Source organism: Neofelis nebulosa, chromosome 11 (assembly GCF_028018385.1).
Source record: "Neofelis nebulosa isolate mNeoNeb1 chromosome 11, mNeoNeb1.pri, whole genome shotgun sequence".
Classification (NCBI taxonomy): Eukaryota; Metazoa; Chordata; class Mammalia; order Carnivora; family Felidae; genus Neofelis; species Neofelis nebulosa.
In genome coordinates, this window is record NC_080792.1 from 83,150,200 (window position 1) to 83,213,816 (window position 63,617).

Below are 63,617 nucleotides of genomic sequence, written 5' to 3' on the forward strand. Positions count from 1 at the left end.
GTCACCTGGCATTGGCCACTGGGAGTCCATAGTACTTAATGACAAAGTGCGGCAGTCACAGCAGCCGAACAAGCTGACTATCTTTTAAAATTTTTTTAATGTTTATTCATTTTTGAGAGAGAGAGAGAGACAGAGCATGAGCAGGGGAGGGGCAGAGAGAGAGAGAGACAGACAGACAGACACAGAATCGGAAGCAGGCTCCAGGCTCCGAGCTGTCAGCACAGAGCCCGACGCGGGGCTCAAACCCACGAACTGTGAGATCATGACCTGAGCCAAAGTCGGACACTTAAGTGACTGAGCCACCCAGGCGCCCCAAACCTGGCCATTTTTTTAATGGAGGTGAATTCACATGCCATAAAATGAACCATTTTATTAAAAAAATTTTAAATATGTTTTTAAGTTTTATTAATTAATTAATTAATTAAGAGACAGAGACAGCACGAGCGGGGGAGGGGCAGAAAGAGAGGGAGGGAGAGACTCCCAGTCCCCGCAGAGCCTGCCGCGGAGCTCGAACTCACGAAACTGTGAGATGGTGACCTGAGCTGAAACCAAGAGTCAGACGCATAACTGACCGAGCCACCCAGGCACCTCAAAATGAACCATTTTTCAAAAATGTTTTATGTATTTTTGAAGGCGAGAGAGAGACGGACAACGAGTGGGGGATGGGGAGGGAGAGAGGAAGGCACAGAGTCTGAAACAGGCTCCAGGCTCTGACAGCTCAGAGCCCGACGCGGGGCTCGAACTCGTGAACCGTGAGATCGTGACCTGAGCCGAGGTTGGACGCTTAACTGACTGAACCACCCGCGCGCCCCAAAATTGAACCTATCTAGTTACAAGACATGCATGTCCTTACCCCAAAAGAGAACCCTGTGTTCATTAAGCGCGCATTCCCCACATCTCCCTCCCCTTCACCCCAGGCCTCGGTAACTACCCATCTGCTTTCTGTCCCTAAGGGCTTAGCTATTTCAGACATGTCATAAAAATGGAATCATACCATAAGTGACCTTTTGGACCTAGTGTATATCCCTGGCATGATGTTTTCCGGGTGCGTCCATGTTGTAACATGGGTTAGAATACCGTTCCTTTTTAGGGGTGCATAATATCCCATTGTGGGGACCTGCCACATCTTCTTTACGTTTGAGCAGATCTTGAGTGCACAGAGTCGGTAAGCGCCTGGAGCTTTCTGGATTTCTGCTGGCTGGAAAACGTTATCAGTGCCTGGTTCCTTACAGGGCGGGGCAGCCGCCCGCCAGAAACATCAAAGTCGTCACCTCTGATTGTTGAGCCATGAGCTCACCTGCTGACCTGGGAGGGTTTTCTCAGCCGGGGACTGGCCCCTCTGTCATGTTAGCTGAGATTAGAAGGAACCAACCCGAGTTCTTCAGGGAGGAGGGTCCTAGGAAGGGCCAAGAGGAATGTCTGGCGACGTCTCTATCTTCCCCAAGTTTTTGTCCTCAATCCCTCACGAGACCGTAAGCTCCTTGAAGAACAGACCATGTTTTCACTATTTGGATGGCCAGTTATAAGCGCACGGCAGGTGCTCAATAAATGCGTAGCGAACAAATGAATGCAGGCATGCACGCCTTTCTCCTATCCCCTTTGAGGGCCTTGGGTAATATCCATGATAGCCATTTCAAGGGTAGGGGGAAAGAAGGAAGTCGACCTCGCCTGTTCTTTAAACCCTAAGCTTGAAACGGGTTGACAGAGCACCGACTTGGGGAGACAGACCCGGCTCAGCTCCCACTGGGTCCCTTTGTTGCTGTGTGACCCTGCCGAAGGACTCCTTCCTTTCTAGAATGGGGGAAATGATGGCAGCTGCTGACGGTGGGCCATGTGGCCAGCGCTCAAGAAGCAACAGCCAGTTTGTATACCCGAGTCCTTGCCTGGGATGATTTTCTCGTGCTGTGAAGGGGTGTTTGGGGAGCCTTGTGGCTCATCACTGCTGTGGTTCTCTTCTGGAGGGAGGACGATTAGAAGTAAGAACTCTTGGGGCGACTGGGTGGCTCAGCTGGTTAAGCCTCCGACTTCGGCCCAGGTCACGATGTGGTTCGTGGGTTCGAGCCCCTCGTCGGGCTCCGTGCTGATGGCTCGGAGCCCGGAGCCCGCTTCGGATTCTGTGTCTCCCTCTCTCTCTGCCCCTCCCCTGCTCACGCTCTGTCTCTCTCTGTCTCTCAATAATAAATAAACGTTAAAAAAAAAAAAAAAGAAAAAAAAAAGAAGTAAGAACTCTTTAGACAGGATTTGACCCTCCCTACCTCCCAGGCCTTCAGCCCCACCCCAACCCCTTCCCTGGCCTCTTGGGGGTGATCTACATGACTTCTCACAGCTCCGGGGTGCCCCCTTGCCCCCAGGCACCTGTATTTATTCTGTATTCTTTCCCACGATACCTTCAGCTTCTAGGCCCCCTCCCACACACATACACCCAATGTCTGCTTGGTTCTCCCTTCTTCAACCTAATCTGGTGCCGCTGGGAACAGCTTCTTCTCGCTTTGCCCAGACTGGGTTAGGTGGCTCCAGCCCCTAACCCCAGTTTTGCTCTCAATCCCCCTGGTCTTTGTCTTCAGAAGACAGTCTCCTGAACCGCTTTTACCCCTGGTTATTTTTGTTGCCTTTTATGCGTCATCGGAAGCCCCAAGACCTTCCTAGAGTAAAGCAAAGAATGAACTAACCGTCCGTGTTAGCTCTTCTCGCCAGTATCGCAAAGAATCGCGAACAGGGCAACGGAACATAACCCAGATTTACTCACTTACGGTCTTAGAGGTCAGAAGTCTAAAACGGGTCCTCTGGGGCTCAAATCAAGATATCAGGAGCGCCGGGCCCCTTCTGGAAGCTCAGGGGGCCAACTGTGTGTTCTTTGTCACCTCCAGTTTCTGGAGGCCACCTGAAAACCTCAGCTTGTGGCCCCGAGCCACTCTGACCCCTGCTGACTATCCTCCCCATCTCCTTCTTATTCTGACCCTCCTGTGTATCTCTTCTAAGGTCCCGGTTGATTATACTTAGGCCCCATCTGGAACATCCAGAATAATCTCCCCATCTCAAAATCTTCAATCACACCTGCACAGTCTCCCCTGCCACAAAAGGTCACGTATTCACAGGTCCCTCGGTTGCCAAGAGTCAGGGAGTGCACATCCCTGGCAGGCGTTATTCTGCCCGCCACATCATCCAACTGCCTACTCAGCTACTAAGTTATTTCCGATATGAACTTTGCACAGCACAGTAATCTGGGGTTCTCCCCAAGCAGCATAGTAATTGACTTTAAAGACCTTTTCATAGGACCCGTGATCGAAAATGGGACGGAGAGGCACCTGGGTGGCTCAGCCCATTAAGTATCAGACTTCAGCTCAGGCTGTGATCTCGTGGTTTGTGAGTTCGAGCCCCACATCGGGCTCTCTGCTGTCACCACCGAGCCCACTTCAGAGCCTCTGTCCCCTCTCTCTGCCCCTCCCCTGCTTGTGCCCTCTCTCTGTCTCTCTCCAAAATAAACTTAAAATGTTTTTAAAAGCAAGATGGAAATTTTACTTGAAATTTAGTCTCCCTGGGAACCTTGGAGAGTCATTTTTTGTTGTTGTTGAGAGAGAGAGAGAGAGAGAGAGAGCAGGGGAGAGGGAGAGAAAGAGAAACTCAAGCGGGACCCATGCTTAGCGCAGAACCCGACCCAGGGCTCGATCCCGTGACCTGCGTTCATGGCCTGAGCCGAACTCAAGAGTTGGGCGCTCAACCAACGGAGCCACCCAGGCGTCCCGGAGAGTAATTCTAGATGAACTGAAGGAATCGGTCTTTCCTGAGTCCTTGTCTCACCGCTTCCCTCCCCTCTTCTTCTGTTTGTTTTACCAGGAGGTTCCTGGGGGCCCTCAAACAATCTCCCCCGCCCCCAAGATCAAAACCCGTGAGGGTTCCCAGGCATGCCCTGAAGCTGACACCTTTGCTGGCAATTTCGAAGCCTCGCTGACACCCAGTTTTAATTAACCTGGTGAAGTGCCGTCTTGGCAGAGGCTAAGACCTTTTGAAACAAGTTCCTGACAATTCAGCTCCCAAGGTAAAGCCCAGCTTGCCTTTCTGGTTTGCCGTGTTTAAACCTCCTTTTTGAGGACTCTGTGCAAGTCTGACCTTCAAGGGCACGGTCAGCCAGGGCGCTCGGAACAATTGGCCCTTCTCTCCAGTCTTGTGATTTTTTTTTTTTCATATTAATGCTCCCGGGTCGCCCCTGGCAACCCTCCTTCCCTCCCCTGCCTAGACTTACTTGCTCTGTTGAATCCAGTCACTCCAATCGATCACGCAGATATTTCTGGATGTTGCAATCAGATTCCAGGCCCCAATGGGAGCATATCACATTATGTATCATCTCTGTTCCTCCAGGGCTAATTCCAGGCTCTGCTGCGATGGAGAAACCTGAGGGTCCTTTCCAAAACCGAAACGTTTAAGAACTCTCCGTTTCTCTTAGGAGATTGCGCTTTTCCAACAGAGGCTGGTTTGAATTTCATGCTTTGCTTCTTGGCCGTATCGTTTTTAGAAAGTTGCCTGGCCCGGGTAAATTTCAGTTTCTTTCCCTGGGGGTGGGGTGGGGACACGTGCATGCACACTCACGCACACAGAGACGTGTGTGTGCAGCACGCCAGGGCACATGTCCATGATAGCAAGAGTGTGTTTTGTTTTTTTTTTTTTTTTTTTTGTCAGTGTTCATTTATTTTTGAGAGAGAGGGAGAGAGAGCGTGAGCCAGGGAAGGACAGAGTGAGAAGGGAACAGAGGATCTGAACTGGGTTCTAGCCTGACAGCCAGGAACCTGATGTGGGGGCTCAAACTCACCAACCGTGAGACCCTGACCCAAGCCACCGTTGGGAGGCTTAACCGACTGAGCCACCCAGGCGCCCCAAAAGTGTATTCTTGAAACTGGATATCTCCTACAAATCTTGAAGTACGTTCAGAGAAGCATGGGCAAGCAGGGAAAAAATTACACTCAAATAATTGGCTTATGCTACTCTTTACCAGCTGAGTATTAGGACTTAGCTTTTCTGGGCTTCAGTTTCCCCATCAGTAGAATGACCACGGTAATGTTACCTCCAGAGCCAGTTGGGAGTTTGAATTAATTCCTGCTCGGAAAGTGCTTTCAAGGGTACCTGGCACATAAGCCGTTATTATCGTTATTATCACTCTACAAGATGGAGATCACCATTACCGGTCAAAGGACGGGGTGGTAGAAGGAATTCAATAAACCTCGACCGTCATTATCATGGACAATTGTTCTTTGCCTGTGCGGCTGGACTAACGAGCATGGAAATTGATACAGAAGACGTACATTGGCTAAAGTGGTGGAAACGCTCAGAAAAGACAAGAGGAGTTAAGAGTCTCCATACGGGTGGAACCTAACTGGCACGAAGTGCCTCAGGACCGTGAGTGAGGGACCTCATCCATGCGTTGGAACCTCTGTGCTGCAGAAAGTAGGTGATACAAGTAGTTAAAGAAAAATCGAGCTGATACGAACGTTTTACCTTTTAGCTCATCGCAAGCTAGCAGCGCTCTTTGTTGGTCAATATTTACCTCCTGAATTGAGAAATGAGAGTCAATACTCACTTCCTATTGTTAGTACATCTATTTTCTGTACACTACACGTAAGCGGCCTATACACACAGGCACCGATACATTAATAGCTATATCAATAGAAAATCAACAATAATCATTTATTTTTAATGGCCATCACCACTGAAACACCAACAGTGCAATATACTCAAGACAAAGAGGAACACTTAGCGTGATAGATGTCTGTGGATAATTGATTTAGGTTAACAACTTCCTTTCCTAATGGTGCTAATTGCGTTAATCAACGGGCTGATTTCATCAGAGGCTTTCAGAGGCCCATCCTGGAGGTTGCCAGCTCTTTCTCTGGTTGATGAGTTAGTTCCCCAGGTGCAGACACCCATGCTTGATTTATAATCATCAGCAGAACTGTTTTAGTGAACACTTGCTGTCCAACCCGTTAACCCATTCAGCAGCCCGCGGCCCTGCTGTAACTACTGGGCCCAGTTAATTGGGTGGTTGAGATCTGGATGGTTGGCACTTGGTGCCGGTGGTGTTGTTTTGGACTTCCCAGAGTTCTTTTCCCCGGGAAAGAGCCCCTCCCTTACGCGTGTGGCCGCTCACTCATCCTGTGTGGTTCTGGTGCACGGTTTATGCTACCCCAGTAGTCAGTCTCTGGGGAGTTTCAATCTTGAGAGGCAGGGCTCAAGGACTGAGAGAAAAATATACTTAGGACACGTTAATTTCAGCGGGGGTGTCTAGACAAAGCTGTTAACCTAGTAGGTACCTGCTGTCAAGGCCCCTGGGAAATTCCTGGTTCCTGAACATTCCCTTCAGTCCCCTTACATTCTCCCATATTCTTTCTTTCTTTTTTTTTTTCTTTCAATATATGAAGTTTATTGTCAACCTGGTTTCTCTCCCATATTCTTTCAATGGAACCTTCGTTGGCTTTTGTTACCCAGACTCAGCTTCTATTGTTTGCATTCAACTAGGTCTTACCTAGTCCAGTTGTGCGACCGGCTCGCCGGCCATCCAATCGGTTGATAGTGGCTACATGGCATGTTGTGTCAGGAAAGACTCAGAGGGTTCATCCAAGAACTGTAGAAATAGTCCAGCACTCAATTATCAATATCTGCAGGGAGTAAGTTAGGGGCAATGGAGAGGGGGTAGAATATTACTGGTGTCAAATATATGCCCAGGGCCTGAAGACACAGAGCACAGTGTTTAAGGGACTGGGACTGTCCCATTGTCACTGGGACTGTGGGGTGTAGATACAAGACATCCGAGCGGTGAATAAACGCCTGAATCCACAGAAGAACGGGTAAGTTGCTGTCTCAAGGTAAAACAGCCGATTCTAGAATATTCCACCAATTAGAGTCTGAGACCATTGCCATCATTTTCTTGATTTAGTTCTTCGAAGTTCTCTCTCTACTAGGCACCTCTCTGAACCTTGAGTCTCGTTTCCCTTCACTCGGTTTTCCATCGGAGGCAAAACCACGTGATCAAATGCTCTTCCCCTTCATCCCCCGACTGCTGTATTTAAGCCAACATTCCCACTTGACATCTGCCCTATATTTTTCTTTAAGTAGATCATTTTGAAAGTATGTACTTCTAGCTGATTCCTTTTGCCCCTTCCTAATAAGTGTCGCTGTCGTTCCTACTGTGATAACCCATTTCAGACCTCTTTCTGCAGCAGAGGCAGAAAGGATTTTACGAAACAACCTCCTGAGAGCTTCATTGGCCTAATTCTTGGTGGGATGCTTGTTTAACAAATTTTAATCCCGATCCAGGAGGCGTTCTGTATCTGCACCGGATACACATAGTATCCGTCTGTTATTTTTATTAATCCCCTTTTCGTGACGACGGCTCATGTTTACTTCTGTGGCATCACTTGCCAACCAGTGTGCTGACCACTTTACATGCGTTTTTCTCACCGGAACGTCCCCCAAACCTAAGAGGGTTTTTTTTTTTTTTTTTTTTTTTATTTATTTATTTTTGGGACAGAGAGAGACAGAGCATGAACGGGGGAGGGGCAGAGACAGAGGGAGACACAGAATCGGAAACAGGCTCCAGGCTCCGAGCCATCAGCCCAGAGCCTGACGCGGGGCTCGAACTCACGGACCGCGAGATCGTGACCTGGCTGAAGTCGGACGCTTAACCGACTGCGCCACCCAGGCGCCCCCCTAAGAGGGTTTTGAAAGAGATGCTTTTCTGCCCTGTCTCCCCCAAGGAAACTGAGGCACGGAGCCGTGCAGCCAGCCTCCTGCTAACAGTGGACCCAGCTGCCATTTGGACCCTGGGTTCCTTGACGCCCTGCCGTCTTCGAGCACCACTCATTTTCAAAAAGAGAAAGAAGAAAATAAAAATCATTGGGAACTCAACCGTCTTTGGAGTAAGTGGAAGATTGCTTACTTTAAGCAGTGGAGTTAAGAATAACCACGGCTGGCAATTACTGGGTGCCGGGCACTATGCAAATGCTTCTTAGCATCACCTCACTTGATCCAGACAGTGACCGTCCGACGAAGGTGTTACTTTTTTCCCTTCATTTTACGTATATAGAGGCAGATACTTCAAGTCTTCTGGGGGGCCCCCAGAACTAATACTCTGACCGGAGACCGGATTTCGGGTGCAAGGGGTTTATCTGGGAGGGGATCTCGAGCGCTGGGTGGGGAGCGGGGAAGACAGAAGAGTAGGCAAGAAAGCTGGTCGCCTCTGGGGACCACAGGGGTTTCATCCCACCCAGGGCTCTGAGAGGCAGCCTGGAGACCACACCACGGATAAGGGGCCACCCCTCAGTCAATGGTTAGGGCCACTGTGGGGGGCCCATAATTCAGGCCACTTTGTGTCTGAGTCCCGACAGAGCCCTCAGGCTGAGTCTGGGCGCTTAGGGGTAGAAATCTGACTGCTTGAGATGGCAAAGGCTAAGGAAAGGTGGGGAGGGCTTATGACATCTGCCATTCAGGTTCACTTCCTTGTTCAAGGTCACACAGCTAGCACCTGCAGGTTAAAAAGCCAACTCCTTGATTGTTTAAGTAATCCTGGAGAACAGTCGAGGACTTCCTCTCCCCTTGCCTTACTTGCTTTTCTAACCGTTGTCTCCCCTCCATCCTGCCCCAGTCACATCTGTGGTCCCCATCAGCTCTGGGGGTCCATGATGACCCAGCTTCCCGGAGGGAGGTCCTAAGACACATTTTTCTAGTACAGCTTGAGGGACTTGGCGGGGACACGGGTTCCTCCTGACTTCTGATTCAAAAATGATCACCACTCTTTTCCTCTCTTCTATTGAAGGCTAGTCCATTGCTATTAGTAAGAGTATTGATTTTTAAAAATGAGCCTGTTCCTGAACCTATATAACAGCTATCGAACGTTCCGTGTTTAAATATTTACTCTGCACAATCCCAGCCTGTTGGTCCTTCCTCGTTTCTGACGTTGGGTGGGTTGTCCCTCCTCAGGACTTCTCTATCTCTCTCTCTCTCTCTCTCTCTCTCTTTGCGGCTCCCTGAACGGAAGACTTTAAACATGACAATATTAAGTGGCGTGTGTAGGGAGCTGGGTGTTCAGCATAACTGAGATTTAACGTGGAATCTTGGCCCCCGGCATACCCTAACTCTTGTGTGGGTAACCTTGGGACCCTGTGTCACCCCTGGTGGCCATTCGTTCATGGCGCCCGGGCCAGCGTCGAGAAGGCCAGTGTAGGGAAAGCAATTGCATGTTTCCTTGGTTTGTCCTATGATCCATCATTTTAAACACTTCTTCCTATCCAGGCTTGAAGAGGTAGGACAGTTTCTGAAAAATTTGGGGGAAAAGTCACAGATTCCTTCAACCATGTGATAGAAGGTGGTGAGCTTTCCCCTGTGACCACATCCCTTTTCTTTCGGTGTCAGTCCTGGGTATTCTTGAGGATCCAGGTCAAGAATTCAGGGAAGCTATTTCTGGAAGCTTTGCCACTTTGTTTACCAAACTTCTAATGGAAAATTCTTTTTTAATTTCCCCTTTGTTCGTCGTAGGGGGTATGGTCGGAGTAGCAAAAGATGAGTTCACAAATAAAGTGTAGTTAAGTGAAGGTTCTTATATTTGAGTTGGAATGAGGCCCTGATTTTAGAATGAAGCTTCTTTGTATGAGGATAATTGTTAAAGACGATGTGCATAAAGTCAGCTAAGCAAGTGTGTTGATCAGTCTAATGGTTTAGCTTTTCAAGGTTGAATTTCGAGTTAATTGGTTTCTATAACACTAGGAGGGGTCAGGTGTAAAGGAGAATCCGACCCTGGACAATGTTAATGGCCCTAGGTGTTCCTTACAAGCAGCAGCCACATAAACTATCTAAACACGTCCTAAGGCCTTATTCCTTCTCCAGCCCTTCCCTTTTAAAGTCTTTTCCTTTGATGCTTCTCTCCTGCATCAGGAGGAGAGGTTTCCTAAAAATTTGAGCAGGGTAAAGGATATTGGTTAATTGTATGTTGTAGCTACTTAGGAGATTTTATTCTTTTTTATTTTATTTTTTAAAGCTTATTTATTTATTTTGAGAGAGACCAAGTGAGTGGGGGTGGGCAGAGAGAGGGAGACAGAGAATCCGAAGCAGGCTCCAGGCTCTGAGCTGTCAGCACAAAGCCCGACGCGGGGCTCGAACTCACCGACCGTAAGATCGTGACCTGAGCCGAAGTCCGACGCTCAACCGACTGAGCCACCCAGGCGCCCCTGCTACTCAACTATTTCTAAGTTCACTTCACATGGACAGTAAAAATCCCCCTGTCCATTTGCAAGAAAACAGCCTTACTTTATACTCATAGCACAGACACCTGGCGATTCTAACTCTGTTGTTCGTTTATTGAAGATTTCTTTAAAAAAGGAAGCATTGATCTCTAGCAACAGGTAAGCCTTGCTCTGATAAGTTAATCACCATAACCCCTGCCAAGCCCAGCGCTTTGGTTTACGGGGAACTGACTTTATTGATGGGAAGGCAGTTTGACATCTGAGATCCTGATTTGTGTTTAACTGTAAAATTAAAAAATGTTTATGGGGCGCCTGGGTGGCTCAGTCAGTTAAGCCTCCGACTTCAGCTCAGGTCATGACCTCACAGTGCATGAGTTCGAGCCCCACGTCGGGCTCTGTGCTGACAGCTCGGAGCCTGGAGCCTGCTTCGGATTCTGTGTCTCCCTCTCTCTCTCTGCCCCTCCCAGCTTGCTCTCTGTCTCTCTCTCAAAAATTAAATAAAAAACAACAAAAATTTAAAAAAATGTTTAATGTTTTTCTCTTTCTGATGCAATATATCGTATATGTAAATCGTGGAAAGCTTATTAAATGATATGCCCATGATATTTCATTTTATAACATTTCAATATTTCAGCTTTTGTTTATTAAACATTTATTATATATTCTTTACTTATTTATTTCTTTTAATTCTTATGAGGTAGGTATTGCCGTGAGCCCCATTTTTCAGAAGAGGAAAAATCAACATGGACAGAAAATACCAATTTTCCCAAAGCAAGTCAAGTAGAAAGTGGGGAAGTCAGGATTTGATCAAAAAGTCTCTGACAACAGACATCATTTGTTGAACCACTGTGCTATGACCATGACCCAGAAGCACCTTATGCTGGCATTTTAGTGTATTTCTTAGTTTTGATTATTTTTTAAAAACTTATTTAAAGTAAAATTTTATTTTGTATTCTGCCTTTTCCCCTAACATTTGAAGCATCTTTTGCGTGTCAGTAGAAGCTTTTTATAGCTTCTTAATTGCTACTTGATTGTTACTTAAACCATTCATTCTCTTGTTAAAGGACTTTTCTTGTATTTTCAGTAACACTGTAAGGGACATCTTTAAACAGGAATATGTGTGTAGACTGATTTTGAAAATCAGATTGTGATTTTGAGTTCCTTCCTTCCTTCCTTCCTTCCTTCCTTCCTTCCTCCTTCCTTCCTTCTTCCTTTCTTCCTTTCTTCCTTCCTTCCTTCCGTTCCTTCCTTCCTTCCTCCTTTCTTTCTTCCTTCCTTCCTTCCTCCTTCCTTCCTTCCTTCCTCCTTCCTTCCTTCCTTCCTTCCTCCTTCCTTCCTTCCTTCCTTCCTTCTTCCTTCTTCTTTCTTTCTTTCTTTCTTTCTTTCTTTCTTTCTATTTCTTTCTTCCTTTCTTAATCTTTTTGGCAAGTCTTAGGGAAGTAAATGTATTTTTCAGGTCAAGATGAGTGAATTTAACCATACCTCTATCCTAAAGCAATTTCTCAAAGCTGGTCCCTTAAAGACACTTGACTTACCCTCTTTTCTCTGCCTAAGTGGGTTGTCGTTTCCTTTTCAACAACTCAAATCATATTTTTAAAACATCCGAAGTGTGGGGCGATCTCATACCGTCTATCTGTGCAGAGAGCCGATGAGTAGATTATCCTAAGAAGTAGAAAGCCTAAACATATTTGGTGATTGGCTCTGGAATGCGCTATGCAAATCGGAATAGAAGTTTTACCTTGTGAGTTGGTGTTAGCTAATAATGAAATGATTTCTCATTCTCCAAGTATTTGCTGACTCCAAATGGGTGAAGGATCAGAGAGAGATTTGCTGTGTTGCGAAAGCAAGCCCATGTGAGGATCCGTTTAAAACCCCACCTGTCCTTGGCTGCCATCACAGAGTTTGCTAAGGTATATTTTGGTTTCCTGTCCACTTATCCTTATCCTCCACTGGATCAGGAATCTCAGGACCCATGAATGTACATCTGGGACACTGTAGGATCCCCAGGGCCTGACAATAATGTTTGGCATTTGGTGGGCATTCAGAAAGTTGTATTGAAAGGAAGCAAAGAATTAGGAAAACCAACTATAGACAGTCTTGTAAATAGACACTTGGGAAATGACTCTGTTTGGAGACATCCCTGTATGCCAGACGCCTTTTTTTTTTTTTAATGTGTATTTATTTTGAGAGAGACAGAGGGAGCACAAGCGGGAAAGGGGAAGAGAGAGAAAGAGACAGAGAGAGGATCTCAAGCAGTCTCCATGTTCAGCACGGATACTGACCTGGGGCTTGATCCCATGACCATGAGATCATGACCTGAGCTGAGATCAAGAGTCCGACACTTAAATAGACTGAGCCAAGCTGGCGCCCAAGCCTGGAGGCCTTTTGAACTCATTTTTCAAGTGTCACAAGGGAGGGCTTTTTAGAACCACAGGACTTATGGGAAATGACTCTGCAGGGGGCCCCTGAGGTCAGGGTGACAACCTTTCACTGACAAGGCTGAGGTGGGCCCAATCACACTTTGGGGTCACTCTACTCCATACATGAATTCTAGGCCCTCTGGGACATGGTGGCCAGTCCAGCCCGATGTGGGAAATCTGCCGCCTGTTGAAAACACGAGACACCCCTCCCCCCCAACCTGGCCGTAAGGGTGAGCTGGGCACAGCGGATGGGACAAACACTCTCCTGCCCCTTCTCCGACTGTTTGCTTTTTCCTTCTCCGAGAAGCCTGCCACCATAGACCATACTGGATGGTCTGGGTTACACCCTTCACCTGCTAGGAGGGGACACTCTGGGGGGTTTCCTACTGCTGTGATCGCATCACGCTGTGCTCCCTGTGCCGCTGTGGCCTGTCCTCACCTCCCAGCTTGCTCTTTCTTTTCTGTACCCTCACAGGCTACGGAGGCCAAGAATTAATTTATGGCTCTGTGAAATGTGCTGGGTCTTATCAAGGGATTACAGGCTAATACTGTCATGCCTCACCTCCCTTACCTTTGGTCCTGGAGGCCGTGTTTACCGTGCGGGTTTGAACTTGAGGGAGGGGGCTAAGTGAGGAAAAAGGCAATTAAAGGCTCCCAGTTGCCTGCTGACCTGTTTGAAGCAGGTAAGACTTGCCCAGGTGTGGACACAGGGGCCCTTCACCCACAGCCCTATCTCTGCAGGGAGATAAATTCACAGTTCATAAAGATAAGGCCCCAGAGAAATGCCATGAGCTGGGACCGCATTGGCCGCCCAGCCGATCAAAGCCGATCATGACTAATTCTCTCAGGGGGAAATATGGAGGGTCAGAGGAGGTTGGTGTCACGGGACCGGCGAGGAAGAGCCACCCTGGGTAGAAATGGCTTTGAACCTTGCCTCTGACGCTCAACAGCCGCGGGATCTCGGGCAAGCGTCTTCACTTCTCGAAGCCTCAACCTCCTGAACCTCCGTTTCCTCTCTCCGAGGGCTCTTTAGAGAACGGACTACAATAATGTATGAAAAGCAACCGACATCGTGCCCCGCACAGTGTTCCACAAGCGGGAATCGCCTCCTTCCCTATTCTTTCCTTGGAACGTCACCTTTGAAGGTGAATAGATTGGTGTGTTTGTATCCATTCGTTCGTTCCTCAGATGGATCGAACACTCGCTAAGTGCCAGAATCCAGGCTGGGCAGAAAAAGATTAGATAAAAGAGCTTCCCTGGCGGAACCGCGTCCGAAAGAGGGAAAGAAACGTCAACAAGGCCGGTAGCTGACACGTACTGAACGCTTATGACGGGTACGGCCCGTCTCATATTTGCTCCTGGAATCCTCGTGACCACTCTTTTGTGGTGGACACCATTAGGGTCCCATCTTCTGGATGGGGAAACAGAGGCACAGGCCCTTTGAGTGACGGCCCCCCAAACGCCACAGCTAGTGTCCCAGTGGAAACTGACACGCTGACTCTTGCGTGGCGGACGAGAGCGTCCTCGTGACCCGGCTGCCTTTGGAGATGTACCCATCCGGGGGCCGCTGGCAGATTCTGTTCCTTCGGGTGTCTGCAACCCTCGCTGATCCAAAGGGCCTGGAGCCGTGGACCAGCCGCGCTGACGTTGCCTGGCGTCTGGTCGGAGGTACAGAATCTGCAGCCTCACCCCGGATCTGCTGCACCAGTCTTACTCGACGAGGCCCCCGGGGAGTCCGTGGGCCCATCGGAGCCCGAGACGCGTTTGTCATATGCTCAAACGATCCTTTCAACCGCATAATGAAAATAGTGACTGGAGGGAACCCCGGTGAACCTAACCCCGTGAGGGCCATTATGGAACTTGGAAGTAATTGGGTTGTGGGAGGGACCTCCAGGAAAGAAGTCTCACCACCTCCTCACGGGTTCGACCCTCATTTCTCTGATGTGCCCCAGGACTCTGCGGTGTCTTCCCTGAAGTGGTCAGTGGGCCTCAAACCCTCCTTGGCAGAGACCCTCCCGAGACGCCTCTCGAGCAGGGTGGTCCGGGGCCCAAATCGCAGCAATGCCCGTTCCACTGGTGTGGGGGCAGGGCCTAGGACTCTGCCGATGTAATTAGCACCCCTGCGTGATTCTGATGCCAAGGGCTTGAGAAACACGGACCTAGAGCCCCGTTCCTTCCTGGTGCGTGCCCGAGTAGAGCTGTTGCCCTGCGGAACATATTCTGTCGGGGGGATAGGTAGGATTGGGGTCCGTTCCTGGTCCACCTCATTTTTTCTCCCCTCACGGAAGCACGCTGAATGCAACTGAGAGTAATGTTATTGCAAGATAACCATAGATCGGATCCTTTCAGAACATTCCATAAAGGATCGCTCAGTTCGGTGGCTTCCCATCCACTTACCCTAAAATCCCACTCCTTACTGTGGCCTGTAAGACCTTGTGTGATCTGTCCCTGGCTCCCTCTTTGACCCCACGCTCTATCGGCCTCTCTGGGTTCTGTCACTGTCAGCCTAACCGACCCCTTTGCTATTCCTCAGACCTACCCAGCCAACTCCTACCCTAGGGTATCCATAGGATCTCCTCCAGGTGTTCATAGACCCATCTTGGTTCAAATGTCACCTCCTCCCAAGCCATCGCTGACCTTCTCTTTATTGTCTATCAGCAATGATGGGAGTCATTTGATTGTTCGTTCGCCTTGTTACCGCGCGTCCCTCCATTGGGTTGTCATTTCCACTCATTTCCGCATCTGGATCATTCTCAGGTGCAACCCCCAAGGCTGGGAAGAGAGCCCTGCACATAGGAGCTCTGCGCTGAGTATTTGTTGGATGAATGAATACATGCACGGACCTCGAGCATGATTCTGTGAGGGGGGCGCACATGCTTTCGGGGGCCGGGAGGGGAGAGGAGCCCAGCCTCACCCCGTTTCGTCTCCAGCTGCGGCGTGAACGTCTGAGCACAAGCAGGGGCTCGGGGTGATGCACATCTACTCTCCTACCGCGCTGGAGATGAGAATTTCCCCAACGGAGCTGTCTGCTGGGCGGCACGGCACGGCTGCTTCAGGCTCCGGGGAGAATCTGGTTCCTGGCCTTTTCCAGCCATAGAGGCTGCACACACTCCTTGGCTCACGGCCCCTTCCGTTCTCCGAAGCCAGCAAAGGCATCACTCAGAGCCTTATCAGCACATCTTCTCCGACTCCAGACTCTTCCTGGTGCCCTCCTTTTGTAAGGCTCTTGTGATTGCAACGGACCCACCCGCATCATCCAAGACAGTCTCCCCATCTGGAGGCCTTTGATCACATCTACACACTCCCTTTTGCCAAGTAAGGTAACACGTGCACAGTTTCCGGGAATTCTAGGCATCAGGACGTGGGCATCTTTTAAAAATTTTTCTGAACGTTTATTTACGTTTCGAGAGACAGAGCGTGAGCGGGGGAGGGACAGGAAGAGAGAGAGGGAGACACAGAATCCGAAGCAGGCTCCGGGCCCCCCAGCTGTCGGCACAGAGCCCAACGCGGGGCTCGAACCCACGAACCGTGAGATCAGGACCTGAGCTGAAGTCGGATGCTTCGCTGACTGAGTCACCCGGGCGCCCCCCTGAGGATGTGGACATCTTTTCGGGGAGCCATTATTCTGACCACTGGCCCGGTCTTACTGGCCAAAAAAGTAAGAAACAAACAAAAAGATGACTCAAGTTGTTCTGGAAGCTGGCGTCTGTTGTCTAGATCTGTCATTGCTCACCCTGGGCTTTTCCTCCGCTCCATTTCCTGCAAGATGTCTTCCTCCCTCCTGTGCCGCCTTTCTTGGTACTTTGGATTCTCAGGCAGTTCCTGCTGGACCCAGATTCGTTTTTATCATCAATTGTTTTTCCTGAGGACAGGGATACCCTGCCTCGAGGCTGTTGGTCTTAATCATTGTGAAGTTTTGATCTGCCACCCAACACTGGTAGGTCCTACAAGTGCCATAGGGTGCTTAATCTGTATTTCTGTTTTTTTTTTTTTTTTTAACGTTTATTCATTTTTGAGACAGAGAGAGACAGAGCATGAACGGGGGAGGGGCAGAGAGAGAGGGAGACACAGAATCGGAAGCAGGCTCCAGGCTCTGGGCCGTCAGCCCAGAGCCCGACGCGGGGCTCGAACTCACGGACCGCGAGATGGTGACCCGAGCTGAAGTCGGACGCTTAACCGACTGAGCCACCCAGGCGCCCCGATGTGTATTTCTGAAAGAGCCCAAATGATGTCTTCCCCCCCGGGGAAGTTTTGTTTGTGTAACTTTGGCATACCCACTCGTCGGAGACATGTGAAAACTCGGAGGAGAATCACCAAACCAGACCAGGGGCTTGGAACATCAGAGAATAAACACAAAATCAATTTAGGGCACCTGGTGGCTCAGTCGGTGAAGCGTCCGATTTCGGCTCAGGTCATGATGATCTCACGGTTCGGGAGTTCGAGCCCCGCGTCGGGCTCTGTGCTGACAGCTCGGGGCCTGGAGCCTGCTTCCGATTCTGCGTCTCCCTTTCTTTTTGCCCCTTCCCCACTTGCTCTCTCTCGCTCTCTCTCTCTCTCTCTCAAAAATAAATAAACATTAAAAAATTTCTGATAAAAAAATTAAATAAAAACCCACACAAAATCAACTCATCATAGCCACTGCCTGAATAGATTGTTCCTGTTGTCCCCAGCTCATAAGGTGGAGCCCAGGAGGGAACAGGAAGTGGCTTGAGAAAATACACCCAGCTCAGGGGGCCTGTGAATGGCACCCCCCCGATGCCAGGGAGCACCAAGTTGGCTTATGAGAGGCGTCTCAGTGGGAACCATTTTCTGTGAAGTCCAGTGGGGCAGGCTGCCGTCCTGACTGGGCACTGGCACTCAAAGCTGGCGCTCAATACCCCACGGTTCTAAAGTTCTAGAACCTTCCCTAGCTGAGGCGGAGGCTTCTGCAAGGCCAGGTGAGATTCGTGGAGAAGGGGTTAATCCTTACTGCTCTTTTCATAACTCGTGAGATACCTGGCTCCTGAGGACGGTGTCACAGAGGGTGTGGTGCCCGTCTCCGGGCGTCCTGTCTCTTGCTCATGGTGCTATTATGCTCTGATTGGTATTAATAATTGATTTATACAGCACCTTTTACAATCCTGCAAGCGCTCGCGACAATCGGCCCCTGTGTGGACACACGCATCACTTCGCTTCACCCTCAGACGATAAGCTGCCACCTCATGGGGTGGGGGTGGCAGCAGGCGCCAGTCACCTCAGTGGCACCAAGGACTCGACAAGGAGACAGTTTGATGCAGGAAGTAGGGCAGCGTCTTATCTCCTCTGACCGGGGTGGGGGGAATGGGCGGAGGTGATTCTGAGCCTGTTATTGATTAGTGGGAGGATTCCACCCCCAAGAAGCCCAGGTGAGGGAAGCGTCTTTTGGCCACGGGATAGGGTCAGTTTCCCCGAGTTACCCCATTATATAGATGAGGAGAAAACCCGAGGTGCCGATGGGACAAAAGAATGCCATGGCAGAGATGGAGAAGAGCCAAGGCTGGGGCTGCGCGCCTTGTTTTCCTCTGCCAAGGCCCAGGGGAAGGAGGAGGGGGTCATCCAAGGCTCGGGTCATCGGCCGCCATATTTTGTGGAGCTTGAGATGCTCATGTTATAGCGTTTGGAGGGAGCTGAGGTCTCGCAGGGCCTCTGTGCCTGATCGTTTTGCTATAATTCTGCCTGTGGGACTTCACTTAAGATCTTCGAGTCCTGGTATTTTTGAGAGTCTCTGCGTCATGTATTTGAAGAACACGGGTTCTGGAATAAGTCCATTTTCTGGTGGTCCCTAGGAATACAGGTGTTAAGACTTACTTCCCGGGTGACAGGTAGGGAAGTCGGAGAACCTCTGGGAATGTCAGTTTTCACGTCTGGGGAATGGGGATACGGAGAGTCCCCACTTCCCAGGGGTGATCATTTTATCTTCATGTAGGTCATCCACGTGTTATCATCTTTGTCAAATAGCAGTGCTCTCCTAGGAGAAATGAAGCATCTTGGTAGATCAAAAAGGAACTCGGTTTCCCAGAAAGGAGGCATGAGACACACAGAGAGAGTTCTATGGTTGTTTAGATCCTGGTGCCATGCGCTCCGGGTGGTCAGTCGGGAGGGCTCGGAATCATCCAGGAGCAAAGGCCAAGCATAAGAATGAGTCAGAGCTCTTGGGTGGCCAAGCAGAAAAACCAAGAATAAAGTAAGTCAGGCAATGGGGTGTGGATTGAGATGAGACAGGAACTAAGACTCGTCTAGAAACGTCTAGATCGGGATTTTCCAAGGCTGTTCTACCCAATACCAGTCCGCTGGTTCACCCTCCCTGAGCAAAGGACACCACGGCCAAGTAAGTGGGGAGCATGTTCTTCCTCCCTCTGGGGGCACCACCAAGTTTATCTGCGTCATAAAAGCTCTGAGAAGTCCTGCGGTGAAGAAGTCCATTGAATTCCAGGAGGAAATTCCAGTATTCCTCAAACCTATTTAACTCTTGAACCCCTCCTTTTATCTGATTTGATTTCATAAAATAATACATCCTTTCTCTGAAAATACTTAGGGAGAGAGATTGAGTTTAACCAAGAGAATTTGGAAGAACTCTGCTCCCCAAGGTTGGAAAAAAAAAAAAAAAAGAAGAAGATTTTGTGTCTAATCTCTGTTGTTCATAATGCGCCCTACTTGAATGTCATTTAAAAGAACAAAACAAAACAAAACAAAACAAAAAACTTGTGTATTGTGCCCAGAAATGTTGGTGTGAGATTTTTGTAGCTGTTTTAAATGGCTGACCTAAAGGCTCAGGAATGAAAAATACTTGGGTTCCCATTATGGGCGAGTGTCAGTGCTGTTCGTGACGACATCTCTACAGCGGTGACAACGGTCAGTCACGGCAGCCGTTTACGGCGTCCCGTCTGTATTCTCTTCCCCCACACTCTGTAGGGGGGCATACACGATCTATCTAGTCCTCTAAAGAGGAAACTGAGGCTCAGGAGGGTTGGTAGTTTTCCCAAAGTCACGGCTCTAGAAAGTAGCAAAGCCCACATTTGAATCCAGGATCAACATTCCCGGGCAATCGCGTTGTCACCTCTCGTGGACGTGCTGATCTGTTTTTCCCGTTTACTTTCCGAATCCTCCCGAGTGACTCAGGGATCACACGTACTGTCAGGAGCCAGGACTGCCCCGCATAATTGGAAGCTGAGGCTCACATCCTGAAAAAGTCGTGCCAGCCCTCCTGCTCGGCAGCCTGCGGAAAGGCGCTCCGTGGCTCAGGCACGGCCAGGGACGGATGGAAGCGGATCTCACGCCCCTGCTCCTTCCCGTGGACCTTGTCTGCTGCGTGCCAGACCCAGCTGTGTGTTGTCCAGGGGTGGCTTTCGTCTTCGGAGGCTCACGCTTGTGCACATGCACGGAAATTTCCACGTGCATGCACGTGCTCCCTTGTGCGCGAAGGTCCAGGCTGGACACGGCTCTTCCACTTTGCCCGGGACAGTCCTCGTCTTGGCGCTGGATGTTCCACATCCTGGGAAATCCCCCGGGGCCTGTGGACCCAGAATAGTTGATTCCTTTTGAGGAATCCACCTAAAAAGTTCTTGCCCGTGTAGAGAGGGACAGGTAAGACTTGTCTCGTGGCAAGGGGCCTCAAAAACAACCAGAGCAACTGGAAAATGCCGTACAAGGGAGCAGGGCCATTTTTGGTTATTGGAAAACACAACAGATGGGGCGCCTGGGTGACTCAGTCCGTTAAGCGTCTGACTCTTGATTTCAGCTCAGGTCGTGATCTCCCGGTTCCTGAGATCGAGCCCCGAGTTCGGCTCTGTGCTGATGGGGTGGAGCCTGTTTGGGATTCTCTCTCTCTCTCTCTCTCTCTCTCTCTCTCTCTCTCTCTTTCTCTCTGCCCTTCTCCCACTCATGTGTGCGCATGCTCTCTCTCTCTCTTTCTCAAAATACATAAACTTAAAGAAAAAACAACAGAAATAGCTCTCAGTAGAAAAAAATAGAACTCAAAGTCTTTTGTATTGAGTAAGTCCGACACTTTACTAATTCAAAAGAGTGCTTTTAAAAGAAAACCCTTCTACTCCACCATCGCTCCCTAGATTAATCATAATAAAAACAGCTATCACCTGAGAGGCTTTGCCAGGCTCCTTGCTGGGCCCTTGGCATAGAACACTTCCCTGAACTTGCACTACAAGCCCACGAGGTAGGAGCCACTTTTGCGCACAGTCTGACAAACGAGGAGACTAAGACCCGGCTGAGTTATGTCGCCTGCCCCGGGTTACAGGTAGCAGGTGCCAGCTGCAGGCAGGTTGGACCCGGGTGACGTGTGAGCGGGCCCCCCAGGCACCGCCTACTTGGCCATCCTGTTCCCCGTGCTGGTGATGAGCACTTTGAGAAATGGACACCTTTAGGTCCCACTTGTGCCAGAGCACAGGCTTCCTCGAGGGCAGTCCCTGGTTCATTAATGTATCCTCAGAGTACTTGACCCAGGGCCTTAAATATAGCAGGTGCTCAGTTAATGTTTGCTAAGTTGGTTTGAAGTGAACCAATCTGTATGGTCTTTGCAGACAGCAAAAAAACACTCTGCAGAAAGCCTGAGCTGTTTCCAAGGGGCCGGCTTCTTGATTGCTTCATGGGGATGCAGGGTTGAGTCACGGGGACTATCTGTAGATGAAGAAACCATCAAGTGATAATAGAAAATGTGGGCACAGTGCTTAACTATGTGTTTGTCATGCCATTGAAATGTTATTTGTAATTAACATGATTATCCTTTATAACAACTCTGTGAGGTTGGTAACATTTCAGACCCAATGGACAGATAAGAAAATGACGGTACAGAAGGTTACGTAACTTGCCCAAGGTCACGGATCTTGTATGTCTGGCTTGGGTCCAAGATCTTAAGCCCGGAAAGATATTTCCCACTACCTGCAAAACAAAGGATAAAGAGTCACCCGAGTGGGCATTTCCATAACAGCTACTGTGTGGTGTTTATTGTGTAAGGGGCTGGCATTCCCAAAGAAAAAAGCGCCACAGGAATATTAATATTAAATAATAAAATGTATACTGAATATTAATAATAATATTAGGATTAATTATCTTAACTGATACATCATATTAGTAATGATAACCATTATAATCATATAATGGTAAGAATTACATCATTAATTAGTATAAAATTAATAGGAATGACAGCATTGAATATTTTATAAAATATTAATAAGAATCGATACTCACAGCCGCAGTTGGGCATTCGCGATATGTCAGACATCTAATGGACTTTATGTATTTTTACAAGCAAACAGGCGTGATTTTAATCGAGACATTCTTATTTTTAATTTCTTACAATTTTAGCTTTATTGTGGCCCAAGAAGCCAATAGAGTTGGAAGGCATTTAAAGCGCACGTCACGGTGGCTGGACAATATCTGTGTACATTTGTCCGCGAGTTCCCTTGACTAGCTAATTACGCCCATCATCTCACGTATTTATCTTTGCTTTTTGAGGAACACGTAAAAGTTCCACTCTCTGAGCACATTTCAATGGTACAGTGCAGTGCTATCAGCTACGGTCACCGTGCCCTGCAACGGATCCCCAGACATCGTTGGTCTTAGAGCTGAAAGTGTGCTGCCTTTTACCGACCTCTCTCTATTTGCTCCACCTCCCCAGCCCCTGGCCATCTCCATTCTACTCGCTCTTAAGTGAGTTTGACTTTCCGTCTTGTTCTCAAGATTCCAGGGGCCCCTGGGCGGGGGGGGGGGCTCGGTCGGTTGAGCGTCCGACTTTGGCTCGGGTCATGATCTCGCGGTTGGTGAGTTCGAGCCCCGCGTCGGGCTCTGGGCCGTCAGCCCATCGGCATACAGCCAGCTTCAGACCCCGTCCCCCTCTCTCTTGCCCCTCCCCCGCTTGCACCCTCCCCCGCCTGCAGCCTCCTCTGCCTGATGGTGACTTTGCTGCAGGCGCGCTGCCTCTTCGTGGTCTGCAGAGCCCGGATATCTGGGGCAGTCAACTTCGGGGAGCGGAATGAGAAGAGTTTTTGCAGGCAAACCGACGCAGAGGCAAAGCTCCACAATCCCACGTGCGGAAACCGCATGGAAGGAATGCTCATCCCTCTCGGCCCCCCTCGCTGCTCCATTGGGCAATTGGCAACAGTCACACGATCAAATAATAAGCCTTCTTGCCATCAATCTCCATGGGTGTGGGTGCCCCAGGATGTGACAACCCGGGGAGATCATTGTCAGGCTCATTTTAGCTTCTCTTTCTAAATTCCCAGACTTTGTCTTTTTGAGTCGTCTCCAGAACCTTCCCAAGGGGGATTTTCCTGACTCTTGTAAACTGGAGATTTATGTCCCTCATGTGGACTTTTCCCAGCTTAGCTGGTTCTCAGTCGTGGCTGTTTTCCTTCAGGCGGAAGTGTCTGAAGCAGAGGACGTTGGAGAAACTGCTTTGTAGTGAGATTCTTGGACTAGTTCTTACCTGCGAGGGGTAATTTGCAAGGAAACGTGGTGTAGGGAAAAAGAGGTTGGTTTCTGGAATCTTGAGACGGTTTGTCTCTTGAAGCCCTATGACTTGGGGCAAGTTATCTGCCCCATCTGTACCTCCCCTTGTCCTTATCTACCAAATAAGAAAGGACGGTATCTGTCCTACAGGACAGAGAAGATCATCCTTATTAGGCACCGCCTTCTCTTTGAATCCTGATACTTATTCTCGTGGTTTCTGCCTTCCCTCTGACCACGTTTGCAGGACCGCCCTTATTTCCATTCACTTGTGAGGCTTCTGGTTTTTGGACCCATCCCTGCCCCCAGCTGTTCCAATGTTTTAACTTTACCTTGCTTCTCTCGTCCACTTGCCTTATGCCCTACATAACTTGTGTCTCCTTTTGAATCTGTTTGGCTTTTAGATCTCCAGCTCTGTCTACTTTTGAAAGAAACCTCTCGTTTCGTAACTGTGGACATGAGCAGGCTTAATTAAAACCCAGTGAGTTGAATTGATCCAGCTGTTGGAGCCAGGCCTTCAGCTGGAAAACAGATCGTGATGTATGTTTCGACCACTTTCCCCCTCTGCTTGGCGTGACTTTGATAGTTGAAATAAATGTGAAACCACAGTGTATGATTCACACTTAATAGCTTTCAACGAAAGCGGTTGGGAAAAGAACATCAAAACGAACCAAGCAAATGCAGAAGACCAGAAGTCGTTCATATGAAATCAGAAAGTAAGGACCGAAACCGACCCCACTTTGACAGGTAAACTTGGGAGGCTGTTCTTTGAGAAACAAACAGATTTTACACTTGATCTTAGCCGAAAGGTTGAGAAGCAATCAAATAAACAAATTTAAAAGGGCAAGGTATGGAGAAGTTGAAAGAAGGTCAAGCAAGAAGAAACATAAATATCCTAAGTTAGCCACAAAAAAACAGAACGTGAAGTTGTGAGAGAGTGCTGTATGTCACCCTATGTCAGGATTTCTCAACCTCAGCACTGTTGACATGTGGGCTGGAGAGTTCTCAGTGGTGGGGAGCTGTCCCGTTCACTGTAGATGTTGAGCGGCATCCACGGTCTCAACCTGGGAGATGCCACTAACACCTCTCCCCCCCCCCCCAGTTATGACAGCAAAAGGTATCTCCAGAAATTGCTAAATGTTTCCGATGGGCAAAACCACCCCGTGCTAAGAACCCTTGCTCTGTATCATTCACTTTGAAAAATCTCAGTGACGAGGAAACTATTCTAGGGAAACAGTAATAATTTTACTGAAAAATTAATATATGTAAGTATGTCTATTTATATGTGTGCACATACCTCTGTACATGCATAAGAGGCGGGGAAAACATTTGCAGTGTGGTTAAAATTCCATCTCTAGAAAACTAAATCCTGGGTCAAATCTAGTGAGTTATAGTCCATGCTCAAGAGGTAATAAATTATCACTTTCTATGCACTGCCAAGGTCTGAGTGGTTTCCTGGGATATGAGACTTTCAGTACTAAAACCTGGAGGATCTTGGGCAAACCAGGGCAAGCTGGTCATCCTAACACTTTCCCATGAGGAATGGGTGAAAGTAAGCCAATCTGGCGCTGAAAAGATAACTGACAGGCCACACCCACTTATGAATATAAATGAGAACATAGTAAACAAAGAAACATTTGTGTTGAGGCATGCGCTATGTAAAAGTTTTGTTTCTTTAAGAAGCTTTGTTCACAGAAATTCATCTGTGAGGTCTTAAGTTTTCACAGCAAGGATGGTGTGGGGCCGTCCCTCCTTCCGAGTCTCTCCCTAAATACCCATCTCTGGTTCTTTATTCCCTCCTCCTTCCCTAAATCCACTCCCATAGATTCCCTGGCGGGGTCCGTGGAAATCCTACATTACAATCACAGCCATCATGGTGAAATAGGGTTTGTATCCCAAAGTGTAAGATGATCTGACAGGATTATTTTGATGTAGATCACAAAGGTATTTGATGAAGGCCAAGATTCATGGGATTTAAAACAAAAACAACAACCAAGGTTTCATTAAACTAGAAGTGTGCTCCTTCAACATAATGATTATCTTTTTCAGATCGCTAGCAACATCATTCCTGGTGGAGGCCTTCCCATTAAAGTCAGGAACAAGGAGTCCTATGACACCCTTAATTTAAAGAAGTTCTAGCCAATGCAATAAAGCAGGAAAAAAAAAAACCTAGATGAAATGAAGATAAACTAGAAAGAGAGGGATAAAAAATATAATTATTTGCAGATGTGCTGATTGAACCAAAGGAAAATTTTAAGAGATAGAGAGTTTAAAAATAAACCAAAACCTTCTCTGGTTTTTAAAATTAACCTAATGGGGTGCCTGGGTGGCTCATTTGGTTAAGTGTCCAACTCTTGATTTTGGCTCAGGTCATGATCTCACAGTTTGTGAGTTTGAGCCCTGCGTTGAGCTCTGTGCTGACAGCTCAGAGCCTGGAGCCTGCTTTGGATTCTGTGTCTCTTTCTCTCTCTGCCCCTTCTCCACTCACGCTCTGTCTCTGTCTCTCCCCCAAATAAATAAACATTAAAAAAATAAAAAAATAGTGGGGCACCTGGGTGGCTCAGTCAGTTGAGCGTCCGACGTCGGCTCAGGTCATGATCTTGCGGTTTGTGGGTTCGAGCCCCACGTTGGGCTCCGTGCTGACAGCTCAGAGCCTGGAGCCTGCTTCCAATTCTGCGTCTCCCTCCCCCTCTGCCTCTCCCTGACTTGTGCTCTGTCTCTCTGTCTCTCTCTCAAAAATAAATAAAATGTAAAAGAATTAAAAAATAATAAAAAATCAAATTAAATTAACCTAATGAAATTCCAAAAAAGAGCTTTTAAAGGAACTCGTTAAAATGAGGTGAAATGGTCTTCAAGTTAAAATGAAGTGAGAGTAGCCGTACATTTTTATGTGAAAAGTAGGGGAGAAATTATACTTCCAAACTTAAAAGCACATTACCAAGCTACATGACTCAAGCAATATGGGCCTAATGCAAAATAGACATCTAGATACATGGAATTAAATATAAAATCTCATTAATACATCCAAGCATAGATAAGGGTATAATCCATGAGAAAGGTGGGAGCTTAAATCAAAGGAGAAATGATCATTAGGTAAAGAAAGAGACTATGACACGTGATAAACCTTGACAAAGTGAAGTCAAAGTCTTACGCCATGTGGCAAAGCCACTGCAGGGAGACTGAGTCACCTGTGAACAGTCAGACCATAAAAGAATTAGAGACATAGATGAATTTTTACCTGAACCCTGTGTGGAGGAGTCTTTTTTAAAAGGAAAGGCAAAGCTACAAGCGATGTATTCGACCAAATAAAAATGAGAACAACAACAAAATCAAAAACAAACCCCCGCCCCCCAAACCAAACTAAAAAAACTCCATGAAAATCAGAAGGAAGATAATTCTAGAAGAAAATGCATACATCGTGACAACAAAATGATTATTGGTTTTACTATGTGACGAGTTACTGTAAATTAATAAGAAGGTAACTGTGCACGTAGAAAAGAACAGGCTGGGGATAGGCGTGATCAGTTTCCAAAGAAGAACTCTAAATGGCGACTGAAGCTAAAGGAAGGCATGTGACATCATCATAAAATATGTATAAATTAAAACTGAAAGCTACTGTGTTTTGCCTACCGAAGGAGGAAAAAAGTTTACAGTGACAATTATCGAGGCGGTAGTCAGAGATGTCACCAAGATGTATGGATGAATACGGTCATACCACTAAGCTACAGAAAAAGGAAATTAGCTATTCAGCAGTAGATCCTTACGGAAAATGTGGTAATGTTAAACAAGGGACAGTTATATATAGTGATTAAAACTGTGGTCTTAAAGAACAGGAGGAAATATTGACGATAGATACTCTTTATATTTATTTATTTATTTATTTATTTTTTCTTAAAAAAAACAATTTATGGTCACCTTGGCTTATATACAACACCCAGTGCTCCTCCCAACAGGTGCCCACCTCAAGGCCCATCACCCACCCTCCCCGCCCTCCCACCCCCCATCAACCCTCAGTTTGTTCTCAGTTGTTAAGAGTCTCTTATGGTTTGGCTCCCTCCCTCTCTACCTTTTTGCCCCCCCCTTCCCCTGCCCCATGGTCTTCTGTTAAGTTTCTCAGGATCCACATAAGAGTGAAAACATATGGTATCTGTCTTTCTCTGTATGACTTATTTCACTTAGCATAATACCTCCAGTTCCATCCACGTTGCTACAAAGGGCCAGATTTCATTCTTTCTCATTGTCACGTAGTATTCCATTGTGTGTATAAACCACAACTTCTTTTTTTTTATTTTTTTTTTTATTTTTTTTTAACATTTTTTATTTATTTTTGGGACAGAGAGAGACAGAGCATGAACGGGGGAGGGGCAGAGAGAGAGGGAGACACAGAATCAGAAACAGGCTCCAGGCTCCGAGCCATCAGCCCAGAGCCTGACGCGGGGCTCGAACTCACGTACCGCGAGATCGTGACCTGGCTGAAGTCGGACGCTTAACCGACTGCGCCACCCAGGCGCCCCCAAACCACAACTTCTTTATCCATTCGTCGGTTGATGGACATTTAGGCTCTTTCCACAATTTGGCTATTGTTGAGAGTGCTGCTATAAACATTGGGGTACAAGTGCCCCGATGCATCAGCACTCCTGTATCCCTTGGGTCAATTCCTAGCAGTGCTATTGCTGGGTCATAGGGTAGGTCTATTTTTAATTTTTTGAGGAACCTCCACACTGCTTTCCAGAGCGGCTGCACCAGTTTGCATTCCCACCGACAGTGCAAGAGGGTTCCCTTTTCTCCACATCCTCTCCAGCATCTATAGTCTCCTGATTTGTTCATTTTGGCCACTCTGACCGGCGTGAGGTGATATCTGAGTGTGGTTTTGATTTATATTTCCCTGATGAGGAGCTATGTTGAGCATCTTTTCATGTGCCTGGTGGCCATCTGGATGTCTTCTTTGGAAAAGTGTCTATTCATATCTTCTGCCCATTTCTTCACTGGGTTATTTGTTTTTCGGGTGTGGAGTTTGGTGAGTTCTTTATAGATTTTGGATACCAGCCCTTTGTCCGATATGTCATTTGCAAATATCTTTTCCCATTCCGTTGGTTGCCTTTTAGTCTTGTTGGTTGTTTCCTTTGCTGTGCAGAAGCTTTTTATCTTCACGAGGTCCCAGTAGTTCATTTTTGCTTTTAATTCTCTTGCCTTTGGGGATGTGTCAAGTAAGAAATTGCTGCGGCTGAGGTCAGAGAGGTTTTTTCCTGCTTTCTCCTCTAGGGTTTTGATGGTTTCCTGTCTCACATTCAGGTCCTTTATCCATTTTGAGTTTATGTTTGTGAATGGCATAAGAAAGTGGTCTAGTTTCATACCTCTGCATGTTGCTGTCCAGCACCGTTTGTTAAAGAGACTCTCTTTTTTCCATTGGATATTCTTTCCTGCTTTGTCAAAGATTAGTTGGCCACACTTCTGTGGGTCCAATTCTGGAGTCTCTATTCTATTCCATTGGTCTGTGTGTCTGTTTTTGTGCCAATGCCATGCTGTCTTGATGATGACAGCTTTGTAGCAGAGACTAAATTCTGGGATTGTGATGCCTCCCGCTTTGGTCTTCTTCTTCAATATGACTTGGCCTATTTGGGGTCTTTTGTGGTTCCATACAAATTTTAGGATTGCTTGTTCTATCTTCGAGAAGAATGCTGGTGCAATTTTGATTGGGATTGCATTGAATGTGTAGGTAGCTTTGGGTAGTATTGACATTTTAACAATATTTATTCTTCCAACCCATGAGCATGGAATGTTTTTCCATTTCTTTGTATCTTCTTCAATTTCCTTATGACAGATAATCTTTAAAAAGTTTTATGGGGCGTCTGGGTCGCTCAGTTGGTTAAGTGCCCGACTTCAGCTCAGGTCATGGTCTCGTGGTTCGTGGGTTTGAGCCCCGCGTCAGGCTCTGTGCTGACATCTCAGAGCCTGGAGCCTGCTTTGGATTCTGTGTTTCCGTCTCTCTCTCTGCCCCTCTGCTATTCATGCTCTCTGTCTCTCAAAACTGAACATATGTTAAAAAATAATTTTAAAAAAGTTCTAAAAGAATCTGCATTGCATGATATCACTTTTGCCACAAATCACAGACACACACACACACACACACACACACACCAGAAAAAGAGTGTAAGGGTGGAAAAATATCGTGTCAATGGTTCTCTGATGACTTATTTTCTTCTTTGCACATTTCTATATATCCCAAATTCTTGTGTTATTTCTTTGATGATAAGAATGTATATTAAATATTTTAAAAATTATTTTAATATATCTGATCAAAAAGCTGACTGTCAGGGCGCCTGGGTGGCTCAGTCGGTTGAGCGTCTGACTTCAGCTCAGGTCATGATCTCACGGTCCGTGGGTTCGAGCCCCGCGTCGGGCTCTGTGCTGACCGCTCAGAGCCTGGAGCCTGTTTCGGATTCTGTGTCTCCCTCTCTCTCTGACCCTCCCCCATTCATGCTCTGTCTCTCTCTGTCTCAAAAATAAATAAATGTTAAAAAAAATTAAAAAAAAAAAGCTGACTGTCCTCTGAACTGAGTTCTTCACATCAGCATCTACCCATTTTTCTTTCAGGACTTGTCAAACCTGTAGGTCAGGGATAGACAACATTCAATGGGATGTTGAGGGTTCAGGGAGGTTCCTAACCATGATGATTTCCCTCTGGGGGCTTGGCAGGGGATTGGAAATTGATCAATTTGAATTAAGTAATGTCCTTTCTTTTATTCTTCAAATTTAGATACTTCTGGATGGGACAACAGTGCCTGAGCCCTTGTAGGAGCTCCATAAATGTTGGTTGATTCGATTTGAATTGAAGGCAGAGACACTATGAATGATTTTGTTCATTACATCAGTTTTTCTTCCCCAAAGAACACAGACATCGCTACATCACTTGTCTCACAGATGTGATTGATTTTATTTCTGAAGTCACCACGGAACTGGGACATGGAGAATAAGAGGACATAGAGTGTCCAGTATAAAGGCAGGGCTTACCGAGAGGTGCCTGGGTGGCTCAGCCGGTTAAGCATCCGACTTTGGCTCAGGTCATGATCTCGTGGTTCCTGAGTTCAAGCCCCACATCGGGCTCTGTGCTGACAGCTTGGAGCCTGGAGCCTGCTTCAGATTCTGTGTCTCCCTCTATCTGCCCCTCCCCTGCATGTACTCTGTCTCTCTCTCTCTCTCTCTCAACAATCAAATAAAACATTAAAAAAAATTAAAAGACAATAAATAAAGACAGGGCTAAGCATACAGTTTGAGCTTCGAACAACATGGGTCTACTTATATGTGGATTGTTTCTTATAAATACAACACAGGACTGCCAGTGTATTTTCTCTTCCTTATGATTTTCTTAATAACATTTTATTTTCTCTAGCTTACTTTATTGTAAGAAGACAGTGTATACTACAAGTCACAGAAAATATGTGTTAATCAACTGTTTATGCTATTTTTAAGGCTTTTGGTCAACAGTAGGCTGTATTTGTGGTTAAGTTTTTGGGGAGTCAAAAGTTATTTTGTACATGGGGGTTGGTATCCAGAACCCCCACATTATTGAAAGGTCATCTGTATTTATTTTTAGGTCCACTCATACAGCAGCTATATTCTTGGTAGATAGACTTTTTACAGTTTTTTTTTTAAGTTTATTTATTTCTTTTGAGAGAGACAGAGATAGTGTGAGTAGGGGAGGGGCAGAGAGAGGGAGAGAGAGAATCCCAAGCAGGCTCTGTGCTATCAGCGTGGGGCTGGCCATGCATGGGGCTCGAACTCACGAACCATGAGATCATGTTCTGAGCTGAAGCCAAGAGTCAGATGCTTAACTGACTGAGCCATCCAAGCGCTCCTAGACTCTTGACTGGTCGTTGGCCCAGGTAAGGCATTCATTCATTCATTTATTCATTCGCTTACTTATAATCTTGAGGCACCCATGGGCCATGGAGGTCAGCCTTTGGTCCCCTGTCACTGTTAATAAAACACAGACAACCCAAAAGTAATTTCCCGGTGGCTCAAGTTCATTTGTCCTTCCTGGACACTGTGAAATGGACATAAACCTATGGGCCATGGGCCTTTTTTCTTTTCTCCTGTTCTCTCTTCCTGTGATTCTGTAGAATAGAACCCGAAGTCTCAGTAAGGCAACAGGTGATGGAAAGGGAAACTGAAGAGTGGACCAGAATTCTCCGTAGTATGTAGGAAGAAGGACAGCCAGCTACTAGGTGTTAAACATCATTGGAGGCACCTCCATCCCCTCTTAGGTAATTCTCACACCTACGACACAAGTCAGATAATATCATCCCCCGTTTGCAGATGAGGAAATGGAGGTTTATGTCCGACAGGCATACAAACTTGGATATGAACTTGGATAATTCAGCATTATGATGAACATCCTCCCCTCTCGGCTCGGGAAATTCGTGGTTGGTGCCCGGGCGTAATTATCGATCGTGGTTCCTTGCGCTCTCAAAGGTGTTTCAGTTCAGATGGTACATTTATCACCTATGAGAAGGCTGTTGGCTTCAAGCACCAAGAAGCCAAGATTCAGGAGGTTTGGACACTTAAGGGCTTTATAATCTGAGAGATCAGATGTGCAGGAGGATGGTTGGAGGGTTGAGTAACTCAGAAGCTCAAAGAGCCTCCTTCCGTCTTTTCCGTTGCCAACCTTTCCAGGTGGTTCTACCCATAGATTGTGCTGCTTCAGGCATCACTTTCTCAAGCACCAATGGCTAAAGGCAGAAAACGGTCCGCTTCTTCCCAGTGTGTCTTCAAAAGGACCAAGACGTCTTTTTCAGTAGCCTCTAGCAAGAGGGACCCGTACATGCCGTTTCTCCGGGGATGGGAGAAGCCTAGTGTTTTCAGGAAATTGCACATAAGCCCATGGCAGGTGAGGTTCCATGGTGGTGAGGGTAGGGCTGGTGAAGATAGTTTTCTCTTAGGGAGTCATGGGCAGGTTTTAAACTCGGAAGGGGTCTTGCTGTTGTTGCCGTGAGGAAATCCACTAGCCGGGAGTAAAGACTTCCAGGGCAGATATTTTTATCTTTCTTCAAGGACCTGGAAATCGCAGCGGGTGTGTGGTAAAGAGGTTACTCGGCCAGGAGCCAGGTGCCACAGCTCTGAAAACACTTAACCTTGAAGTTCTTTCTCGTTCCGGAAGACAGACGTCTCGGTGCTCCCTCTGTGTCATTCCTGACACTTTGTGGGCAGGACCTGCTGACGTCCGATGGTGGCCGTTAGTGACATTCTCAGCCTGCAGACCGGGCCCCCCCAAAACCTCCCACACCACCTTTTGTGCTCTTTTCTTTCCCATCCATTTGCCAAATGAAGAAGACTCCAGGGGCGCAGGGAAGGGCAGAAAAGTTACCAAACGGAAGGAGCCCGGATCTCGGAATGACGGTGTCAAACGGAGCCCTCTGCGGACTTTCCTTGGATTTAGTCTTACAGAGAACCAGACTTTGATGGTGACACGCCATCTGGGACTTGAGAGACTTTTGTTTGTTACCGCGGTGGGTCGGCCCTAATACATGCCTCGCGGGTGTCTACGCATCCCGGAAGTACTGGGGACACGGACCAAACAGCTCCTTGACGAGGTCAAGGTGACGCGTATGGGGAGGGTCACGGCATCGAGGAGACAGAAAGGGGGGGGGGGCGTCTGTGGAGTGAGGACCTAAGTCCTATCTCGCCCGGCGAGGGCTCCATGACATCACGTCTAAAAATCACCCAGCAGGAGGTGTGTTTTCATGGAATAAGTTAGGAACAGGTTTTTGGAGTTGGCAGTTTATTGGAAATATCTGTCAAAAGGGGGCGGTAAGAGGAAGGACCAAGTGATCGTACGGCACTTAGCACAGGGCCTGTTGCGTAGTATGGAGACTGCTGTAATAGTAAGTACTGGTGTGTGCCGTCATTACTGTAAGAAAGGACTGGAATGAGGGCTCCTGCCCTAGGTTTCAGGAGGAGAGGGCATTTCAGGCTTGGGGGGGGGGGCGGTGACACGAGCATGAGTGTGGGATGATAAGACGAGCTTCTAGAGACAGTATGTGCTGGGTGTAGGGGTGGGGGTGAAGGGGATGGGAGAGGGAAGGGAGGGGGAGAGAAGATGAATAATGCCAGGTGTTAGAACTGACAAGCTCCGTTTATAGCCTGATGACCACGTCTGCCCAGAGGGAGCGCGGATCATTCCAGTTGCCACCGGGCACGCTTCCCTGTAGCACACTGGCGCCTAATCATATCTTTCGTGCTATTTCCAAGAAGCTCAAAGGGCTTTCTGGAAGTTATCTGCTTGCTTGTCCCAACAGCCCCGCGTTATCATTCCCATCTCACAGATGGAAAAAACCAGGACACTGAGCGGCAAAGCTACTTACCTAAGGTCAGAGCGTGACTCAGTGACGCACACGTAATCAGATTCCAGATTTCTCGGTCCCCAGGCCCCTTCTGCGGCTCCTCGGGGCTAGCTTTGGGACACCAAGCAGGCGGCATCTCCTTTCCCTCGGAATAGTGCCACCGAACACCCAGATTCCTCCTGCAGTGTAGTCACTAGCGAGATCCGGGGCGTCAGCAGCATGAGCTCTGGTTTATGCATTAGGACAAGAGGGGTTCTCGTTGACCTTCTATCTTTCTGTTCCTAGAATGGATTACAAACGTTCAAGCAAACACAAAAGCGGGTAGAACTTTACAGTCAGCACCTGCACAGCCAGCAGCTAGATTCTGCAATTAATGCTTTGCCCTGTGATTAGCCGAACTACTGTTAAGCAGAAAGACGAACTTCTTTTCAATGATAGTCCAAGGAAGTGGTGCTATTGAAAATCTTCTTAAATGTCTGTGACTGATAAGAAAGCAATTTTTTAAAAAAAAAATTACTTAAGTCTTTCAGCTCCTCGCCCGTATTTGCTATCACAGTGAAATCACAAGCAGATTGCAAGAATCTCTTCACGTTGAGAATATATCCTGGCACGGGTCTTTAAAATAAAATATCACGGTATTTTGCTAGATTTTTCTATTTAAAAAAAAAAAAAAGAAGTTCCCCTCCCATAGCTTAAAAAATAAACACACACCCAAACAGAGACTTGGGACAGGGAGTGTGGAATAAACAATTTAGGTCCCTCCTATGGGAAACGTGTAAGAGGTCAGGCTATAAGAAACTGCCTGGCTAGAGACTTGAAGGAGCCAAAGAAAGCTTTGATCTTATTTTAGAGATAAGGCCCAGAAAGGGCAAGCGACTTGCCTGAGGTCACACAGTGAAGGCCTCTCAGTGACAGTGTTAGACCAGTAACTTGGGACCCTGGAGGCAGAGCTGGTCTGAAAGGCCTCAGAAGGCCCCAACGTTTTGTCACTATTGCTTTGCCCCCCATTCACACCATCCCTCTCATTGTTTACCGGAGATAGTTAGGACTCCGATTCCAGATTTCTCAATTCCCAGGCCCCCCGTCTGCGGCTCCTCTAGGCTAGCTTTGGGTACCCAGAATGCGTACCCGAAAAGTCACTTTCGGGGACTCTGGGGATTAGGGGGACAAGTTGGTTGGACCTGAACCGCCTTCCTGAGGCAGAGTCTCTGTTGCCCAGGGAATATGCTTTTGACGAGGCCTTCTCTGCCTGGGTGGGGGCTCCTCCCCGGGGCCAGTTCCTGAGCTGCCCCAGGCTTGCATGGGCCCCTAGCTGTTTATCCGCAGGTAGTACCTGGATGGATGCACCACATTGATCAGAAAAATGAATGCAGAAATAAAACCTAGGTCACTGGCTTTCTCTCTGCCATTCTCCTGATTTCGCCGAGGGCGAAGAGGCTGTGGTCCCACTGGGATCCTTGCGTGTCCCTTCTGGGAGGCAGGAGTACCTTCCCGGTGGACCCCTGGTTGCCAGGACCCCTTCTGAGAAATCCAGCCTCCTCGCGGGACCCCAGGGGCGCTCTCAAACCCGCAAGCAGCCTCTAAGCTCCCACTGCAGGCAGGAAGCGGCAGAAACTCATATTCCCTGTGCTATCAGTCATCTTTGGCCTGTGCAACCGTGAGAGACCTTAATCTCTTGGGCGTCAGCGGGGATTCTGTCTCCAGCACTAAACTCATTTAAGGGAGAGGGGGTGCGTATTAATAATGAAGATAACCAAACAGCCCCGGCTGCGCTATTCCCTGACCTGCCCCCAGGCGGGCCCTAATGACCCGTTTGTGAAGTGCGCGCAGAGCCCCAGATGAAAGGCGCCCAGGTGAGTACAGCCCAGCCCACTGATGTCAGGACACCTGCTGAGCCCGCTCCAGGGGTCCAGCTGTTCCTGCTCCCGCTGGCTCTGGGGACCTAGCTCCCGGCAGGCAGGCTTGCAGTGGTGCAGTGGAGAGGGAGCCACACAGATGGGGACACAGATAGAGTGACTCACCATGCTGAAAGGGAAACCAAAAAGGAGGCAGAGAACAGGGAGATGGGGAGGGAGGATCAGACGGGGAGAGGCAGAGAGGGGAGCGTGGGCAGAAAGGGCTGGGAGTGACCAGAGGGCTACGGGAGAGGGAAAGAGACAGGGAAACACACACACACACACACACACACACACACACGCACGCGGCGGGGGCGGGGCCCAGGCAAGAGAAAGCTACAGGCAGCGGCTGCAGGGGCGACTGGCTTGAGTGCGCGCGCGGTCTGGGGACAGGGTTGGCGGAGGGGGGGGGGGCGGGGGGGGAGGGGGCCGGAGCCCGGCCCCGCCCCCTCCTCGCGCCCCCTCCCCGCGTCTTATCAGCGGCTCGCGGGCGGGCGGCCTTGGGCGCGAGGCGGCGGCGGCGGCGGGGCCTTATTGCAGGTGCGCTGGCGCCGCCGAGTCTGCGGAGGCCGCTGCGTGGCCGGCCGGGCGGGTGGCGGCGGCAGGCACGGCGCAAGCGGGGGCGCGGGGGCGCGGGGGCGCGGCCTCGTCTTCGCACGCAGGGAGCTGAGCATCCCGGCCTGGCGCCCTTCCGCCGGCCAGCCCGGAGCCGGCTCCAGCCACCTGCCCGCCAGAGCTGGAGGCTTGGGCACCTGCCCCCGCCCCCGGATCACCCCCCCCCCCCCCGCCCGCCCGCCTCCGCCCCGGGACCCGCCCGGGGCTTGCGATCCTCCCCCAGGGGCTCTGCTGGGGACTTGCGTCGTCACCAAGCCGCTGCTTGTGAACATCTGTAGTTCCGGGTCAACTTAAACAGTAACATTTTGCAGAAACGTATGGCACACACGACATGTATGTCAAACATTCTTGCTATTTGCGTTGGTGCCGTCGACGGAGCCCTTAGCAGTCAGAGGCCTCCCGGAGCTTGCCGCTCGGCTTTGCTATTTACAAGCTGTGGCCTTGGGGTGAGCGGCTTCCTCTCTCTCTGCCTCGGGCTCCTCTTCTGGGAAATGGGAGGACGGAGGTGCCTTCACACAGGGCTGCCCGAAGGGTGAAAAGAGCTCGAAGATGTGATGTGATGCTTCAACGGTGCAGGCACAGAGAAGTTGTTATTAAGCCCCTGGGAGTCATCACTGTCTTCTTCCCAGGCTTGCGGAGATTCTGGGGCAAAGAGGCCGCACACACGTTTGGGAGCCAGGCTGGTCGGGTAGCGCTATACGGTCGCATCTTTAAGAGCCCCGTGTATGTGTGTGAGACCTTGGGCCAAGTCACCCCAGTTTGCCTAGGCTGGAGGCCTCTGGAACACAGCAACGTTAATATCAGTGGCTCCCCAGGCGTTATTAGAAATATTACAGAGGTACCACAGTAGGGGAGCCTCCTGCTGACCCATTCTACGTTCCGGTACAGTGTTCACACCCTCCCAGGCTGCCCACAGCCCGTCCCCGAACACCGCAGAGGGACTAGAGCCTTCCCAAGAGTACCCTGTGGTGTAGTCTGAATGCTCTACTCCTGCGCCCTGGCCCCTGGATCCTTCCCCAGCATCCCCAGACAAATCTCTTGACTGTCTGATTGCATCTGAGTGTCTCCTTCCCAGAAGACCTAAACTGAGTCTAAGTGAAGTAATTCGTAAAAGATTCACAGACAAAGCCCACCGATAGGCACTAGGAGCTATTACTATTTTGGCTATTATTACTGTGCGTTCCCGCTGTCAGCACCCTGAGCAACGGAGCCGTTTCGTCCGTTCTGTCCCATGCTCTCTCTGTTCTGCAAGCACGTGGAGACCCTCCTAGGTGCCAGGCTTCAAAATTCATGCCGAGTCTACAGACCTCTGCACAGAGCTGGTACCTGGCGGGGGGAGACAGCAGAAACAGACATTTCAGCGCAGCATGGGTGGAGAAAGCCGACTGTTAATGACAGCACAAAGGGAAGAAGCGTGCTTAACTTATCCTGGGGGGGGGGGGGGCAGGAGGGAGGAGCAATCAAGGAAGTCCCCTTGGAGGAGGTGGCCTCCGTGTTAAGTCATAAAGGATGAATGGAGTTATTCAGGTAGCCCAGACAGAGGGCTGTGTTTTACTCCTGTGAGTTTGGCAGATAAAACACAAACCTACAGTAGTGCCCGGAGGGTTTTTTTTTTTTTTTTCTTGTCGGGGAGTGGGGGAGAATCTTCCCGCAAACGGTGAGTTTGATTTATTTCTGTAGAATCAGGAGGCGGGCAGAGTTTCCTAGTGGCTCTGGAGTCGCCAGTTTGAGATCTCTGGGAAGTATACTGGAAGAGAGGGCGATTGGTCATCACATAAACAGGATCTCAGATGGCCAACTGGCGTGCCAGCTCTTTATTCCTTAAGTCTTGATGAGGCCTCCAGCCATCCAGTCTGCCTTAAGTTGGAGCTCTGAACAGTTCAAAATTTAGTGCTGGACTTTGCCACTCCCCTTAAAGTGTGTCCCTCCTGAGACAGCCCTGTGCAATGGCCATGACAATTTACAGTTCAAACAGGGAGCCCCAGAGGGGCCAGAGGCTGCAAACATCTAGGTCTGACCTCTTCCCTTCGGCTCTCTCTGTCTCCCGGAAGGCGGAAGGACGCAGAACCTTCTAGAACCCGAGGCTTTGCTCCCAATTCCTCCCTCACTAAAATGATGGCTCTCTTTCCTTAATCCTTTCTTGGGGCTGTGCTATCTTTTCCAGTTTTCATCATCATTAGGATTGGGGCGTGCTGACCCACACGCCGAAATGAAGCAAATCAAATAAAATATAAAGAGGCCTGTCGAAGTCCTTTCAAGACAGCCAAGGGGAAGTTACCCCAAATTAAGGCAGCGCCTGTGAGCACGGCGGTCAGAGAGAAAACCTTTTAGCTGAAACCAAGAACATTCCCGGGCGAGGTATTTCATTATTATAATGGTCTATCTTGGATGAACAATTTAGGAGAAAGGTTAGCGGCTGAATACAGTTCTTACCAGAAGAATGCTGGAAGGGCTGTACAGGAACCTGTGCATTCTTCAGTTCGAGGCAGGGAATTTGATTCAATTCATGGAGCTTTTAGATTTATTTCCCTGGGTTTGAGGCCTGTGCCTTATAGGTGATCTTTGTTTTCAAACTTCCAAAGGAAGGCTTGGCTGTCATACTCCGATGGGAGTCTAATGACGTCCAGCCACCCATTAGTTAATTGCTCCCAGGAGAGGTGAGAGGCTAGGCGCGTGATGATCCCAGGGTACCTACTAGTCGTGGGACTCAGAGAGTGAGATGGGGCAGACACAAGTCTCCAGGCCCATCTGAGTTCAGAGTCCTGACTGCGTGTCCCCGTGAGAGAGGAGTCCCATCGGACGGAAGCTGTCGTGGCTGTGTGGCTCTCGGGTGACATAAACAGTGACGGCTCTTGATAACACTTGACTAACATGGCGTGAAGGAGCCTGAATTCATGTATGCATGCAAGGACTGTTTGCTGAGGACCTACTGTGTGCTCCTGAGGTTATGGCTGCAGGCAAGACACGGTTGATGCTCTCGTGGGGTTGACATTTACCGGGCAGATGGCCAGCACAGAAATCGCGTAGGATAGGGTATGTGTTCATTTCCCGAGGGCTTCGAACAACAGAAATGTATTCTCTCGCAATTCTGGAGGCCAAAGTCCTTACTCAGGGTAGGGCCCTCCTCTGTCGGAAGCCTGGACTCTTCCTGGACTCTTTCCTTAACTCTCCAACTTTGGGAGGGGGCACATCGTCCTTGGCTGCGTCACTTCAAGCCCCGCCTCTCTTATCCCATGGCGTTCTTCCTGTGTGTCTCTTCTCACCGTCTCATGAGGACGTCGGTCATATTGGATCCGGGCCCTCCTTAGGACCTCATCTTGACTTGATGACATCTGCAAAGACCCTGTTTCCAAATCAGGTCACATTCACAGGCAATCCGGGCTTACGACCTCAACGTGTTTGTTTTAGGGGACGTAATTCAGCCCCTAGCAGGGCATAATGGAGGCACCGCTCAAGCCTTGGAGGGGAGGCGGTGGTGCATCGGGGGGGTTACAAGGCTTCTCAGAAAAGCGGAAGGCTGGAGAATGTGGAAGACACGACGTCTGTCTTTGGGGAGTGGGGCAAATGGAGTTGGCGGGGGTTTGGACCGAGTCATAAACGCAATTCAAAAACCAGGAGAATACTTAGTGATTAGCTCCCAGGTCTTTACCCCATGTGCTAGCATCCTCACAAGTCAAGTCCATCTTTATCAAACCCCGCCCCCCCCCCCCCAAATTAACTGGCTACACTTTTCTTTATTCCTAAGAGCTTGCTTGGTGCCCGGTCTATGCCTGGCATTGTACCCAGGCTGCAGGTAAAGAAAAGGAAATCAAACTAAGGTAGAAAACAATACAATTAAATTGACGGTACTCTCCAAGCGTCCTCCACTTGAATGATGACGGAAGGCAGTCAGATAATCCTAAGAGGTGGTCCACCAAGGGGACAATGGTCAGGCTTTAGGATACAGAGAAATGGGTCTAGTTCTAGCTTTGTTGCTTCCGAGCTTATGTGAACTTGGCCGGGCGAGGCGACCTGTCGGTGCCTTAGTTTCTTATCAGCAAAATGAGATGCTAATCCCCGTCTTTACAGCTGGCGGTCTAGAACAGGTGAGTTAGTTAGCGTTGGCAAAAGTTCAAGTGCTTTGTTGGGCCCGTAGGAAGTGCCCAATAGATGGTGATGACGATTTAGCCAGGCAGCTAAGGAGGTAAAATGTCCACATATAAGAAATGAAATCCTAAAACGCTTGACCCCAATGTCAAGGTGGGGATAGGAGCCATATTACAGAGAATAGTTAACCGCCCGCTAAACTGTACGAATAATAACTAGTGTAAGAGACTGGGCTTGAGAGGGGAGATTTATGGGTGAAAAGGGGGCAAAATGGGGGGCATCCCTTGCAGAGACGATGGGGTAAATGGATTCATGGGGTGGGCAAGTTTGGAGTGTGTTTTTATCTTTTTAATTATTTATTTATTTAATTGTATTTATTTTTTGAGAAAGAAAGAGAGACACAGAGTGCAAACAGGAAAGAGGCAGAGAGAGAGGGGAGACACAGAATCCGAAGCAGGCTCCGGGCTCTGAGCCGTCGGCACAGAGCCTGACGCGGGGCTAGAACCCATGAGCTGTGAGATCATGACCTGAGCCGATGTCAGGTGCTTCCCCGACTGAGCCACCCAGGCGCCCCTTGAGTGTGTTTTTAAAATAATGAGTAGACATAAGCGGATCTTGAGAAACTTAACCGAAGACCATGGGGGAAGGAGAAGGGGAAAATAGTTATAAGGAGAGGGAGAGAGGCAAGTCATAAGAGACTCTTAAATACAGAGAACTAACTGAGGGTTGATGGGGGGACGCGGGGGAAGGGGAAAATGGGTGACGGGCATCGAGGAGGGCGCTTGTTGGGATGAGCGCTGGGTATTGTATGTAAGCAATGAATCATGGGAATCTACTCCCGAAGCCAAGAGCACACTGTATACTCTGTATGTTAGCTAACTTGACAATAAATTATATTAAAAAAATAAAAACTAAATAACATAAAATAAAAATGAAAAATAAAGTAAAATACTGAGTAGGGCACGTTGACCGGAAGCAGCTGGCTTACTTGAAAAATGCAAGCCGGGCTCATTCATTGGAAAAGGAGTTTGGGGCCTGAAGTGCTTTTAAACTACACTCACGAACCCTTTGACACTTCTATCAAGGGGTAGGTGTTCAGGCGCCTGGGTGGCTCGGTGCGTTAAGCGTCCGCGTCCGACTTTGGCTCAGGTCATGATCTCACGGTTCGTGAGTTCGAGCCCGGCACTGGGCTCTGTGCTGACCGTGCGAAGCCTGCTTGGATCCTCTGTCCCCCTCTCCCTGCCCCTCCCCTGCGCTCTCTCTCTCTCTCTCTCTCTCTCAAAAATAAAAACATTAAGAAAGAGAGAAGTAGGTTTTCTTTCCCCTGTGTTGAAAATGGGCGATCCTGGTGATCGGTCACAGAAATGATGCTGTGTGGGTTCTGAGGCTAGGTCGTAAAGAGAGATACAGCATCCGCCTGACCTTGTCCTTCGGGACATTCACCTTTGGAGCTCTGGATGTGTTCTGAAGCTGCCGTGTTGGAGGGAACACGTGGAGAGATCTCAAAGAACAGGGAGGGATGCTTTACATTTTCCCAGTCCCAAGGAGCTTTACATTTTCCCAGTCCCGGTGCCATACGTATAAGGGAAGAAGCCTTCAAGATGACTCCAGCCCCAGCCTCTTTCTGCCTCCAGTGACGTGGGACGGTCTATGCACAAACTGCCCTGCGGAGCCCAGGTGTCCCCTAGAGAGAGAGGAATAATACATGAGAGTTGTTTTGTTTCATTCCGTTGGAGGTGCTTTGCTGTACAGCAATGGATAACCAGAGCAGGACGGGGCTAGGAAAGTCTGCTGAAGAGGCGTGGATGTAAAAGCGCAGCCAGTGGGAGCCATGGAAGGTGTTTGAGCTATAACATGATCAAAGGAGTGCTTTAGGAAGATTAATCGGAAGGCCTCCGCCAGGTACCAGCGGAGTAAGGAGAAATGGACACCTGTTAAAGAGGTGAAGGTGGAATCCTTTGTCTGTTTTCTCCCGCTTGCATGGCCTATAATCTGTCCCCGGGAGATGGTGACTTGGCCCCGGGCAGCGGAGCCCCGCTTACTACAGAGAAGGGAGGGTTCGCCTTGCCCAAGAACAGACGTCGAGGAGAACATCGAGATGGCGGGGTTTGAGGAGACACTGCGGGAGGTCCCCAGGCCTATCTGTTCCTCTCTCCAGCCTCTCTGGCTCTGGGGGCGTGGGCGTTAGTGTCCCGAGTGAGCTTAGGGTCTGAAGGTAAGCCTGGGGGAAGTCATAAGTGTGTAATTTACCGCGTGAATCACCTAGTAGAGCATTAACATAAAATTTATAGCCCCGGGTGGCAATTAGTGTAATTAAACAGCCTGAGATGCTTTGGAGTTGGAGGCACCTCTGTTCACTTTTGAGACAGAGCAAATAAGCAACCTGGCAGATAAGCTGGGGGGGGGGTGGGGGGAGACCCGGAGGGGTCAAAGGCCTTGGCAGGTAATTCACCGGTAATTTGCAGAACAGTCACAGGATGTCTGTGGGCCCTTTTCAGAAATGTAGATTTCCTGCTGGGGGCAGGGTGAGCTCTGAGGTCTTGGACTGTCCTGTCAAAAGCTTCAGCGATTGGTAGAAATCAATCCCAGGCATTGGCTAGCCCAGTGTGCAATACCTTTTTTTGCAGTGCTCACCTGGGGACAGGTCTTCCAAATGCAGATGCAGAGGCCCTGCCCCAGATCTGCCGCATAAGAGCAGCTGAGAGGTGGGCCTGGGGGCTGGGTTTTAGTGGGCACTCAAGTTGTACTTAGCCCCTGTGAAGTATGAGAGATCCTCCTTTTCCTGGAGGAAAGTTCAACTTGGTTTTCTTCTTTTTTTTTTCTTTTTTTTTTAAATGTTTATTTTTGACAGAGAGAGAGAGGGAGGGAGACAGAGCATGAGCAGGGGAGGGGCAGAGAGAGAGGGAGACACAGAATCCGAAGCAGGCTCCGGGCTCTGAGCCGTCAGCCCAGAGCCCGACGCGGGGCTCGAACTCACGGACCGCGAGATCGTGACCTGAGCCGAAGTCGGCCGCTCAACCGACTGAGCCACCCAGGCGCCCCTGGTCTTGGTTTTCTGTCCGACTTTGCACATGAAGACTTGTTGCGTTTTTTTAATTTTTTTTTTTAAGTAATTACAATAGTAACACATGTTTACTGTAACCATTTAGGAAAATCTGGTCTGCTTTTAATAAGCAATTAAAAAGGGAAGATTCACAGAATGATTCGTGTGCCAGTGCTCACCAAGGCGGTTTCTCGTTCCCAGTGCGCATCTCTGGATAGAACAGCTACGTTCGCTAAACGGAGAGAGAGGGAAAAACACCCCCAGCGTTGCCGAAGCAGCCTTGCACAGGGCGGCTACCATTCGTGAGAATTCAGCCTGAAGCCTTTTCAAAGCTCCCAGGACGTGCGGGGCTGGGGCAGCCAGGGTGAACGGGTGGAAAGAGCCTGCTCAGAATGTTTTGCGTTACAGCCAGAAGCTCAGCACATCCAGCCAACTCAACAACGATTTAGGCAATTGCCTGGACGCCGGTGAGGCAGCAGCTCACAGCCCTTGTGATTCCGGTCCCTTCCGGAGTCCGGTGGGGGCCGGATGACAGTGGGCCCGCGGAAGGATGCAAAACCAAATGCATTCGCCTTTCCGGGAAAATCTTACCCTTAAGACGGGTCTTGTTTTTGGGGCGCCTGGGGGGCTCCGTCGGTTAAATGTCCCAACTCTTGATGCTGGCTCAGGTCATGATCTCGCAGTGCGTGAAATCGAGTCCCGCAGTGGGCCCTGCGCTGAGTGTGGGTTCTCTCTCTCTCTCTCTCTCCCTCCCTCTGCCCTGCTCGCACTCTCTCCCAAAAAAAAAAAAAAAAAGGTCTTCTTTTGACCTTGGACAGAAGACAACTCCGGAAATGCTAATACACATATCTGAGGCTCTCACATGCTTGGTACAGCAGAGATCTACAAACTGTGGCCGAGGGGCTCAACTGGGACGACCACCTATTTGAACTGGCACGCGGCCGTGCTCGCTCCTTCCTTTCTTTACCTGTTGCCTCTGGTTGCTTTTGTGCTCTGGCAGGTAGTGGAGTTGTGGCAACAGAATCGGAAATACTCAGTCTCTGGTCCTTTGCAGACAGCCTGTCAACTCTGTGGTAGAGAGAGCCGCAAGGGGGCCCGGATAGGGAGGTCTCCTGGGTATCCGCGTGGCTGGGGGACAGCCGCAAACCTTAGTTCCTGCCGGCCCTCTGGGATTCAGGGAGAGGAGAGACCTCCGTCTGCCCGGGCACTCTGGGGTCTTGCTTCCGGGGTGGCGTTTCCCGGGCTTGTCGAGGTCCGATGACGGCTCCATCAAAGGTCACACCCCTTCTCTGCCCTGTGCCCTTCCGTTCAGGCCCCCAGGTGATGTCTGGGAATTCTGCCTTCATCCACCAACAAGCCCTGGATGCGGATTTAAACCCTGCTTGGCTCTTCAGCGGATCTGCAGATAACTCTCGAAGGACAGGGGCTTGTGGAGCCAGGGTCGGTAGAGATCAGACAGAAGTCGTTTGGGAGGCCGAAGGCAGGCCGTAAGCATGTTGACAAGACTCCCATGTCGGTGACTGGCCGGATTCTTTCTTCTCCCTTCTCACCAGGGTTCCTCCCGGTCAGGGGTTGTGATTACAGGTACTGGGGAGGCCAAAAGGCCCTGAATCCCCACATACACTGGGTGGATTCATGCTCCAAGGTGGCTTTGCTATTATCCTACAGTCATTCTCTGGCCAGACTAGAATCTCCAATCCTTGGTGCGCTGTGCCTTCTGGGAGGCTGATGACACTTTGTGAAGGCCGCCAGCTCCCGTGGGGACGAGTGAACGACCCCAGAGCTGAGCTTCCGACAGCTTCCCAAACTCACGACTCAAAGGGTTCTGACCGAGGACGTGGAGAGGGGAAGGGAGCCTGGCAGACCACGGGCACAGGTTTAAATCCCACCTCTGCCCTTGGAATCCAGCTACCCTGGGGCCAGGAGAACGTCATTCCTCTTCAGACCTCAGTTTTCTCATCTGTAAAACAACCTAATAGAACGCTTGAGGGGACTGCGTTAAATGCCATCGGCTGCCAGTCCCATTGTCGGTACCCAGTAAAGGTGTCCTTCTTTTTGTGCACTCCTCCTCTGTTCTGAAACCTTACATGGCTCCCTGCTGCCCACCCGATCAAAGCTGGGGGAGAGACGCAGCCAGTGAAGAATGGGCAGGGGAGACAGTGGGTGCTCAGACCTGTGAATATTCACGGGTGTGGGGTGTTTGAGAATCAGCTAGAAGGCATGTGGCCAGCAAGGGGAAGGGGTAGGAGTTCTGGCCGGGCCAAGTCAGCAGGGGTGTCCAAAGGAGTTTGGATCTGATGAAAAAAACAAAAAACTTGGGGCGCCGGGGTGGCTCAGTCGGTTGAGTGTCCCACTTCGGCTCAGGTCACGATCTCGCGGTTCGTGAGTTCGAGCCCCGCGTCGGGCCTGCTGGTTCCAGCGCAAAGCTCACTTTAGATTCACTGCCCCCCCCCCCCCGCCTCTCCCCTGCTCACGCTCTCTCTCAAAAATGAATGAACGTTTATTTAAAAGAAAAGAAAAAGGAAAAGAAAAACCAAATGCGGAGGCTTTCAGCAGGGGAGTGATTCGATCTTGCACCAGGTTAAGATGATGCCTCTGGCTGTTGCAAGGGGAATCCTGGCACATGCTTCCGGAAAGCACCTGGTGAGTGCCTTTGTCCATGCGACCTTCCTCCGTGCCTGAGTTTTCAGAGAGTTGAGGTCTGAAAGGGCTGGGAAGCGAGAGAGAAAAGCCTGTTCATATTGAGAGCCCCCAAGGCCAAGTGGAGAGGCCTGGATCCCTGCCTGGGCTGCATGAAAGCCCTGTTATTTTCCAGAAAAGAAAGGCGGCAGGCACAGGTGCCCTGGTCTTGCCTTCGTCCCTCTGGCTGCTTCCTGCCGTCAGGGCTGCTTCACCCCAAGGAAGTGAAGCCCGCGGTGTAGGCGGCGGCTAGAAAGGTACTGCGCCCTCTGCTTGCTCTGGAGGTGGCCAGACTTCACCTTGAACTGTGGCCCTGCCGCTTCCCAGCTGGGAAGCTTCTCCGAGCCACCGAGTCTTGATTTTCTCATCCGCAGAATGGGAATAACAACAGTGCTGACATTACAGCACGGGTCTGAGCCCTGAGAGAGGGACGGCATATACCACAGTCCCTCGATAACGGGCACACGCTGCTATCGTTAGCTGCGAGATGAGTGGCTCCTATTTTTAAAATTTTTTTTGAGGAATTTGAAAAATAAAGTAGAAAGAGGATGATACTTCTGGGTAATTCCAACACCTAGAATTCAATGAAGTTGTTTTTTTTTTTTAATTTTTTTAAATTTTTTAAAAAATTAAATTAAAAAAATTAATTTTTTCAATTTTTAAATTTTTTAAAATTTAAAGAAAAATTATTTTATTTTTTGAGAGAGAGAGAGAGAGAGCACGAGTGGGGTAGGAGCAGAGAGAGAGAGGGAAAGAGAATCCCAAGCAGGCTCTGCGCTGTCAGCACAGAGTGGGGCGTGAGGCTCAAACTTCACGAACCGCGAGATCACGACCTGAGCCGGGATTGAGAGTCGGATGGTTCACTGACGGAGCCACCCAGACGCCCCCACCCCCCCCGCCAAAGAAGTTTTAATATCTCTAAATCTAAGTTTAAAATCTATACATCTAAATCTCTATGCATTTAGGATATTTATATCCCAAATAATTGTGGGTAAACTCTCAGGACCTTTGAAAATCCGGGCAGTGACAGAACCTCAGACTTGACACGCCGGTACGACTGAACTTGAATTCCTGGATCCCCAGCCTCCTTGCCGTGTGACTTTGGGCCTTTCACAGCACTCCGAGTCTGTCTCTTCCTCTTGAAGACGACACTACTTTTTTTCTGCACAGTGACAATGGCTATCAAGAAGGAACGTCACTGAAAATGAGCTTTAAGTAGTCCTAGCGTTCAGTGCACCTTGTTCTAATTCTTTGAGAAGCGGTCATTCACGCGTCGCAGGTGAGATGGCCGGGGGACACGCTGTGTGTTTTAAACACGAGGTCCCCGCAGGCTGAGGGTCCGGCGTGAGCCCCACCTGACAACCCTGGGGGTTTCAGGCACATGCTCCCTTCCCAGTGGTCTCTCTTTGACACCTAATCCTCCTTAAGAACCGGGCTATCTTTCCAGAAAGGGAAAGGCCCTTTGTTGTGAGTCACCGAGCTGCCCTGGGATGTCGGCATTGTCCCCCCGGAGCCAGCGGACCTGGGAGAGGAACCCCTCCCGAACACGCTGCCCGAGAGGATGTATCAGCCTGGGTGCCCAGGCCTGCCCCGGCGGAGGTGGGAGGGGGAGGATGTGGGGGGCAGGGGGGGGGCTCCTCTCTGCAGTCCTGTCGCCAAGCACTGTCCCCTGGGGCCATTGGCAGGCCAGCTCATTTTGGGGGAAGACCTTCCTTCCGGTCTCCCCGTGCCATGTTCACACCTCTTACCCCAACAACCAAGGGAGGTTTTGAAAATGAGGTTGTGTTGCTCAGTTTTCAACCTTCCAGTGGCTTCAGTGGATCCTGGAATAAAACTCAGGCGCCCCGCATGGCGCTCACAGCACCAGGGCCCGGGGTGAGGGACTCCGGAAGCTTCGACCGCCTCGCCTTCCGCATATTCTTTGGACCTTTGTCTGGTTCTCAAGGGGTGGAGGGAGGAAATTGAAGGGACGGTGATTTTGTCCCCCAGAGGACAATTTGGCGATATCCAATCGTCACAATTTTCGGGGGGGGGGTGCTACTTACTGAGGTCTCGTGAATAAAGTCCAGGGCGGCCTCTGTGACAGTCAACGGGTCCAAAGTGTCAATAATGTCAAGGTTGAGAAACGGGTGTAGGCTTTCACCTCCTCCAGAAGCCTCTCCCGAATCCCTGGGCCTGAGCAGACATGCCCCTTGGGGGGCACGACATCCTGATCTTGTCCGTCGAAGCCTCCATCACCCCGTGTGGTCTCTGGACTCCAGGTGAAGAACCCGCGTGTCAACCTACATCTTTGTCTTTCTTCCCCTCTAGCTCGCGAGTCTCCAGAGGTCAGGGACCGTGTCTTGTCCACAGCTGTGCCTCCAAGGTCTAGAGTGGAGCCTGACACGCTGTGGGCACCCAGTAATTACCTGTTGAATGTATGAATGAAAGAATGAATGAGTGAACGGGCAGTGAACTCAAGAAAACTGGTCTGTCGCCTCCGTTGCCCTCATCAGGCTGTCACTGGGAGTGCCATTAGCCTTGCTCTTGGTTCCGGTCCCTGGGTTCAAGTTGGCTTAGGAAGTTGTCCCTGTAGCTTGGTCTTTGTGAAAGGACACGGGCTCGGGCTCGTGTGGACAGAAGTGTGCCGAGATCCCTGTGGAAGAAAGGACGCACCCTCTTGACCTAAGGTATTATTATTCTCATGTATCACCCTGATAATATCTGCTGTCCCAGCCAAGCCAGGGAGAAGCCCTGGGTCAAGCCTTTGTGCTGTGAATAGTAGAGCTAAACAGTCTCCTGGATCTTGATCTCTTATCTATGACTTTATTTTGGAAAACTGCGCTGGCTCCTAGCTCCACCCTTTCCCCCCCCAGTCCATGCTAATGCCTTCAACAAAGATCCCGGGAAGGGGAAATAGGATTGAGTTATTCCTCCCCGCCCCCCCCCCCCCGCCACCCCACCCCAAATATCCCCACCCCGGAGTGGGTGGAGGGACTAGAGGGTCCCACCCCCCATTCAATCTCACTATCAGCTCCCCACACGCCCTTGAGAATCACCAAGTAGGGTTTAAAACAATGAGAGTTTGAAGAGGAAAAAAACAACAACAACAATAGATTGGGGCTGTTCCCCGACGCGTTGATACTGGGGACTGGGGACGTCTTTGTGATGTGGGGCTATTCAGTGCCCTGTAGGGTGGAGAGCAGGACCCCTTCACTTCACAGCAGCAAACACTAGCATTTAGAGCTGGACTGGGGAAGGGCGTTGCTCAGGGTTTTTATCTGTGTCAATTTGGGGAGGGTGAGACCTTGGGCTAGTAACGTGGGTCCTGAAGCCTCCCCACGAGTGCTTCATAAGCCAGCTGAGTGGCCTTGGGCAAGTCGACAGACCCCTCTGAGTGGTAGGGTCCTGATGGATAAATGACTTCTCTGTTGACTGACCCACTCACTTGCATGGGTCCACCATCTAAAACCTGTCCTTGCGTATCTATTAGGTAAACGGGCCAGCCGATGGTTGAATTCTCGGGACCACTTTATAAAGTTATGTCCCTGACCTCATCTATTCCCCACTCCTTATGCATACACCCCCCCCACTCCTGGCTTTCCTACTGTTCCTCTAATACACTGGACCCACTCCCACCTCAGGGCCTTTGCACGTGCTATCCCCTTTGCCTGAAACACTTTTCACCAGGTATCTTCACGGTCTGCTCTCTCGCCTCTCACCTTGGATCTTCTCCCAAACATTATCTTAGGCCTTTATGGATCATTCTGTCAACCTTCCCCCCCCCCAACACACAATTCCCCCTCCCTTCTTTGGTTTTTCTGAACTTAACTCGCTATGCGATTTTCTTCCCTATTGTGCTTGTGATTGATCATCCTGTGAGGGTAGGATCTGTGTCTGTGTTTATTCACTGATCTGTCTCCAGTGCCTAGCTCAAAGTTAGTGCTCAAAAACAAATATATAAGTGCCAGGATGAATGAATAAAAACAATCGTTACAATCCTTTGTTTTCCAGAAACTGAGGCTCAGAGGGGTTAAAGGACGGGTTACACCCAGTAAAAGGCAGAGCCAAGGTCGAGCCCTGTGCTGCCCGCCCCATGAGCTACATGGCCCTTTTGAGGTAACGACCCCTCTACCTGGCCACGAAGAAAGGCGGGGTTGCCACACATAATTACACATGGAATGAACTAATCATGAGTTTATAAGAGCTGCTTATAAGAGTTCAGGTGTGTGTGCCCCCAGAGATTTCACCAGGGAGCTGATTCAAATATTTAGGGTCTGTCTGAAGATCTCTTTGTCTTTTTTAACAATTAAAGGAAGGGGCACGGGGTGGCTCAGTCGGTTAAGCGTCCGACCTCGGCTCAGGTCAAGATCTCACGGTTCCCGAGTTCGAGCCCCGCATCGGGCTCTGTGCCGACAGCTCGGAGCCTGGATCCTGCTTCGGATTCTGTGTCTCCCTCTCTCTCTGTCCCTCCCCCACTCGCACTCTGTCTTCCAAAAATAAGTAAACGTTAAAGATTTAAAAAAATAATAAAAAAAAAACCCTTCTCCACCGTGGGATGTCTGTGTCTAGGGTCATTTCGGATTCAGGTTTCAACAGAAGTCCGAGCGAATGAAGGGAAAAGCATCACCGCCCACGAATGTTCATCCTCGTTGTTTCAAACCCAGCCGGCCACGGCATTCTGCTTTTTAAATAGACTTTCAGAAAAAAACCAACGATATCCGCCGGCCCCCCGCGCCCTTGCTAACTCCTCCAAAACAAAACTGCCATAAATAGGACTTGGGAAGTAATCGCTCCTTTGCGCGGCCTCAAATATGTACGGAGTACATTTCAACAACAGCACTGACGCAATGGCCGGTTCCTGGGGGGAGTGTGTGTGCGTGTGTGTGTGTGTGTGTGCGTGTGCGTGTGTGCACTGGAGGAGCTGGGGGCGGTGGCTGGAGGTCTTGCACTGGACAGACGAGGGCCACCTGCTTCGTTTCTTGAAAGCTTGCATGCCCGGGGGCGCCTGGGTGGTGCAGTCGGTTAAGCGTCCGACTTCAGCCAGGTCACGATCTCACGGTCCGTGAGTTCGAGCCCCGCGTCAGGCTCTGGGCTGATGGCTCAGAGCCTGGAGCCTGTTTCCGATTCTGTGTCTCCCTCTCTCTCTGTCCCTCCCCCGTTCATGCTCTGTCTCTCTCTGTCCCAAAAATAAATAAACGTTGAAAAAAAAAAATTAAAAAAAAAAAAAAAAAAGAAAGCTTGCATGCCCGTGGGGGTGACACTTTGGATTCTGGCGTATGAGGCAGGAGGCTCCAAGGCCCCGACACCCATCGTAGCATCGCAATAGCTGATGAGCTGACTCCACCTGCCCGCTGAGGGCGCCACTCGCACTGGGCCTGGTGGTCCTTGGAAGACACCCGCGTGGCATGCTCTGGGGCTTGGGGGGTGCCCTTAGCCTGGCCCCTTGCAGTCATGACAGTGAACCTTCACAGTGAACTCCCCTTTGCCGGGTCTTGTTGCTGGTACTTTGTTACACATTTCGCCTGATGTTCAGCTTGTGTTTCTTTTTTTTAAATAGATTAAAAAAAAATTTTTTTTTATGTTTATTTATTCTTTGAGAGAGACAGAGAGAGAGACAGGGTGAGAGTAGGGGAGGGGCAGACAGAGGGAGACACAGAATCGGAAGCGGGCTCCAGGCTCCGAGCTGTCAGCCCAGAGCCCGACGCGGGGCTCGAACTCACGGACCGCGAGATCATGACCTGAGCCGAAGTCGGACGCTCAACCGACTGAGCCACTCAGGTGTCCCATTTTTAAAAGATTTTTAAATTGTTATTTGTTTTTGAGAGAGAGAGAGAAAAAGAAGCGTGAGCAGGGGAGGGACAGAGAGAGAGGGAGACAGAGGATCCGAGGCGGGCTCTTTTACTAACAGCAGAGAGCCTGATGCGGGGCTCGAACTCACGAACTGTGAGATCACGACCTGAGCCGAAGTCGGACATTTAAGCGACTGAGCCACCCAGGTGTCCCTTATTTATTTACATAATTTTAAAAGTTTCTTTATTTTGAGGGGGAGGGCGGAAGGACCGAGAGAAAGGGAGATTGGGAATCCCAAGTAGGCTCCACCCTGTCGGTGCAGAGGCCGACGCGGGGCTCGAACCCATGAACCGCGAGATCACGACCCGAGCCGAAGTCGGATGCTTCACCAACCGAGTCACCCAGGCGCCCCTCAGCTTGTGTTTCTAAGGCCCTTCCCTCCCGGAAGAAAATAATGTCATCCCCTAATTTAAAATGTATTGAGTCCCTTCTTGGATGACTCTGATTTCTGGAAATCCTCCCCTCAGGGGCCTGAACTAACCATTTCCGTGGCCTGGGGAAGCCAGGCTCGGGAAAGTTAAGACACGGATAGGATTCCACAGCCAGGAAGCGGATGGAGCGAACCGCTACAGGTCTCGGTTCAACTTAGGAATTCGTTCTCGTGTTATGCGGCCGTTCTGTTCTTACGTCCTCCACCCACATCCGCCCCGCTGGCCGAGTTTGGTGTTCTCCCACTTCTCATTTGTAGTCTTGGTCAAATTATTCAATCTCTCCGCGCCTCAGTCTTCCCATCTTTGAGTTGGGCTTCAATTTCCACTGGACTTAAAACGGGGCTGATAACGTTACCCGCTTCGGAGAATTCTCGTAAAGACCAGATGGGCTCTGATGAACCTTAGAGCAATGCCTGGCGTGTGAGCAATGATTATTGTTACATTTATGGTGATTATTGGGATTGCTCCTTCTGAGAAGTTGTTTGTCCCCCGCGAACTTTTTCAGTGAGTCGGCACCGTCTCTTGGTCATTTCCGTCGACCCAACTTCACTTACTTCCTGCCCTCAAACCCCTAAATCCTGCCATCTTTTGACAGCTACCACCTCCATGAAGCCTGCCCTGGTTTCTCCAGGTCTCATGGACTTCTGTCCCGTCTGCAAGTTACTCTGGCCTATATCAGGCAGCCCCGCACAGAACCCAGCGCTGCCATGAACATGCCCAGTTGCCAGAGGGTCATCATGGCCTCCTCCATCAGGCAACGCGCCGCACGCTACGAGTATGCCCGAGTTCTGGAGAAATAGTCCTGTCCTGGATCAGGCAGCAATCTCTAGACTTCTTCATCCGTTGGCCCAGAGGGCTTAGGAAAGTGCTGAGGCCGCTGTGGGATCCTGGGAGGAATGCCAGGCTTGGGGAGGGAATCCTGGCTTGACCATCTACCCTCATTCAACCTCTCAGGCCTTGGGGTCCTTCTCAACATACAGGAGAGAAGTATCCCTGCCTTTCTAAGGTGGTTAGAAGCAGGGGGAGAATGAACATTTCAGTGCCCTCAACAGACGCTGCAGTGAAGTCTTCTTACATTGTTGATGATGGCAGCTCAGGAGGGGTCATTCTCGAGCTACATGCCAGACCCTGTGCCGGATATTTTAAATCTATTATTCTGTCATTTAAATAATCGTTCAAGTGACATCAAAAGCACGAGCCACAGAAAGAAAACTCGAGAAATCGGACTTCACCAAATTTGAAGACTTTTGCACTTCAAAAAATTTTTTTATGTTTTTATTTATTTTTGAGAGAGAGAGAGAGAGAGAGGGAGGTGCGAGTGGGGGAGGGGCAGAGAGAGAGGGAGACACAGAATCCGAAGCAGGCTCCGAGCTGTCAGCACAGAGCCCGACGCGGGACTCGAACTCACGAACTGTGAGATCGTGACCTGAGCCCAAGTTGGACGCTTAACCGACTGAGCCACCCGGGTGCCCCAAAGACTTTTGCACTTCAAAGGACACAATCAAGAAAGTGAAATGACAACCCACAGGCTAGGAGGAAATATTCGACATACTGAATTAAGACATAAGAAATATTGGGGCGCCTGGGTGGCGCAGTCGGTTAAGCGTCCGACTTCAGCCAGGTCACGATCTCGCGGTCCGTGAGTTCGAGCCCCGCGTCAGGCTCTGAGCTGATGGCTCAGAGCCTGGAGCCTGTTTCCGATTCTGTGTCTCCCTCTCTCTCTCTGCCCCTCCCCCGTTCATGCTCTGTCTCTCTCTGTCCCAAAAATAAATTAAAAACGTTGAAAAAAAAAATTTTAAAAAAGACATAAGAAATATTAACATAGAATAGAAATATGTAAATAATTGATAAATAAAATATTTGCGAATCATATATCCCATAAGGGACAAGTATCCAGAACATATAAAGAGCTCTTACAATTCAAGAAAAGACATGGGGCGCCTGGGTGGCTCAGTCATTGAGCGTCCGACTTCAGCTCAGGTCATGATCTCACGGTCCGTGAGTTTGAGCACCGCGTCGGGCTCTGGGCTGACGGCTCAGAGCCTGGAGCCTTCTTCTGCTTCTGTGTCTCCCTCTCTCTCTGACCCTCCCCCGCTCATGCTCTGTCTCTCTCTGTCTCAAAAATAAATAAAAACATTTAAAAAAATAAAAAAAAACAATTCAAGAAAAGACAATTAAAAGTGGGCAAAGGATCTGAATAGACATTCCTTCAAGGAAGTGATATGCAAAAGGCCAATGAACACAAGAAAGGGATGTGTAAGGTCCTTAATCGTCAGGGAAACAAATCAGAAGCATAAAGACATGCCATTTCACACCCATTAGAAGGACTGGGTCCAGCAAATCAGAAAATAACGAGTGTCGGGGCACCTGGGAAGCTCAGTCGGTCGAGTGTCTGACTCTTGATTTCGGCTCAGTTCGCGATCCCGGGGTTGCGGGATCAAGCCCCGTGTTGGGCTCTGTGCTGAGTATGGATCCTGCTTAAGATTCTCTCTCTCTCTCTCTCTCTCTCTCACTCTCTCTCTCTCTCTCTCTCTCCCTGCCTCTCTCTCTCCCTGCCCCTCTCCCTGCTCACTCTCTCTATAAAATTAGAAAAAAAAAAGAGAGAGAAGAAAATAACGAATGTTGGTGAGGTTGGGGAGAAATGGGAACCCTCGTACAGTGCTGGTGGGAATATAAAATGATGCAGCTTCTGGGACAGACAGGCACGTCCTCAGATGACCGAACACAGTTACCATATGAACCAGAACTTCCGCCTCTGGCCATTGGGAGGGAATGAGGTGAAATGAGAGAAGCCAAGAGGAGCGAACAGATAAGTGAAAACACAAGCCCACGCAGAAATTGTACAAATGTTTGTAGCGACTTGATTCATAACAGCCAAAAGGTTGGGGCGCCTGGGTGGCTCAGTCGGTGAAGCGTCCGACTTCGGCTCAGGTCACCATCTCGCGGTCTGCGGGTTCGAGCCCCGCGTCGGGCTCTGGGCTGATGGCTCAGAGCCTGGAGCCTGCTTCCGATTCTGTGTCTCCCTCTCTCTCTGCCCCTCCCCCGTTCATGCTCTGTCTCTCTCTGTCTCAAAAATAAATAAACGTTAAAAAAAAAATCAAAAGGTGCAAACGACCCACGTGGTCGTCAGCAGATGAACGGATAAACACAATGTGGTCTATCCCTATACTGGAATATTCTTCAGCTCTGAAAAGAAGTGAACCACTGATCTGTGCTAGAACATGGGTGAACCTTACGACTAGCATGCTAAGAGAGAGTGGCCCGCCAAAAAAGGCCACGTAGTATGTGATTCCATTGGCTTGTAATGTCCAGAAAAGGGAAATGTATACAGGCAGAAAGTATCTTAGTGGTTGCTGAAGGCGAGGGGAAGGGCTGGGGGTTTAAAGAGGTGACAGCTGATGGGTACAGAGTTCTTTTTTGAGGTGGCAAAAGTGTTCTAAAGTTGACTGTGGTAATGGTGACTCACGTCTGTCCATATACTAAAAGTCACAGAATTGTGCACCTTACGTGGATGAATTCTATGGTGTGTGAGTTCTATCTCAATAAAGCTCTTATAAAGATGGCCATTCGGTGCTTATGCTCTAAGAGACAAAATCAGAAGGGATATTGCTGTCAGCTACAAGAAAGAGTTTCTTGGTTCTTGGAGAAGATCCTGAATCATGGTTATATGTCCCCAAATATACCCCGGTTGTTGCTGTACCAAGTGACCACAAGCTTGGTGGCTGAACACAATGCACGCTAATTATTATTGCCCAGTTCTTCGGGTCTGAGGTTGGGATCAGTTTCACTGGGTAAAACCCAGGTGTCGGCAGGTGCGTATTTGTTTTGGAGGCTCCCGGGAAGACTCCATTTACTTGTCTCTTCCCAGCTTCTAGAATCCACCTTGGCTCAGGGCCCCCGTGAGCATCTTGGCATGACTTTGACCTCCGTTTCCATCTCCTTCGCTGACTCTGACCCTCTAAACTCCTCTTTAAGGTTCTGGTGATACACTGGGCCCACCTGGATAATCCAGGATGATCTCCGTCCTCTCAAGATGCTAAACTCTGCAAAGTCCCATTTGCCATGTCTGGTAACGTGTTTCTAGGTTCTGGGGACGTGGGCATCTTTAAGGGGGCGTTATTCCACCTCGCACAAGATGTTAGAGTTTCCATCCCTTTATTATTAATTTTCTTAATGTTTGTTTATTTTTGAGAGAGAGACAGAGTGTGAGCGGGGGGAGGGGCAGAGAGCGAGAGGGAGACACAGAATCCGAAGCAGGTTCCAGGCTCTGAGCTGTCAGCACAGAGCCCGACGTGAGGCTCAGACTCATGAACCGTGAGATCATGACCTGAGCCGCAGTCAGACGCTCAACCGACCGAGGAACCCAGGCGCCCCGTGCCATCCCTTTCAAAGGGAAGTGGTCCCTCACCTGTCCTCTGTGACAAGACAGGAGATTTTCAGAGGTCCCTTCTGGCCTGGTGCTTCTGATGAGTTCTTTTCGTTTCTGCCTTTCTTTGCATTTATTCCTACTTCTTCCGTGGGAACTGGTTGAAGGGTGGATGAAGGTCTTGGGCTCTCAGGTCAAGTATTTGCGTCTTAGCTGTGCTACCTACTCGTTGCAAGAACGTGGGAGAATTAAGGAACCTCTTTAAGCCCAAATTCCTCCCCCTCAACATGAGGATTATACCATCCAGCTCATAAAGTCAATGTGCAATATAAGCAACGACCCAGGAGCACAGGAGGTGGTTGTCATGGACGTATTTCCCCGGTCCTCACCTGTGTCTCTTTACTTTGCATCATGGGAGTTTGCACACCCCACTGAAATAGCCGTTCTCTTGTCTGTCACTGCCCGTGAGCCCCTTGAAGGAACGAACGACGGTCCTCCTTCTCTGAGGGTCTCGCAAAGAGCAGAGGGATGGATGAATGGATAGTGGATGCATGGCTGGGTGAAAGGTAGATGATGCGTTGCTGAGGGGGTAAGAGCATGAATGGGCACGTGGAGAGAGAGACGATGGATAGGAGGCCGTAAATATTGTCTGTAAGTGTGGATGCGTGTATATAGGTAGATATGTATTTATGTACGTGTGTACGCGTTCATAGATGAATGCATGAGTGCAAGGATGGATGGAGGGAAGGGTATATGTATGAATAGATGAATGGATATTTGGATGGATGCATCGATGGATAGATGGATTATATAAATGGTTATTATGTAAATGCACGGGTGAGGGGATGGGCATATGCATATGTGAATAGATCAGTGGCTGGATGGGAGTTTGGATGATTGGATGGATGGATACGTGTGTGTGTGTGTGTGTGTGTGTGTGTGTGTGTGTGTGTGAATGGGCGCATGTATGCATGTGTGGATCCAGGGGTAAACTGATGACTGGATTGATTAAGGGACACATGATGGAAACACGCGTACATCTATAAGCGGACGGGTGATTTGATAGTTTTAAGGATGAATGAGTGATCGTTTGAGCAGCTGCTCAAGTTCTGGCAAGTGCTCGAGTGTTCTGGCACTCAGCACATTATTCGCCTTCTAAATCTTTACCGCTGATGTCTTGTCTGAACCCAAGCATGGGAAAAGAACATACTAGAACAATCTACTCCGCGGCCCTTAAAAGGAGGCCCGGGGAAGTGTGGCACCATATTAAAATGATACGGATCAATCTCACCGCAGAAATGTTCACTAGAATCATCGCTAAATGCCTTCTCAATAGGGTATCCTCGGGGATGGCAAGGGATCCCAGACATGCGGAAATCAAACCCCAGAGGAGGGAAAGGACTTGCCCAAGGTCATGTGGCAGATGAGTGCCAGATCTGAAAGAAGAACTCAGATACCCAAGCCAGGGATTTTGCCACGAGTTGCCACCTGGCTTCATGTGTCCCGTCCTCCCTGGCCCCAGACGCCTCTCCTGGCCGACCTCACGTGCCGTCCCCCAAGTAAAGAGACCTTCTCTCTCTCTCACTCTCTCTGGCTCCGATACCCACAGGGCCTCGAGCCAACGTGAACTTGCTCATCTCCTGTGTGACAGTCCTTAACTTAGCTGCCAACACCTGGCCGGCTGAACAGTCGCGAGGATTCAGAGAGACGAGGAATTTGCCTTATGTGGCTAGATCCCGAAGATGCCCTCTGGGGTTTCAGCATTTAATGCTCTTGTCTCCTGATTTTCTAAAGGGAAATCTTTCTTCTCATTCTCTTTCATTAGTGGAATAAAAGGGAGGGAGACAGACACACACAGAGAGTTTGCCCTGGTTACTCAACCAAGGCATGCCACAAGGCTTGTGTTTGTTCAGCTCTGAGGTCGTGGGGGCCCTGGGAGCCTTCCTGTGATCTTCGGAGTGGTTGGCAGTGGTGAACTCAAGGCCCTTCCTGCTCGAAGGCTAGATCCTCCCTTCCTCCCCCCTGCTCCCTCCTGCCCGGGGAAGTCAGGTGGGTGGATATTGGGCAGACCCCTGTTGCAGTGGTTTTGCAGATCAGCCCCACCTATCTCTGGATTTCTGAACATTCCAGTTGGAGAGAATCTAGGTCCCTGCAGAGAGGAGCCCTCTCATCTGCGGGAGTCGCCTCATCTGGCCCCGGGACCCTGTGTGGGAACAACAGTATGAGTAATAATAGCCACTGCACAGTCAGCCCCTGTCACTTGCCCAAGGACACACAGCTGAAGGGTGACAGAGCTTTGTGCTGTCTCTGCTTGGCAGTGACTTTTGTCAGCTGTACTTTATGGAATTATCAAGTTGTAAATATTTGGGGGGCACCCGGGTGGCTCAGTCGGTTGAGCGTCCAGCTTCGGCTCAGGTCATGATCTCGCGGTTGGGGAGTTCAAACCCTGTGTCAGGCTGTGTGCTGACGGCTCAGAGCCTGGAGCCTGCTTAGGATTCTGTGCGTCCCTCTCTCTGCCGCTCCCTTGCTCACGCTCTCTCTCTCTCTCTCTCTCTCTCTCTCTCTGTCTCTTTCTGTCTCTCTCTCTCTCTCTCTCAAAAATAAATAAACATTAAAAAAAATAACTACTTGCTAAGCAGACTGGCAGGGGTATTTGAGAGCAGCACATACCCACTCACACACACTCAATACGATGCACACACAACATACATATTCAACACAGATACACATACAACACGCTCACACCCACAAACACACACATCCCTCTTCCGTGGGCAGTGCTCTGGGGTTTTGGGGTGTGTGTGTGTGTGTGTGTGTGTGTGTGTTTCCGTTTGCCCCTTGGACAGCTCTCAAAGGCGAGGCGGTCAGGGACATCTGTGTCCCGGAGCAAATTGTCTTTACTACGTTCTGAGTTCCAGTATCCTGCAAAGAAGTGTGGCTGGGACGAGCAGGGGGAAGTCATCGAGAAAGCTGACGAATGGCGAGGGCCGGGCACGGGCGCAGCACAGAGAAATGGGCTGGGTGCTTCTGCCTGGGAAAAGCTGGGGAAGTGGCATTTCAGTTTTGTGGCCAACCCAGGGCGGGCCCCGGGGGCTCCGTAAGCTTGTGTGCCAGGGCTGGGAGAAACGGGGCAGGCTATGTGGAGGGGGGGACAAGAAATGGCAGAGAGCCTCCAGGTGTCGTGGACCCCAACCACATATTTAGATCCCCGAAGCCAAGCGCTCATCTCAATGATCTTCCAGAACACGATTTCTTGATCCGAGAGAGACTTTCAGGAGGGGCAGGTACAGGACGTTACCTACCACGGGGAAGATAATACGGAACGACCCTTGTCTCGGAGATCTCGTTCTGGATGAGAAATGGAGCGTTGGCAGATGGGGGAAGCGTGGGGCGGGAGCGCCTTTTTCTGATTCACACGAAGGTGCTTCGCCCGTGGGCTCTGAGCCTGAAAGCTGGCAGCAGCTGGGCGGTTCAAGACAGGCGAAGCTCGATGCTGTAACAAATGATCCCCAGACTTCGGTGGCCCCACCCAGTGGACGTTTATCCCAGTCGCGCTAAAGGCCAATCAGACGTGCCTGGTAGGGGACGTGTTTCCATGTGGTCATTCAGAGACCCAAGTTCCCTCCATCTGGTGGCTTGGCCCTCCGCCAGGACTTTCATCCCATTGGCCTGTGGCATCCCATTGGCCACACCTCTGTCACGTGAGGACACCTAACCTCAAGGGCGTCTGGGAAATACCGTCTAGCCCTTTACTGGGGAGGAAAAAGAAGGGGGTTGGGTGGGCAGCTAGTCTGTCTCTGCATTCAATTGATTTATTCCATATTCACTCAACATCTCTTTATTCATTTCAGCATTTCAACATTTATTCATTCAGTACTTGTCGAGCACCCGTCCGGTGCTGAGCATTTTTGCGCCTCGACTTAATTCAAGAAAGTGATGGTTTCGCCCTTTTCATATGTGTTTGGAGATCATTTATGAGATATGTCTGAGAAATTCATCACACATACTGTATTTTCAGTTAAAAGGAGTGATGAGTCTACTCTTGCCTTGTGTTCAGAGATAACCTGTGAGATAATGTCTGAAAAAAAAATTGCACATACGATGGTGTATTTAAATTATCTTTTCAGAAATAATCACCCATCTTCAGGGGAGATGCTAGAGGGCGAGGGCCACGTCTTAGACATGATTCCCAGATACCTAACACTTGGCCAGGCACATGAATGTTTCGTGGGAAAGCACATAGAAAAGAAGTTTCTAGAAACAAGGACCATATCGGATGTGTAAGGGACTAACAACCAAGATCCTCACCTACATCGTTGTCTCATTAGCCGAGAACCGACGCCCGAGACTAAAAGGAAGGATGCCCTTGGCTTGCTTCCCATCTCCTGTCGCCATGGGGACATGCTGTCCGGCAGCCGCAGGACAGGAGAGGCTGGGGACCCTGGAAGGTCTTCAGGGCCTCCTATCAACGAGCCCTGGTCTCCCTTCTTTCATCCAAGGCACAGGTGGTATTTTCTGCTTAATAAGGTCTATATAAACTTGCCTGTTGAACTCATCCACAGGTGACTTCCTCCAACAAGTGGGGTTCAGATGATCTCAGGAGAGTGGTGAGTTTGGTTAGCTCTTTCTGAAATGTTGAGTGCAGTCTGCCACTCGTTCTTAAAAATAGTTTATTCGTTCACTTGTTCATTCATTCATTCATTCATTCATTCATCTAACTTGTATTGAATGCAAATCGTATGCACTCCTTTGTGTAAGTCGTATCTTTGGACGTCCGCCTTGTGGATGGTTTGTGGGTCTCGTCCCTGCCCCATGAACCCCAGTGACACCGCCCCACAAACACTCATAACCTCCTAGGACATTTTTCTCCACCCCTTCACGTGATTCCCATGGCTAATCTGACACTAGTAAAACACATGCCCTTAAGCATGTATTCTGGAACCTTTTCTATGTCTTTAGCATCATCTGTCAGTATCTCTCTCTTACCTCCATAGTAATTTGGCTCTTTAGCAAAGATTTTTAAGCCGGGAAGGACAAAAGATTAGACATGTTTTATTTCACTTTAGAATGCTAATTCTGGGGGCGCCTGGGTGGCTCCATCGTTTATGCGTCTGACTTCGGCTCAGGTCACGATCTCACGGTTCATGAGCTCGAGCCCCGCGTCGGGCTCAGTGCTGACAGCTCAGAGCCTGTCACATCACAGAGCTGTTCGCAGGCTCACCAAGATAATTTGTGTGGAACGTTCCATGGAATGCTTTCTAAACCACCATTTGTAGAATTTAAAGTATTTACCATTTCTAATTCATACGAAGCCACTCTTTTTAAAGCTTTTATAGGCAATTTTGTAACGTTTATTTATGTTTGAGAGACAGAGCGTGAGCGGGGGAGGGGCAGAGAGCGAGAGGGAGGCCCGGAATCCGAAGCGGGCTCCAGGCTCTGAGCTGTCAGCGCAGGGCCCGACGCGGGGCTCGAACTCGTGAGCCCTGAGATCGTGACCTGAGCCGAAGCCGGACGCTTACCCGACTGAGCCACCCAGGCGCCCCGGTATAAAGCCACTTTTGAGCGATAGCTGTGGCACATGGTGGGCACTCTGGTAGAGTTAGCTGGCGTCCTTATGGCTCTGGTGGCAGGACAGGTGAGGATTGCTGGGGCGGGGGTGGGGGCGGGGGGGGCGTCAAAGTGGTTTTGTGCGCCTGCGCGAGTGATGGGGCGTTTGGCCCAGGCATGAAAGATTGGAGCTAATCGAGGGAAGGATGGGGAGCCGGGGGTGGGCTTTGTTGGCCCTCTTGTGGCCTCCTCGCCCCGGGTCCCCGTCAGCGCGTTCTTGACAAGTCCGGGGACTGGCTAACCCGGGCTTCGGCATGTAGATGACCTGAAGCCTTGGGACCAAGAGGCACAGACTTCTCTGCTCTCTCTTGTGTTCGCGTTGCTGTTCGAGAGAGACTCTGGGGTCTAGGGCGTCTGGTCGCGCAACAGCAGAAGGGAAGCATCCTTCCCACGTTGGAAAATGCAACTGGGGTCCTGTCGCCCTCTTGTTGAGAGCCTCCCGTGGTGTCTCCTTTTGCTCTCACGACAGAAGCTGAGTTCTAGAACTGCCATTGCACACTGGCTTCCCCCGGAAGCGGGCTCTGTGTGGAGTGACGTGCACAGCATGGATTTTCAGGGGTCCTCTTGGAGCCAGCACCGGTGGAGAGGGGAGGAAGGACGCGGGAGCAGACGGAGGAGACGCGGGCCTGACCCCGGACTTGGCCAAACCCATGGAGGACCCTGGAGCCAGAAAGGCCCTCCAGTGTTGTTTTGCACTGCGCTGGGACAACCAGACATTTATATTCCTTCGAAAGGAATCGGTCGCTGGACGTAGGTCCCCCTGAGGAGGGGTGTGACCTCGGGCTAGGCGGCTCTCTGCTATTGGAGGAATCCTTGAAGAGGCTGATGGCTGCGGGTCAACCCAACTGCTCACAGTATTTCGGGCAGCTGGGGTGACGCATTTTTCCTTAGAGGGATCTAGAGAGCGTGTCTCTGTCCACCTCAGTGGCCTTCTAGGTCCTGCATGATCTGGCTCGAAAGACCTCCCCAGTCTTTTCTCACTTAATTTCCCCTTCAATCACTATCCTTTAGCCACAGTGGACTTCCCGTCATGGCAGGTGCCACATGCCTTTTTGTGCCACAGGGCCTTTGCACATTCAATACCCGAAATGCTCTCTCTGCCTGTTTTTACCTGACCAGCGTCTACTTGCGTTTCCAATTTCAGTCCCAATGTCACTTCCTCCTGGAAGCCTTCCTTGAAACTCAGATACGTTCAGACTCCCCTCTCTTGTACAAGCAGTATCCTATGTACTTCCCGTTCACCATTTGCAATTTCAGCGTTTTTTGTGTGCATCTTTCCTTGATGACTCTTTTCCTTATGCAACTAAAAGCTCCATGACAGCAGGGTCTAGGGGGCCTAGGGCTGACCACCGTGTCTACCTGGTCCGTAGGGGTGCTCTAGAGTGATCGGTTTCCTCTTCCCTATTCCCACTGGGTTATAGAAGACTTCCTTCTTTGGCATAGTTTTATTCTGACCCTCCCCCCCCCCCCAAAATGCGTTCATAGGTTCTGAGATTTAGGATTTTCCATTACGAAGACACAGAAGTGGAGAACAGATCCCATTGCTTTACCCTTTCAGTCAAAAGCTGAAATAGGTTTTTTAAAAAAATGGCTTTGCTGAAAGG

General features: G+C 49.6%; 2 long non-coding RNA genes across 2 annotated transcripts; one reads left to right on the forward strand and one right to left on the reverse strand.

Annotated features, from left to right (window-relative positions):
• Positions 1-20,566: 20,566 nt before the first annotated feature.
• LOC131489292 (uncharacterized) lies at positions 20,567-37,770 on the reverse strand. Its single transcript, XR_009250467.1, has 3 exons — positions 37,277-37,770; positions 33,481-33,740; positions 20,567-21,553 (listed from the first exon to the last, which is right to left on the reverse strand). It is a non-coding gene; the product is annotated as an uncharacterized LOC131489292 (long non-coding RNA).
• A 4,019-nt stretch (positions 37,771-41,789) lies between these two features.
• LOC131489816 (uncharacterized) lies at positions 41,790-43,688 on the forward strand. Its single transcript, XR_009250763.1, has 2 exons — positions 41,790-41,997; positions 43,300-43,688. It is a non-coding gene; the product is annotated as an uncharacterized LOC131489816 (long non-coding RNA).
• Positions 43,689-63,617: the final 19,929 nt, after the last annotated feature.